General features: G+C 49.5%; 1 protein-coding gene and 1 long non-coding RNA gene across 6 annotated transcripts; one reads left to right on the forward strand and one right to left on the reverse strand.

Moving 5' to 3' along the window:
- The first annotated feature begins 3,496 nt into the window (after window positions 1-3,496).
- Window positions 3,497-55,333, forward strand: ST6GAL2 (ST6 beta-galactoside alpha-2,6-sialyltransferase 2). 5 transcript variants are annotated; one of them, XM_074354528.1, is made up of 6 exons: window positions 3,497-3,904; window positions 31,173-32,156; window positions 40,590-40,687; window positions 41,644-41,745; window positions 44,402-44,576; window positions 51,093-51,405. In XM_074354528.1, exons 2-6 carry the CDS (start codon window positions 31,229-31,231, stop codon window positions 51,344-51,346), a joined length of 1,557 nt encoding a protein of 518 aa, XP_074210629.1. In that variant the 5' UTR covers window positions 3,497-3,904; window positions 31,173-31,228; the 3' UTR covers window positions 51,347-51,405. The 5 variants fall into 5 exon arrangements, with proteins under 5 accessions (XP_074210629.1, XP_074210630.1, XP_074210631.1 ...); XM_074354529.1 differs by lacking the exons at window positions 3,497-3,904; window positions 51,093-51,405 and adding exons at window positions 3,926-4,316; window positions 54,642-55,333; XM_074354530.1 differs by lacking the exons at window positions 3,497-3,904; window positions 51,093-51,405 and adding exons at window positions 3,926-4,316; window positions 46,186-46,322.
- LOC123618064 (uncharacterized) lies at window positions 46,805-51,240 on the reverse strand. The gene is made up of 3 exons (XR_006726435.2): window positions 51,071-51,240; window positions 48,539-48,627; window positions 46,805-47,664 (listed from the first exon to the last, which is right to left on the reverse strand). It is a non-coding gene; the product is annotated as an uncharacterized LOC123618064 (long non-coding RNA).
- Window positions 55,334-70,717: the final 15,384 nt, after the last annotated feature.

The raw sequence follows: 70,717 nt of genomic DNA on the forward strand, positions 1-70,717 counted from the left end.
GTGTGCAAAAACCACACTGAATGCAACTTTCCCTTTTCACCTTTTTTTTTTTTTTTGTAAAAGTGAAAAATCGTCTTTTTGTTAGCGAAAACAGGTACTAATGTAGGTTTTCCCTAAAAGTGAATAGCTTCAAGTGAATCTATGGAAAGTGGGGGATCCCTGCGTTTAGGGGGGAAAGAATGTGAAGAAAGCAGTTCTGTGTCCTCCAGCAGTTCAGGGCGGACAGTGAGGGGCAGCAAACCGACCCAGGCCGGGGCCGGTGTTTGCAGAATCCGGGGGAAGGTATTAGTCACCCACTTTTGCTGTGAGTCTGAAATTCCTCCAAAATAAAAAAGGTTAAAAAGCCACCCTTGTCTTCTGGTACACTGACACACAAGAACTTTGAAGAGCCACCTATTTCAATAAGCGGTTTGTATCTATTCATTCCGATGACCACAGGCTTTTATTTGAAGTGACACTAGGGTCATCAAATAATGAGTGATGTGGAGAGACTGCTGTGGCGACATAAAAAAAGAATAAATATCAAAATCCTGTTTCTTTTTTTCTAGATAATTATTTAATAAAAATTACCTTCACACTCAAAAAAAAAAAACCCACTCTTGTTATAAGTATTAAATGAACTAATATTTATAAAGGGCCTAGAACATAGCCTTTAAAATATGTCTTAATATGTCAGTAATATCAATATATTATTACTGCCATCCAGTGCAGAAGTGGTAGGGCCACCTCTAGATGGCCTTTCATCTGCTCATGTCTTCCCTCCCTTATTCAGAGTTGAGGAGGGAAAGCCTCTACATAAACTGTGAAGTGCAGATGCCCTGTGACTATTGTGAGCTTGGGAGGTGACTGTAAACTGGGTTTCGTCTGTATTGCCGACAGCGTGGTTGGGGTGCAGGAAACTCAGGCAGCTTCACTAAGGTGACAGGGTCAGGGGACATCCCAGACTCCCCAGGCTTCAGTCCTGTCCTTTTGACATTAGTTGGTGGACCAGAAGGGAGAGTTCAGGAGAGGGGATTTCTCTCACAACCAGACTTGTTTTCACCTGGCTCAGTCCTGCAGGTGTGCTTGTGACCCCTGACCCCTCCTGAGGCCTGGCTTCCCCAGGGAGCTGGGGCATTCGGAAGGCGTGGTCTGGATGCTCCTGCGGGCGCAAATCACATTTCAGTGTCTTCTCCTCTCCCTCTGATGCTGGAACGGTATCTTTTCTTCTATAGGATGCTAAAAAAGATCTTTTTCTCTCCATCTGAAAACACAGAAGGAACACGTGTGTGTTCACTCCACAGGCCCAGGATTCTGGTCCCTCCCTACAAGCATCCAAAATTCTGAGGCGGGTTCTTCCCAATAATGGTCGTCTCCCTACTAACATTTCTATAGACTAAATGACAATTTTTAAAAATGGGTTGCCTAGGGAAAAAAAAATGTTTCTTCCTCATCTTAGCATTGTTTAATGGGCTCCAAATAAGTGAGCATCCACAATTCATGTTTGCAGTGACCACAGACAAATTTGTTTCACAGATTAAGTGTGAGGAAGAAATCTATAAGCGATTTTCCTCCCTGAAACACTAATTTCACTTACAGAATGGCACTCTCAGGCAAATCAGGACCTGCAGACCCTATGCTTTGAGAAAACAGTCATATATACATGTACATAAAACTGCCAGCTTCAGTTTCCCTGTCTGTAATCTGTGGGTTTATGGTGAGAGTTGAATGGCAGAATAATAGGAGAGAAGTGTTTTCTGTGAACAGTAGTTAACAAATACCCCAGATTCAGCAATGGTATAGCTAGAAAATCTTCACTTTTCACTTCCCACTCAAACCCAGATGCTTCTCAGCTAGGAGGCTCACGGAGCTTCCTGACATGACTGCTCACCAAACACAAGCTCCCCCAAAACAGAAGGCATATTCCCTATGAACACAGCCCATTATCAGCCGGCAGTGGGTGAGAAAGGACAGGGGTGGACCCTGAGTTTAAAAACAGAAAAGGAAATGCAGGTTATTAAGAGTGCACGGATAACACCAAGCAGGTTTCTGGTGCTTAGGAATAAGTTGTTCTGCTTTTTGGTTTTGTTTAAGGAAAGGAATATTCAAGTGCCAGAGAGCCCTGGAATTTCTCACAGATCTGTAGACTAATAAAAAAAAAAAAAGTTAAATAATCTGCTCCTATTTGGGGTGCCTCCAAGCAATAAAAGTAAAAGATGTCAGAGTATTTTCTTTGCCGTACACTATTTTGACAGACACAATCACCAGTCGACAGCTGGATGTATGTCAGCTAACTTTCTGATTTCTTCAGGAAGCAATAGATTAAGTCAATTTAGCCCCACTTCACTGAGTACCCCAACCATAAATAGTAAGCTCCATCTACTTAAAATTTTACAACAAGGATTTGCATATTTACCTTCAGGTGGTAATCTACAAGCATGAAGTTAATTGGTATTTGGCCACTCTTATTTAATGTCTCATTAAAAATTCCTTAAGCTACTCAAGACAGCAACTTCTGCAGCATTTAAATGCATAGACACTACAAGAAGAATGTATGAATTACTTTTCTATCTCATGGTCAAAGTGTTTTCATAATGGCTACTATTGTTTATTAATTATTACAGCTCATTATGTATCGTATTCCAGGCATGAGGGAGACATTTCAGCACTTGATCTTTACCCTCTTAGGACTAACATTGAAGGTAGGACCTCTTACCTGCGTTACACAGAAGGGAAAACCAAGGCCCTCAGAGGATGAGACCTGCCCCGGAGCCCTCAGGGGACAGGGGTGGATTTTTCTGCATTACTCCCACCCCCACTGGCCCCAGGACTCTGACACTGACACTTTTCCTTTGTAGCCCTATTGTACGTATTTCACATTTATGAAACACTCTTGTTTTCTTTCAGTCCATGCAACACATTTTTCCTCCATGCAGTTCCTCCAAATTCCAGGTGTCGGAAGCCATCACCGTAATCGGGGAAATGCTGAGTAAGCGCTTTCGGCCTGCACTTTTTGAGTACAGTGCATTTTGCCCAGAAGGTTTTAGTGGAACTCCTGTGATGGCTTCAATTTCTGCAAGCTTCTTGAGGGTAGGAAAGAGATTCTGCTCACCTTCCCAAGTCTATCGCCCCTCCAAGAGTCCCCAGCACATAGCAGGCACTTAATAAACACTGAATGAACTGGATGTGTAGTTAATTGTTTTTTTCCCAAAATCCTCAATTAGGACAATGAACGTACATACACATTTTCAAATAATGTATTTAGTGAAGGATTTGTGTCTCCCGCCGGGACTTGGGATGGAGGGGTAGGGGTAACTCGTCCCTCTGAGATGGACACTACCTGGTAGCATCATTCAACTGAACCTTGCTCGGCCTGGGGGCTCGCCTACCCACCCTGGAACCGCGCTCTGGGTCCGCAAGAGGACCCCGGGGAGGGAGCGGCCCACGGCCTCCCGCGCGCAAGCGGGGACTGCGTTGAAGTTCAAAGGCACATGTTAACCAGCAAACAAAGGGCGGCGTGGTCTCGGTCCCGGGACCAGCTGCGGCCGCCTTGGAAGGGCAAGAGGGTCGCGGCGACAAATGGGCATTCCGCACACAAGCAGACGGACACCCGATCTGGTTCTCGGAGCGCCAGGCCAGCAGCCCCAGGGCCGCCGTCCCGAGAACTTTGCCGGCCCTCGCGGGGCCTGGCGCCGGCGGTGGGGAGGGCCGGGCAGATGGATCTCTAGGGGACTCCCAGCGGCAGGTGGCCCGCTCCCGGCCCAGCCCCGACCCCGGGCGTCTCGAAGAAGCTCCCGGGAGCGAGGGCCAGGCGGCGGCGCGGAACCCGGCGGAGCAGGCGGAACAAAGGGAGCCGCGGGCCGGGAGGATGCTACGCTCCCCTGCGCCCCACCCGGCCCGCTCTCGGGCGCTGCCTCGCGCGCAGGTAGCCCGGCCTTCGGCGCCGCGGGAGGGTGTGTTGGAGCCGGGAACACAAAGACTCACTTCCGCGGGGCCAGGCGCCCCGACCCCCTCCCCGCCACTCACTGCCCGTCCTCATTCCTGCACCCCGGCCGCCGGCGGGCCCCGAGTGCCGAGCGGTGCCGGGTGGAGCCTGTGCAGGTGACCCCCGGAGGATCGGGGCTGGCTGGAGGCGGCGGCCGGGGACAGGCGTGCCTTTCCGGGCTGCCGCGCCGCCGCGCCTCCCAAGTCTGCAATCACTCTCTGCCAGAAGCAGGGCTGGGCGCGCAGCCGGGGAGCGCCCCGCCGTGCACCCCCTGCGCCGCCGCGGCCAGGCAGCGGGGCCGGGGCGCGGGGAGCGGACTGGGAACTTCTCGGGGCCGGCGCCCGGCCGCTAGGTGAGAGGGGCCGGGAGGGGGAGGCCGCAGGCGGCCGCGGAGGGGCCGGGGCGGACGCAGGGGCGCGCGGGCTCGGGGCGGGGCGCGGCGCAGCGCAGGCTCGGCGCGAGGGCCGGGAGCCGCCGCCGCGCCGCCGGGAACAATGAGGCGCGCGGCGCGGGCTGAGCGCAGCCTCGCGCCGGCCCGGAGGCCGAGCCCCGCGCGCCTGCCGCTGCTGCCCTGCGCCGAGCGCTCTGGCCCGGACGCGACCCCGCCGGCCGCCCGGGACGCGAGCGCGGGTCGCCGGGGCTGGGAGGTGGAGCCGGGCGGTCGCCGCGGGAGCCTCTGAGCCGCGCGCGCGTCGGGCGCCCGGGCCCCGGGTCTCCGCTCCAGTCGGGGCGAGTGTGGGAGCGCGTGGCGCGCGCCCGAGCGGCTGCCGGAGGCGAAGATGTGACACGCTCGTCTCCGACGCGAGTGCCGCCGGGTCGGGCCCTGGGAGGCGCGTCGTCCAGAGAAGGTGGGCGACCTAAGGCGCGGGGTCGGGCGGGGCGGAGGCGGCCGCCGCGGGGTCTCCGCGGCCCTGGCCCCGCTCAGCGCCGAGTTAGACTCGGCGTCCTGGCGCCAGACCTGCTTGGGGGACGTTAAGGGTGGTTTTCGGGAGAGAAGCAGGAAATTCTTCCAGAGGTGAGCCCACCGGAGGGCTGGCGCTTTGGGGACGCGCGGACACGGCTGTGCCCAGGTGGCTTGTATTTTGGCTCTGGAAGGGAATCGAGGTTTTTAATCGTCTTTCTCCACTCCACCCCCATGCAAAACTGCACTTCTTAAAGCTTCAAGTGCGTTCCATTGATTTCCAGTGTTCTGTGGCTGGAACGATTAGGGGCAGGAAGGATCTTTAGAATCCTGAATACCCGGTGTTAATTCTTGCGCACTTGGGTCAGGAAAACTCCTGCTTTGGGGTGGTTTACTTTCCACCGTGTGCACAGAGGCTTTTGGATGCATCTTGGGGGTACGGAATGTAACATCCCTCTCTTGTTCGGATTTTGCAAGGCTGGGGGACGGCGTGGAGTTAAACTCAGGGCTGGAAGCGAGTGACGCTTTGCAGAGCGATCCGAATAGCTGTTTGGAGAAGCCGTGCTTTCCAGGAATTTAAATGAGACTTTTTGTGATCGCCTTCCAGGTCTCTCCTCCTGGTACCATCTTTGTTTTGTCAGGCTGAACTTTGAGAGCTCTTTTATAATCTGAGAAGCACTTGAGAAAAGAAATGCCTGGCTAGATTGTTTGGTGAACGTATTTTTAGTGGTCATGGTAAAAATTTGAGGAGAGGTAAACCGTATTTGGTCGAAAGCTTTGCTTTCTGTGCGGTTCTAACGTGAAGGGGCCGGCGGGTCCTCCACGCGGCTAGCTGTCTGCTGGTGAGGACATTACTGGCGGACTCAGGACGCGTTTTAAGTACTTTCTGCACTTTTTAAAAGTCTCAGGCCAGTTAGTTGATATTTACATTTTTGGAAATTTGGGTCAACATACTTTGCCACATTGAAATAAAATTTGTGGCTAATAAGGAATTTCCAACATTGAAGAGCTGTATGTCATCCTGTTGTTGCAAACTTGGAGTTAATATGGCTCTTAAGAGGAAAAAATGATGCATGATCTTGAACTTACTTCTACCCACTCTCTTTAACCCATTATTTTTCTGAAACTGGCAACCAAAATTTACAACACTGGACGGCTTGCGTTTTCCACTAATGCATCAGGAAAACTGTTGACAGTAGGAGATGGATATTGTGATCAGAATAGGAGCGGCTTAAAACAGGGGGTGAATCGCCTTGGATTTCACAGCTAGGTTAAAAAAAGTCACTCAAACATGCTGGAATTCCTGATCCAATTTTTGTTGTGAGTGAGGTAAACTGTAGCGTTTCACCTTTTTGTTTGGTGCAGTTGAAGCTGCTGGAGCTTTGAGCTAAATCTCTGTCAAGGCTGTGGTGTGAGCCTCACTTTTAGTGGGGTTCTGAGCCCCACCACTTGGGAGGGGGAGATGGTTGGGGAGGGCATTCAGCGTGGAGACCAGCAGAGGTGAGTGTATTCTGTGCTGCACGCGATCCGGGAAGCAAAGATGAAGAAATGAGAGCATTTAGCCTGGAGGGTTCAAGGCTGAGATGATTTAATATTTGAAAATATGTGAACGGTTTTATTATGCAGAGAAAGGCAATCAACTGTGCTCAGTCTCTGATGAGGATAATTAACAGGGAATGGGTTTACTCATGGGCTGAAGACTTAAGCTGGGTCCAGGGATATGTTAAATAGTGAAGTCGTTGCTGCGACATTCCTGTACATGTTTGTATCTGCAGCTCTTTTTCTGAGACTCTCCTCTTTCCGAGATGATTTAAGTATGAGTCTCTGATCTGTTGCTTATACTGAAATTTTATACTCTAGCTCTAGAATTTATCCAAGTATTTCTCAAGTGCTCCCATTTTCCCTATAATGACAAACTCATTTCTAGGCTTCTGTACCTACCACTTAGGTAAACAAATGGTGGTTCCTTTCCAGAAACTTGGGGATCTTTGCCCTTTGAGAAACTTTTAATTTTCAGATTTGGTGTCTTATTCTTGATTTTTTTTTTTTTTTGAATAAAAACATCTTAGGCATTGGTAATTGGGGCAGTTTTTTTTTCTTTAATATTCACCTTTCTTTAAGTAGACAGTGTTTTTACCCCTCCTGGATCCTCTCTTACATAATCTTAAATTTTAATTTTTAAATTAAGTGAAGTACTTTATTCGACTTGCTTAAATGTCTTAGCAAAAGATAGTGCCTTCAAGGTAGAGATATGTTAAATTTTGAGATTTTAAGCACTGAAAGCTTCTTCATAAAAAAGAACTATGGTATGAAATTCACGACTGATGGTAAGAGAAATAAGTACATGGATTTCGATGTTAACTGGGGGATCTGGACCAGGAAGGTAGTATTCACCCAGCAGTTTTCAGTGTTCTTAGCAGGTTGGTGCCAAGGCCAAGCCCTGCGTGTCCTACAGAAGATGACCAGCTACTGTTAGGGTATCAATGTTGGACTTTTCCAGTCAATGCATCTGCCATTTTTTCTGAAAGCCTTCCTTCCTACTTTTGAGAGATGTGTTTGTAAACATTATTAAATACACAGGGTATAGGCAGAAACAAGGATTTATTAAGCTCCTTACCAAATCCCATCCTGATCTGAAATTCCAAGCCCCTCCTCCAGAACTGATGGAGAACAGCTGCACTTCAGAACACCTGGAACCCGCCTGGCCTGTGGGTGGTGTGGCGGCCACAGGGTGAAGGGTGTGGGGTGTGGCCGGAGCGGTCCTGAGCTGGTGGTTTGGGCCAACACTTGCATCCGTCCTTGACCTGCCGCTTGGTACAGCTGGGTCCCAGCAGTGGTCTGGCTACTAAGACAGTCTTGGCTTGTCCACAGGCAGGTTCCGGGCTGTCTTGTCCCTCTTGCTTTGGGGGAGGAACTGCTCTGTGGATGGAGATGACGTCAGAGCAATGCTGCCCACCGCCAGGAAGTTCTGTCTGCACAGAGCTGTCCATGCCCCTCCTGGTTTCTGCTGCCCCCTGTCGTCCTCTCTAGGAAAGAACCTCCAGTTCCAGGCCGACATGGTTTCTAAAACTTGTGAGGGCTGTGGTTGCAGTTTTGCACTGGACTTTTTCAGAGAGCCCAGTGGCAGGGAGAGCTCTTGGCTGGCGGCCCCGACCCGAGTCCTAGGGCTGCCACCCCTGCAGTGACCAGTTTCCAGGGCTGTCAAATGAAGACGCAGGTTAAATCCTCTCCAAGGTGTCTTCTGATGCTGGCATTCCTCGGAACTAATCACCGTGTATTCTGGGATCCCGCGCAGCTGATTCCCCTGCTCTGAAGAGAATGAACCTTTAGTTCACATGGTGGACACATCCCTTCAAACACTGCGTAGCCTGGGGAGAGCAGAGATTCAAAGGATGATGATAGCTACTGCTTCGACGTTCACTAGCATCCCGCCCTGCTGCTCGGTCTGCACAGGGTGTGGAGGGGCACCCTGGCCGCAGCTGGGATGTATTATCATCACCCCCGTTTTCCAGGTGAGGATACTGAGCCCAGAAAGAGGACGTGTCTGCCTCAAAAGTCGCTTAGCAAGGACGTGGCAGAGCTGGGATTGGAGGCTGGGTTTGTGTGAGATGAGGTCCCGCTCCCCAGGGGAAGGGGAGGACTCCTCTCCTTGTTGTGAGACCAGAGGAGGACTGGCTGTAAGCATCCACGTCTCCAACCACAGCTGGGCTTGCTGGCTCAGGAGGGCTGTGCCAGGATGAAAGCAGATGGCGGGGACCCCACGCCTTCACCAGAACTCAGAGGGAGAAGGAGAACTGAGCTGACACTTAACAGTGGCCCCTGCCATTTGGAATATTCAAGTGGATGATGTTAGAATGAAATTCAGGCTCACAGGTTGTCACAGAAGTGAAATTTCCAAGGAAAAATTTAAGCTAAGATTCGAGAACATTACCTCCATGCTTTGAGTTACGGGGTTGGTGAAGAGAGCAAAGCTTAGAAAGTGGTCTCTTGGGACATTTAGAAATATATTGGAAAATACACTGTAAAGAAAACTCCTGCGATGCCTTGATTATAAGCCTCTGTTTTCAGAAGTTTATAATTCACACATTAAGTGTTACTCTGGGCTGCTTCTAAGGTTTGAGCCTGAGAGGAAGATGCTTTATTAAATTTAGAACAATTGGTTTTCCATGTTCAAATTATTTTTCAAATAAAGGTCCTTGCATGTGGGTAATTGTTGTGGTTTCTAAAATGACTTAGCTTTAAATTAAATTAGGGAAAGGGTAAATCCCTTAGATAATCCAATAGCGCTCATTATTCAGAAATAAATGTGAATAGTCGCTTCCTCGAAAGCATAGTGATATAAATGTATATAAGTTTATGATGTGTTAAAAACCTGTATTTGTACCTCTGGCTACAAATGGGTCGAAAAAAGTACAATTAATACAGGATTTGCCTTCCAAATGATACAGTTCATCTAATGACAATGTGAAACTCTAAGTACATGATTAAATGAATGAATTTGTTTTTACTGTTAGAAGAGGGAGCTTACCATGTAAATTACATTGTACAACTGAGAAAACTGTCACCTGAGAAATACCAATACAAAAAAAGGCGGGGGGGGGGACTATCTTTTGGTGCACCTTAAAACCACTCCCTGTCGAACCACAAGGCATACATGGTTTGATGAGCGTGCTTTGCAGGGTATGTATTTCCCATAAGCCCACATACTCTTCTCTCGAGTGAAAAATTCAAGTTCTGTACGTGGGGAGAGGCAGACAGAACAGGACTTTATCAGGACGGTCATGTGTGCGTGTGTTGGCTTTATACTGCTCTGTTACACTTTCACTGGGTGAAAGGAGGGTTGTGGTGACGGTTAGGTATTTAAGCGTTGCCCGTGTTTCCTCTGTGTACCTGCCAAGGACATTTTTATGGAGATAAAGTCAGGTGCCTTGGAACATTCCTTCACCTGTGAAATTTCACGATGAAGCCCCTTCCCTTGGTGCCCGCGGGTTGTAGGTGGACAGGAAGCAGCAGCCACTGTCATGAGTCCCCCTGCCCGTGTCAGTGGAATGGGGGACGGGTGGGAAGGTTCACCTCAAGACCCTCGGTGCCCCAAGCGACTGTTGAACCCAGGTGCTGCGGTCACAGTGACACCCTCGAACACAGCAGGTCCAGGGCTTGTCTTTCTTTTTTCAACTTTCTTTTTTTAATTCACAAAACTGTCTTTACTCTCACAGGATATTATTCTTTTCAGCTCCATGTATGCTCACGTATCAGATTTTGTCAACCTCAGGTGCAAAAGATAGAGGAGGAACTAAGCCCCCAGCCACCCCCTGGGATCCTGGAAGGATACGGGGAAGCAAGCTTAGTGATCCCCCTTGCATACCGGCCTGGAGGAGACACCCCCATTTCGTGCACGAGTCACACCTCTTTCCTCGCTGGTCCTCAGAGCGGCAGTGGGATTTGGGAGAAGAGGTAAATAAAGACATGACATCCTCACCTCCTGCCCCCTTCCCTAGCTTCCCTTGCTTTTTCCCTCCCGAGAGTTCAGAACTCTTTCGTTCTTCACTCCTGGGCTTCCTGCGTCCATCTGTATTGTAGGAAGAAAGCGTGTGTCATTTCTCCAATGGTCAGTTTTACTCCTGTTTCTCCAGTTACATCTCTAACCAGAGGATTGCCACAGAGAAAAGTTATTTATTAAACCCTTTGTCAAGGCCAGCTGTGCACGCACAGATCATAAGTATAAAGTTTGATGAGTTTCATAAACCGAATACACCTGTGTAGCCAGCTAGATCAAGGAGCATGTGTTACCGGCATCTCAGAAGCCGCCTCGTTCCCCCTCCCAAGGAGGTCACCACCGTCCTGATTTCTAACAGTATTGATTATCTGTATGTTACCCGCTTGCATTCAAGTTTGAACAGGGTAGCCTTTAACAATTCAGTATGTTTCTAGAGTTAAGGCAGAGAGGTAGCCGGGAATGAAATGGTGGTGGTGCTGTTAAGGCAGGAAGTCAGACATCTGAGAGTCCAGCTGCACAGAGAGTCCCTTGCTGTGTGACGTGCATTCGGCTGCTGGTAACGTCCGAGCTTGGACTGGCCATTTGCTGGGTGCTAGAGATCTTCCTTTCCATTCGTCTCAACCACAAGGTCGAATGTAAATTTTAAAATGTACTAAAAGCTGGTGAGTGCGTTACGCTCAAATCTTGAAGACATATTTTACCACATTTCAATTTATTAAAATGAAAGTGAATATATAACATTTATATGGAAAAAACACGAAGTTTTCTTTATTAACTGAATTTTATTTCATTTAGCAACTTGTAGCCTTTTAATTGTGAATTTGGACACTTTAATTTTGCAAGTAGACACAGACGGATTGTCCTATGAAATGCTTTGCACAATGCCATTAGACTCACTTAGGAGACATTTTTAAGGAACCAGCTTACAGAAAATTTCAGCAGGCCATGGAAGATTAAAGTCATATAAATTATGCAAAGTTTTTGCCTTCACAGAGATCCTACATTGCCATTTGGAAATAATAAAGAAAAATATGAAAACTAAAGAAATCTGAAACCTCAGTCCAATATACCAGTGGCCTGGGCTGTGCTTGGGGCGCCCTGACGAACTTCGAGGGAGGTTTTCACTCCATGGAAAACTAAAGTTCAAAAGGCTATAAAGACAAGGTAGAATGGCATCGTAAAATCTGTAGAAAGGAAGGGAATAAGAAACTGAGATACGACTTTTCAAGTAAAAAGCATACCAGGCAGATTGCACAATAAAGATATGATGTACTCAGATTATACTGTATAAATTCGGGGTTTTCCTCAAGCGGAGGAGGTGGGGTTCAACACAGGGCCGGATGCCGGTGGAGCCAGGTGGGCGGGCAGCCTGGACTTGGCTTCTGTCCCACGAAGAGGGAGCTGCCTCTCCCCGCCTCCCTCCTCCGGGCGCCCTGGGGCGGGTGCAGCGAAACTGGCTTCAAATACGCGGCTGTGCTTCGCGTTCCCGCCCAGAGTCTCTCCCCTGAGGGAGACGGTGACACAGTTTCCGGAGGACAGTGTGTCTGCGGCTCCAGCTCCTGGACTTCGTCATATTCCTTGCAGAGGAGTGGGGGCGCGCCCGCCCGGGCCGTAGCTGGAGGCACATTTCCGTCGGGAGATGGTTCCACGGGTGCCTCCACCCGCTCCGGCGCACCTCGTGCACGCCGGCCGGTGTCCAGAATGCGGAGGGTCATCTTGCCAAACCCGAGGCTTGGTCATGTGACCTTGCCCTCTCCTTGGGGACACGGTCTGGGATGCTTAGAACATCATGGGCTTCTGGACTGGCCCCCTGCTTGTGGTCTCCACTCGCCCGCCTCCGTCACGCACACGCACGCGCGCACGCTCGCACACACATGCATATAAACATACACCTGCACACATGCACGGTGGATGGTCCCGTCTGCTGCTGCACTGACTCCTCCCTGTGTTACAGTGACTGTTTACTCCGCTCTCACCCCTGCTGAACTGCAAGGTCCTTGCAGGCAGCCCTGCAGGCAGTGTCCCAGCTGCTAAACACACCCCCCAGGACTGATCTCGGATGCTCAACCCACGTGGAGTGAGTGGAGCTAAAATACTGCTTGACTGAAAGGACTACCATCTGCTCCCTGAACATGATTTCTGAAAACAGAGGGGAAAGGGTGGGATCTTTTGCCTTTTTTCCCAGTTGAATCCGGTGTATATATGTCGCCCGGATCTGTGAACAGGATGTTCCAAGGATGAGGGACCATAGGTCAGGTGGACCAGTCTGTACAAACCTTCTCTCTAGGGCTGCAGGTCATCACTTTGGAGAAACACATTTCCTTGCAATGTTAGGAAGTCAAAGTTAAAACATTCAACCTTTTCATTTTTACACTTCTTTGACTCTCGCAGAGAAAACCTGAAATTCACCTTTCTTTTCATCATCTTGACAAACGATGTTTCTTTCTTTAAGGAAGCATCAGAAGTGAGGGACACATGCCGTTGGTCAGACGTTAGTAAATAATTTGAGCAGGATCTGCCCAAGGAGAGTTTATAAAGGCACTCTGTCTCGGAGTCGTCAGTGTATGAGCGCATTAGAGCAACTTACATTCTCAGCACCTGGGGTGATGATTAAGGCTGCTCCCCAGGGAAGGGGCTCAGCAGGGTCTGTGACGGGGCTGCATCTTCTGCCTGCCCACAAATCATTTGGGAACAGCTATTAAAATTAGGAAAAGGTACCTCTAGACCAGGGAAGGTATAAAAAATCAGCTGTCTGCAAAGAATTGTAAATGCAATGCCTTGACCCTAAGTTCAGTCCAACCACATGCAGGTCAGGAAGTTAACACACACCTTTACTTGGAAGCCAGGGAATGGCACTAACACACCTGGCCATATGTGTCTGATGTGGCCATGACCTTGTTCTGCCAACGATCCTGGCAGGAGACAGCTACCTGGGCTGAGGGTGCCTTCTCTGCACAGAGGGTCAGCATGCATTTGAGGTCATTAGAGTTTATGTGGAACTTCATGTATTTTCAAAGCATCTTCCCGACTCACACCCTCCGTGCACTAAGGACAGTGCATTTCTCTCTCTAAAGGTCTAGGTAGCGTCTGGGGCATGCCTGGGTGAGTCAGTTAATTAAAGGGACTCTCCCTTACTCTGAACCCATACTAGAATTAAAGTTAAAAAGGCTGCTCATGGTTTGAACTTAGGAACTTCAAGTAATTCTCAGTGGTAAATAGAACATTACAGGAATTTAATCAAAGCACATGGAGTTAAAACACACACACACACACACACACACACACACACACACAGGGCATTTAAATAAAGTGTTTCCTTGCTCCATTTCCGTATGCTTCGGATATAAGGGACCATTTGCAAATAAAGAGAGAGGAACCTTAGTGTGGACTTCCTTTCAACCATGGAAATAATTTTAAATTACTTTCATCATCTAGTTAAGTGGATTTTAATGTCTGCATGTGTGCTGGCTGTTAGCGGTCCTGCTGCAGACTGTGGTACCCAGGCAGTTCCGTCCAGTGACCCCACCACCCCCCGGGGGTCTGGCACCAACTCAGGTCTGTCCCAGAGTCACACATCCGGCAAAGGAGGCTCTTGGTAGGAAAGCTCCGTCTACTGTTAGAGGTCTGGGCTGCGTCCCAAAGCGTGCGATCTTGCTGTCATTTAAAGTAATACATTAAAATTTGAAAATCTGTGCAAATTATTTCATTTTTCTTAAGGACCTTAGCTCTCTGTGTACCCTCAAGCAAGCCCTTTTAATTTTCCTTGTGAGTCATGCTGTGCCGGCTTAATAAGGTTTGCATCACCGGTTGGTTTCTCTGCACTTTTTAATTATGTTGTTGTGCTGGACGAGATTTTGGATAACTGGGCATGGTGAGAAAATTTGTTACTGTGTTCTGGAATTCCGGTGCCAGCCAGGAAGGCCTGACCCTCTGATACCAACCCGGCTTATGCACAGTCTTCTGGGAACTCAGAATCGATGGATATTGAAACTGGATTCCAGTTCATCCCAAGCTTTTGGGTGAGGGGGTGACCTTGGCCTTGGCCTTCGTACTGGCTGATGTTTTTGCTTGTTGACTGGTTTGGTTTTCTTTTTCCAGCTGCTTCAGGCTCCTTGAGAAAGTTTACTCTCTGGCAGGGAGCCTCAACCTAAACATGATTTTGTGGCTTTCTAGAAACTGGTGATGAATAATTTGGATGTAATCATTCAGAGGAATAATTCCGTCCTGCCTTCCCTTGGTTTAGGCTTCATGAACGTCTTGAGTGAGTGGGAGTTTCAGCCTCTGTGGCCCCCTCTTAGTGGGCTGCCATGAAGCATCAGCATGCTCACCAAAACAATCATGTCTTTTCTTTTTTTTTTGAAAGAAGGGCCCTCCTTGTCCTGGGAAGGGAGGAGGTGCATCCTGCAGGACCGTATGCACCTCGACTTCAGCTCTCTGCCAAGGGAGAGGTGGGGAGATCTCACTGGGGGGCGATGGGCTGAGTGCAGGCCCCGCCCCCCAGGTGACCACCCATGCAGGTGGCTCTCCCTGCCCCCTGCCACTGGCCATGTTGCAGGTGGGCCTCCTGGCAGTCACCCCAGGCACGGGGGCCACCCCAGGCAGAGCTGAATGTGGCTCAACCCAGAGGTGGCCCGACAATAGCGACACCAACAGGGATCTGTCTCCCAGGCTCAGGGGCCGGGTGCCCCCTGGGCTGCGCCCTCTGTTCAGCCCTGCTTCGTGCAGGGAAGGGGTGGAGTGCAGGCATGCAGGGAGGGGTCCCCTTGGAGCTCGGGGTACCTCAGCTTCCACCTGGACCCCTGCACTGCTGAGTGCGAGGCCTCCGCTATCAGTGATGTTGATGAGAAGGTCTTAGAAGCAGTCAGATCCTTTCCTCCCTCCCCCGGGTTCTCGCGTGTTCTGGAAGGGTCTGACTGACAGCTCTGAAGCCCCACTCTGCTGGGAAGGGGAGACCGCGGGAGGGGTTCTGCTCTGTGTAAACACCAGCTTCTCTCTCCCTGACCTAGAAAACAGGTGGAGGGGTCACTCTGGCCCCCATCCCAGCAGCCTTCCTGCGACAGGAATGGGTTATCAAGGAGTCCAAGGGTTTGGGGGCTTCTGGAGGGAAAGACGAAAAGATGAGACGAAATGTGTTTTCTGTTTGCCGACGGAAATTAACAGTGGCCCTCGCCTGCTAGTTCCCAGAACATCTTGAGTGGAGGGGGAAGCTCTGTGCCCAGCAGCCGCCGGAGACACAGCACGCCCTGCCCTGGCTTCCTGGCCGCCCCTGCCAGACCCTGACCAAGATCCAGACCCTATCCGGACCCAGACCCAGATCCGGACCCGGACCCAGACCCAGATCTGGACCCAGATCGAGAATCCCAGGGAGTCTGTCAGGGGTCCCTCCCCAGGACTGCCTCCGTTCTGCTCACACCTTGGGACTTATGTATCTGGCTGCCTGCCACCCCTAAATCCTCTCCAGCACCCACCCCCACCGAAGATTCTTCTATATGGGAATTTATCTAATTTATCTCGGTGTCGCCGGGGGCTCGAAAATTCCTCCCTAGATATTTGCTGAATAAAGGACACGTCTTTCATGGCAGACACGGGCAGCCGGGCCCTGGAGCCCCTCCCAGGACTTTTTACCTCGCTGCTAAGGGATGGCTGAACGAACTGGATTGCGCCCCCTCAAGGGATCAGCACTTGACGGGGTTCTTTATTGCACTCACTCCCCAGTTCATGCTGTAATTAACGTTCGTGGGAACACGTACATTCTGAGGTTAGAAGTTTCCTTCTTGAGAAGAGAAACAAGTTGGCTTCTTGTAGTTGTCTCTGAAGCCCCCAGACTCTACACTGACGGTGGGTGGATGACGTTTTTTTCGTCCTGGGCTCTGTCTGTCTTTCCTCAGCCTCCGTCCCCAGTGCTCTCTGGTCAGTCAGGTCAGCGCATCCACGTGGACGGCAAACCCCGCTGGGGGACTCCAGGTCACCTGTCTTTGCTGTGGGACTTGGACACAAGATACTTAGTTTATTACGGCAGGTTCTAAAAATTTATGACCTGTGAAAAGTTTATTTGCAGTCTGCAACTGAGGTCAGAATTGGACATTTAATCTGTAACCCATGTGGCACTGCACTGCACAGTATGTGGGAGCTCTTTATAAACCGTAGAGGGTGGAGGGCCACCCGCAAGGGACAACAGACTGAGTCTCAGATTCCAGGGACTCCAATATTGGGGGCATTTGGGGGTGTCATTCTTTTTAATTTTCTTCTTTCTTTTCTACTTTTTTCTTAAGACTCTTAGAGCAGCTTAAGGTTCTCAGCAGAGTTGAGCAGAATGTACAAAGATTTCCCACGTACCCCCTGCCCCCCATGCACAGCCTCCCCCCGAAGTGGTGGTACATTGGTTGCAACTGATAAACCTGCACTGACACATCGTGATCTCTCAAAGCCCACGGTTGACATTCGGGTTCTCTCGTGGGCTCGTACATCCTGTGAGTTTGGACAGACGTATAATGACATGTATCCATCATGTGTCATCAGCATCGCATGCAGTAGTTTCAGTAAAAACCCTCCGTGCTCTGGCCCTTCACCCCCCACCCCCAGCCACCTGCTCCTGCAGCCACTGACCTCTTACTGTCTCCATCGGTCCCCATTTTCCAGAATGTGCTAGAGCTGGAATCCTGGGCTGGTGAATCTCCTCAGTCCGGCTTCTGTCACTTAGTCACATGCATTTATGTTTCCTCCACGTCTTTTCATTGCTTGATAGTTTGTTTCTTTTTAGCTCTGAATAATATTCCATCGTCTCGTTGTTACCGCAGCTTACTTATCCATGCACCTACTGAAGGCTGTCTTGTTTGCTTCCAAGTTTGGGCAGTTCTGAATAAAGCTGCCAAATCTGCCAAAAACATCCATGTGCGGGTTTTTGTATGGACGTAAGTTTTCAACTCCTTCGGGTAAACACTGAGGAGCGTGGTTGCTGGGTCTTACGTAAGCATCTGTTTAGTTTTGAAGGAAGTCCCCACGCCATCTTCCAAAGGGGCCGCACCGTTCTGCCTTCCCACCAGCAGCGACGGGAGTTCCCGTTGCTCCACATCCTCGCCGGCACTTGGTGATGTCAGTGTTCCGGGTTTTGGCCCTTCTAGTCGGTGTGCGGTGGTGTCTCCTGTTGTTTCACTTTGCGCCTCCCTGATGACTGTGATGTGGAGGATCTCTTCGTGTGCGCGTCTGCCAGCTGTGTGTCTGTTAAGGTCTTTGGCCCATTTTTTTAATCAGGTTGCTTATTTTCTCACTGTTGAACTTTAAGACGTCTTCATACGGCTTCAAGAACAGGCCTTGATCGGCTGTGTCTTTGACAAACAGGTTCTCCCCGTCTGTGACTTGCTTTCTCGTCCTCTTGACATTGCTTTCACAGAGCAGGGGGTTTTGACTTTAATGAAGTCCAGAGCATATCAGTGAGTCCTTTCATGACGGTACCTCGGGGGTTATATCTAAAATGTCACCATCACACCCAAGGTCATCCAGGTTCTCTCCCGTCTTATCTCCTAGGAGTCTTCCCGTGCTGTGTTTTACATTTTTGCCTGTGATTTCTTCTACTTTTTGTTATAACAAAGCAGGAAAAAGTTAACTGGATTCTGGGCTTCGGTGTCCTCCTCTGTGAAACATGATCTGGGTCTTTTTTGACCAACGGTGGTTTTCCATGTCAATCAGCACGTCTGCTCTGGGCCCCAGGGTGGGATCTGTTTTGATCAGAACACAGTCTCGGGACAGTGGTCGAGGGGAACTGGCTGCCAGACTGGCAAATGCTTTTTGGCCCTCGTTTACGCAGCCCTCCTGAAGACTCGGGTTTGTTTTTGTCTTGCTGTTGCATTACCGTCTTCCATAACACCTCGTCCTGGGATGTAACTTACGAATGATCGAACTCACAGCCTGCTGGGTGGTTGGGGGTCTTTGGGACTCAGAGGCCATGCGTGCAGTGGAGATTCCTGGCATTGAGGCCCCTCATCATCTGGTTGTGTTTAGTAAGATTCTTAGAAATGTCTTGGCCGCCCGTTTCTCTGAAAGTGTCCACTTCGCTGACTCTCCATCGGGTCACAGATGTATGTTCCTGGGTCAGAGTGGCTACTCGCTCAGTGAATGGAGAAAATACAGCTCAAACGATTCAGTGAGAATGAGGAAAAAAAGGAGAAAGAAAAGTCAAAGAGAATAAACACGTAACAGTCAGATGTGCAGATGGCTAATGGTGGAATAATGACAAAAATTTTCCGGAACAGTCTGAACCCTGTTGCTCTTCCCGGGAGGCTGGAGAAGACGGTGCAAGAGTGAAGGAGACGTGACATCAGCCTGGGCTCACGTGCTGACTCCGCCGCCTTGAGCCCTGTGACAGCTGGTCCGGCCAAGGGGCCCCAGGGGAAATCAGACGGCGTGATGGGGCCCTCGGTCTATTGTGTTTCTTAGAACACTGGCCTCTTTCTGCCTTTGAAGCTGGCTTTGGTTCTGACAGGAAGTGTGGCCTCTGGGGCTGTGGGGCCCCCCGTCCTTACAGAGGAACCCAGCTCACCGCGTGCTCACTGCAGTCCTGCCGACCTGCACGCACGGTGGGCTCGCTGGGATCCGTGCGCGGGACGCCCCGGCGGCTGCAGGAGGGCGGGAGGCCGGGACTGCCGGGCACGCGTGGTCCGCACATGTTGTGCGGGTCTGTTCTGCTGGAGCAGCTGTTCCGTGGTCCTGCTCCCCGTCGGACCTCACTCAGAAAACCCAAACTCAGAGACACGACTATTAAGAATGTCAGGACGGTGAGCGGAGTGCATGGAACCAAGCACGGCCATTTGACTGTGCCCATGAGGCCGGCCCTCGTGATGGCCGCTGGGTTCTTTTTTTTCTTTCTTTTTAGAGATCATTTTAATTGACTTTTTTTAATCAAAATTTTGTGGGGGCGTAATTAGGTTAATTTATTTTTGTTGGAGGGACTGGGGATTGAACCAGGACCTTGTGCATGCTGAGCACGTGCTCTATCTCTGAGCCATGCCCACCCCTTAACTGACTTTTATTATTGCAGCCTGGGATATTTTCAAAAGATTATCATTTACTCTGTACAACTGTACGTAACTGATATTTTACCTTATTGTAGAACTGGACCACAAATTTATACTAAAAGGGGAAGGGCAACCAAGTAAGAAGTGGTTTTTTTAGCACATAATACGGAGTGGATCCACAGGAGCCCCGCGTGCCCACCTTGCGCCTGACATCCTGAGAGGGTCGGACCCTACTCTAGGGTGTACTCTTTCCCCTTGAATTCAGAGTAGTCCCTCCACACTGCTCGGAAATGAAATCCAGATACAGATTTTCATCAAGCTCATCTGACATTGTGAATAAATTGTAGGCTGATGAATTCAGGGTTTCTGTGATAAAGATCAAAAACATTTCCCTTGCTCAAAAAGCCGTCTGGGCGCGTGTATTTGTGCTGGAGTTAATGCCGTGTTGAGTAAATGTAAGAGCTGCTGCAGACGTTTGCAGAGCAAAGGAAAAACGCCTTTATTTACCTCTTGCTGAGAGCAGTAATGAAAAGAGCAAATGCGTTCAGGAGTGAGAGGCAACAAAGATTGGAGCTGTTGTGGGTTTTTTTTCTTTTTTTCCCCTTTTTTTATTGGAGTATGGTTGATTTATAACGTGATATAAATTTCTGGTGAACAGCAGTGATTCAGATATACATATACATACATAGATTCCTTTTCATGTTTTTCATTACAGGCTACTACAAGCCACTGAATATAGTTCCCTGTGCTGTACAGTGGGACCTTGTTTATCTGTCCTGTCCAGACTAGGTCGTATCTGAAGATTGGAGCATCTTTATTACTCTGGGCCAGTGGTGTTGACATCTTGTTTATGCCACATATACTAATATCGTATGCCGCTAATAGTTTTATGTCCAAGTGCTTCTTACGAGAGATGTTTGATGAGTGAATAAATGATGGAGCAGTGATTTTTTTTTCTGCTCCAGAACATTCATGTACTCAGTGTGGAAATTAGAACAGACACCCTCATTGTAACATTGTTTATGTATTTACATAAGAGTGAGAAAGAACAACTGAACATCAGTTCCACTCAATAATGGGATATTCTTGCCTGACACAGGTACCATGAGGGCGACATTAGCAGTTATTCTCACTACATTCTAGAATTATGAAGGATAAGACTGTGTTATATTGTCCTCTTTACCCCTGCCATATAGCACAGTGCCTGGACGTATAATAAATGCTTGTACCATGTGTGTGAGCGTGTGTGTGTGTGTGTGTGTGTGTGTGTGTGTGTGTGTGTGTGTGTGAATTCCCGTGGGATGTGGGGGCAGCTCATATGCCACGACTTATTTACAAATTGGAAGAAGGAGCTTCTGCAGGACAGAGAGGAATGGCAGCAGCAGGAGGGGGGCTGGGATGGGCCAGGGTGGGGAGATACCCAGATCACCTGTTTAGTGTAGATACCGAACCAGGATTCAGACGATGCAGGGAGTCTCCTCGGAGGCGCACAGCTTCAGACAGCATCCTTCATCTCCCGTGATGCACTGCTTTCCTCTCGTCCTGGTCGGCTTCTCCGTTCAGATTCTGGTGACTTGGTCACGGCCGTGGTCTTGCCCGTCTAGTCCACCTTGAGTTTCGGCCTGTGACCTTTCAGGAGCTGGGCGGGTCTGGTGCCTCCCTAGAGTTATAACTGTCAGCGCCCTGTCCCGCTGAAGCCCTGCACAACTTCTGTGCAGTCAGCCCAGGCTGGTGGCTGTGGATGTATTACCACTGTCACTTTTCTCTCGTCCTCCTTGACAAAAGGAACTTCCAGAAGCCATACTTGTAAGTTCCCCCGTCTCAGTTGTACATGACTCAGTTTTAGTCAAAACTATCTATGAGGGAAGGTTTTTACTGAGCTCTGACGGGGAGGCTGAAACCCACTGCATTTTATTAATGTCCTTAGATGTGATGAAGACACTAAAATGACAGTCTTTCTCACACATTCTTGTTAATATATGTCACAGAAGCCAGTGTGTCCACATCACGATGTGTGTGCAGACTAAGTGACAAGTGCTTTGGACTTTCTGGAGTGTCTGTCAGATACCCACGCACTTACCCAAACGTCACGACTCAGTGTGCAGGCTCCTCTTCTGTAGCACACCTGCCACCAAGTACCAGGTCCTCATCGTCCACTTGTTCTGGGCTAGAATCTCACTGCCTGCACATGCCCACCCCAAGGTCCCTGGTCTGAGTCATGCCCTGAAGCTTCTGTCTCAAGTCCCTCACTCCCCTCCGTCCCCACCTCCTTCCCGGAGGGGCTGAGTTCTCACCACGTGCGTGGAGGCAGGACAGGTCTCCCTCCCGGAGCTCAGGGCCCGGCCCGCGGGAGAAGACATGAATGTCTCAGGTGTGAAAGCACCAACAGTGACAGCGGGGCCCGCTGAGGGGGCAGCAGGGACCAGAGGATGCGGGGATGCCTCTGGGAGCAGAGCTGAGACCTTGGTGCACCAGGAGTCCAGGCAGGGCCTGGAGGGGGCAGTTCCAGGCAGAGGAAGGGCCACGGGGACCCAGTGTGACCAGAGCCTCAGGGACCAGGGGGCAGTGGCGGGAAGTGAAGTCAGAGAGACATGCACGGTCGGTACCTCGTGGAGGCCAGGACCGCATGTGTCTCATGGAGGAAAGAAGAAAGGAGGGTTGGGAGCAAGCAACCGGCTCCGCTGATTCTCTACCTGAAGTTCCTCTGTTCCCGGAGCATCTGCAGGAAGGAAGCAGGTGAAGGGGCCTGGGACCCAGTGGGCAGCAGACAAGGTGGTCAGTCCTGGCAGGAGGAGGCAGGAGGGAAGCAGGTGAGGGGCCTGGGACTCAGTGAGCAGCGGACGAGGTGATCAGTTCTGCAAGTCGGAATGTGTTTTCATTTGGGGCCGTCAAGGTCTGCTGGTGGTTGGGGCTGGAGTTGGTTTACATGGAAAGAAGCACCAGGAACTGCACCAAAGCCCGTGACCTGGGCGGCTGGGTGAATGCGTTTACTGGGAAAGACTCAGGGAGGAAAAGAGGGTAACCCGGGCTGTCTGGACTTGCAAAGTTGAAGCCCCTGGAGCCGTCACACAAGGATCTGCAGTTCAGGGGAGAAGCCAGGGCTGTGGAGAGGAGTGCAGGAGGACTGCAGCCCAAGACACGGCACACCCACAGCCGCACGGTCACGCAGGGTGGGTACCGTCTACAGTCCACACCCGCGGGTGCTGGAGAAACGCGGTGTTACCTGAATTCAGCCATATTCTGGGGCATCTCACTCTCCTGTTTCAGTCCCCTGTGCCCTTGTCCATCAGGTCAGACGTAGTTTTGATCTCCCTTCGGGCAAGGGAAAACGGATTCAGCCAGTCTTCCAAACGTTTGTCCTCCCTTCTCGCCCCTTGAAATACAGCTTTTGAACTTTTAAAAGTTCCTGGTTCCTCTGTGATAGGTGTCCCTGGGCGTGGGGGGCCCTCCTGTTTGTCGCTGTGAAGGGAGGGAAGCCACAGGGGGAGAAGGAATGTGGAAAACGTCAGAATGCACAATTTCCTGCAAGATTTGTGTGCTTTATGCCTGCCTTTCTCAAATCGCTTTAGGCTCGGTGGGCAGGTGGGGTATCTTTGATCTGCTCAGCATCGTGTACCTGGAATCCAGCCCATGGCAGGTGTCCAGGTATCTGTGGAATTTATGATTGAATAAAGTGAAGGAAGGTTCGTGCCCTGCTTGTACGTGCACGTGCACCTGCTGTTCACGTGGGAACGTGACTAGGCAGCGGGGACCAGGGGTGGTTGGGAATTAGCAGATATTAAACTTCAGAGATGGTTTCGTCATCTGGAAACTTTTTACTGGTTTTGAAAACTGAAAGCTGGAGAAGCAGGCTAGAGAGAAATGAAGTGAACTACGTCTGGGTGATTCTTCCGTCTGCTGGGGGCCGTGTCCTCGAGTCCCAGCCCCGAGGCTCCCGACCTCTGCGGAGGGGAGCTCTGAGCTCTGAGGATGGAGAACTTCCAGCTTTGAAGCTCAGGTGTCAGAGTTGAAAGCGCCACACTGAGAAAGGTCTTTGAAGTCTCATGTTTTATCTTAAATCTTTATCTTAAAATCTTCAGGTTGGTTTTGTATTTGACTCCATGGTACGGGTGTATATATGTGTTTTAAAGTAAAAAGTGGGAGGAGGGTGTAGCTCAGAGGTACAGCAAGTGCTTAGCGTGCATGGTACCTCCATTGAAAAAAACCTCTATAACTATATAAAAACGTTTTTAGTTAAAATTAAATTTAAATTAAATTAAATTTAAATTAATGTTTCTCCCAGCCCCAGTCTTCCATGACAGCCACCACCTGGGAGCGTGTGGCTGGCTATCCTGTCACTCCTATGGAAGGTGTGTTCTGTCGTAAGGAGTGCAGTGCTCGGTCAGAGAGCAATTGGCATTTTCTCCTAAACAGGTTTCAAAAGGTCCATCCTTAACCGCAAACCTCAGGACCCTTGCAGCCAATGAATGGCCTTTTAAAGCAAACTGCCATCTTCCTTGGCCCAGAAAACCACTCCCCCGTCTCCAGTTTTCACTGCACCTCTGCACCGGCCAAGGTGATTTTTGTGTATACCAGAATCATCTTTTCATTTACACTTATTTTATGAAAGACAAAATCGAATAATATGGCTTTGACGTAATAATTAAATTTAAATATTGACAATTCCTCCTATCATGAAAACTGAAAGAAGTCGTAGGGCGTCTAAATTTAAAATGCCCTTACAATTGCATTTTCCTTCTTGGCTATTTTCAACCAGCCTGGGAAGTAAGGAGAGAGCGTTATCGCGGTCCGCCTTTTGACCGCCTGCAATCATAGCGGGCGCTGTCCTTGCCCCAGCGCGTGCCGTCAGTGGAGAACTCATGAGGACAGGAGGCCTGCTTTCCCCAGGGAGGGGGTCTCCAGCCAGTACAGAGGCCTCCTTGTAAGAACCACCTGCCGGCCACCTACACTTTCACCACCAAACCCACGTACATTTGAGGAATCAGAGAAGAGCTTTAAATCCCAGTGGCAGGTATGAACCCTCCTCCATCGTGACTGGTAAACACGAGGGTGAAGCTAATTTCCAGCTTTAGCCGTGAGCCTTGGCACATCGCTGGTATCAAGTGTAAATATTTGAAAGTTAATTATCACAAAACAAACAGACCACTGTGTCCGGAGCAGACGGGCGCGTTTCAGGCAGCCAGAGACCCCAGCTGGCGGGCAGCTTGTGTAGCGTCTACGCAGCCAGTAACGGGCATCTGCAGCCCTTCCCGCCTCCCCCCGCCCGACGGCACCTGCCGCCTCACTGCAGAAGGTCCTGAGAACTGAAAGCTGCCGGAGTCGCTCGCCTGTCATGTCTTTGCCTTTGACACCATTGCCTGCCCGCCCTGCCACACGAGGGAAAACCCTGTGCTGCTGGATCCATCGGCCCAGAAGGGTGGTCCTCTGGCCTTAGCGAGGGGGCACCTCCTTGTCCGTGCGCCCGGCATGTGCGGGTCCCGGCACCCCAACTGGAGCTGCCTGACTCCGCCCGAACTGCCCTGTCCTTCCGTGTCCTCCTCTGCTCCTTCCTCCTGGAAGCAGCCAGGGTGACTTCAGTCCTTGTCTCTCCTTGGTGCATCCACCCATCGTGGGACAGAGAAAGCAGTCAGAATCATTTCGTCTTCCCACCTAGATAGCAAGCCCCCGGAGATGACGGGCCTTCACGCCTGGGCCTCCCTGGAAATGGCAGTGAACCGGCCTCCCGCACGGACGGGGCAGATCCCCTTGGCGGTGGGCCAGGCCACGCCCTCTCGGAGGAATGCCGGCAAGGAGCCGTGTGGCTTCTGAGCCGACCTGGGAGGCCAGCGTCTCCAGGAACATGAACAGGGATGTTAGAGAAGACGCGATGCTGGGGGCCCCGTGTCCCGTCAGGGCGGGTAGCTAGGCTGAAATCCATCGCGGTCCTTTGTGACAGAGAGAAAAGAGAAATCTCATTCAGATTTTAAACATGGTGCAACATCCCCCGCTTCGAGTTGTGGTGCAAAAGACGGGTTTGGGAACCACATACAGGAAGGGAACCACTCAGTCTTCCAGCTCCTTTATATGCTGAACGAGAATAATGATGTTTGTAGGAAGTTTGCTGTAAAGATTAAACTGAGAACAAAGAATTATAAGGAAGGTGTGGATGTGCTGCGCCTGCTATGCTATGCGGGCAGCTGGGGGAGGCGGCATCTGATGCTGGTCTGTCATCAGCTTGACTCCTGCGTTCATAACACCAACGCACCCCGACCTGACCTAACCTGACTGGGTGATGACACTGGTTACCTTTGCTGGGAGCCGCCCACCCGCGTGACTTCAGGTAGGTCTGGCTCCTCCACACTGACGCTGCTCAAGCACCCATGCTTTGAACTGGAGCGGGGGCACTCGTTTTCATAACTTACGCCTTTGCCAAGCGAGCTCCCCCGAGTGGGCCAGCCCACACAGCATCCTCCATCCCTCCATCCCGGGGCCTGGGGTTACCAGGAGACTGGCCAGAAGCTGCGGGCCATGCAGCTGAGCTTCTGGAAGATGCACTGCAGGTCTGCAGGGGCAGAGAGGAGGCAGGGAAGAGGCTGCCCTCCCACCAGGGCGCTCTGCCCTGCTCCACCCGCTAACCTTTCCCTTTCTGTGCTTCTGGGCATTAGCTTAAGAATGGGCTGGGATGGAGAGGGCATGGATCAGGGAGGGGACCCTCAGTGGCCTTGAGGATTCCTTCCATTTATAAAACATAAAACAAAGACAAGGAAAGAACCTGGGTCCTTTGTAAAAGGAGCCCCTGAGGTTGTGAAGAGGCAGGATTCCAACCGGGCTGGCACCCTCCTGGGCCGTGCAGAATGAATGTTTTCTCGGCTCTGTGACAAGAGCTAATTTTAGAAAAATGATCCTTGAAAGATGATGACTCCCGAAGGCTATGAAGATGCACGAGTGTCTCACGGCTGTTCACACGCTGCGTCTTCTTTATTATTATTTCAGTGTTAAAACAAGTACTTAGATTTTGGAACATCTAGACAACTTCTACACACAAAAAGGCACGAGGAAAGCTGGCCAGAAGGGAGTCACAGCAGACGCAGCGATCAGTGTGTGCTTAAAAATTCTCGTTCACGAACACCGCTGCTCACGCGCGCCCACCGCAGGTGTGGGAAGGGCATCTTTCCAGTGGCAGAGCCCAGAGGGACCCTCTCTTTACCTTTGGACAATGTAAGAAGGTACTGACAACCCTCTGCTGCATCGTTACGTCTGCCTGCGGTGGTCCTTACATTTTGTAATTCCACTGGGCACCTTGTCATAAACTGCCTTCTGGATAAGGCGCTTTCTTTCTGAGTGGCTTTTGAAGTAGCATGTAAGTACTCTTCCGTTCTCTTCTGAACATCCCTGCAGAAGGGGGACTCATTCCTTTGAGAATTAGTTCCTAAGACAAGGGGAACTGGAATTCCTGAGTGGGTAGAATGATCAGAATTATTTCTAGCGCGGCCAGGTGGTGATGTTGGAATCAATCGTTGTGGGAAAGAAAACAAAGCCACAGGGCACAAATGATGCTTCTAACCTTGCCAGTCCTCCCGACGACCTTGCAGGACCCAGGGGGGAAGTCCTCCTCCCAGGAGCCTGGGAGTGACAGCCTCCGTCACAGAAGCCATCCCACCGAGGCTCGCAGGAACCTGTGAGCTGGAAGCCTCTTTCCACCATCACCTGGGAACCAATGCTCTGCCCGAGGAGCCTCTGTTTCTGTCTCTCTGATGTGATCTAGGTCCCCACTAGTGAGGGGACAGAGCAGGGAGGGCTGCAGATGCCGCCTGTTTGAGCTGCACCAGCACAGCCCCGTTTCAGCTGTGCCGCGCAGAGGGAGAATGTGGTTTTCTCCTGTCCAACATTTCTTCCCAAGCAGCTGGACGGTTATTTTAAGGAAAAGAATGGTCCATGGCTATGACGTAGACAGGGGTCTCCTTCATCTCCGCGTCCTGGATTTTTGCAGATATGCTGATGACTGCGGCCACCATCCGTGCAGTGCTTTCTGTAGCATTTCGCCAGCAGAGGATTTGCGCCGCCTTGAGATTTCATCATTTTGGAGAACGTTCCCTTTATTGGCAACAGAGGGTGGCAGTGATGGGGTGTGGGGAAGGCTTCGGATTGTTAGCAGTTGAAGCCTCCCCGTGAGCAGAGGCGGGGAGCCCGCGCCTCCCTGGTGCTGCCGCTCAGCGGGGCCGGGAGGAGGGTGAGGGGTCCCCCTGTGCTCCTGCCACTCCCCTTTCTCAGGGCCCAGAGGCCTCGCAAACCCTGCCATTTCCACCTCCCAGCGCCACGGTCAGTGATTCAATCAATGAAACCTCAACAAAGTTGTGGAGGCCACAGCTCAGTGGAGCTTTGTGGCTGGTGAACACATCCCTGTCCCAAGAGGGTGACATTTCCTGACACCACGGCAAGACGGCACGGAATCTCTGCACTTGGGACACACCCCCGACCTGGAACTCTGTGTGTCCCTCACAGGAGCCTGTGGTCATTGGTCCAGTGCTTTCCTGAGTTCTGCTCATCATTTTAGCAAATCCTTCAGCCTGAGGGGTGTCGTGGGAACCCCCCCAAGATTGGTAGTCAAATGGTCAGAAGTGCAGGTGGCCTGGGGACCTGACTTAAGGCAGGCGTCTGGCGTGGGGACGGGCTTGTGGGATGGTGTCCTCGCCTGGCGGGGCCAGGCCACCGTGCTGGTTAGTGTCAGAGCCATATGCACTGCACTCAGTTAGGGCAGACACAGAATAACTGTTATTAACGGTGATTTTGTGATTTCTGATAGAAGTGCTGAAATCCTGGAAACAGCTTCCAGATCTGCAGGCTGATGACAGAGTAAAGCCCTTGCTCCTGAGTGGTCCTATTTTTTTTTTAGTCCCTGAAAAGCAATGTTATCTTTTTTTTCCATTTTGTCTATTTTCAAAATCAAATTCTTTGCAGTATAAAGTACATGCAATAAAATGGACCCGTTTTTAGAGCATCCTCTGAGGTGAGCTTGACAGAGGGGCTGAGTGCACAGGTTTAGAAAGATTGTTCTCAAAGCGCCGTCGCCCAGACACACGTGCACGTCTGCACACTGCCCGTGAGCTGTTCTGATGAGCTGTGCTCGGAGCTTGGCAGTGAGCTTTGACAGCCTGGGGACACTGCCCAGACATTCTGGAACGGAAATACGAAAGTATTCAGATTGTAGCAACATTGGGGGAAGATGATCCTTCCCCACAGACAGTGTAAGAATCAGATTCTTATGATCAGTTGGAATCAGAACTTAGTGCTAAAAGTGTGAGCAGATGGGTTTTTATATGCTGTCTGCTGCCTGCTATCTCTGTGGCTTCGGGCAAGTTACTTAACCTCTCTGGGCTTCAACTTTCTGACTTGTGGAATGGATGAAGCCGTGTTTCCTACCTTATTAGGTGCTGGGGAGACCAAATGGGATCATCCAAGGGAAGCGCGGGGCAGCACAGGGTCTGGCCCACCGCGGGTCGGCTGCCAGCATTGTGTTCTGTAGGTTCCTTTCTCAGCATCAGTGTTTCCAGCTTGGTGGGCGCAGGCTCGTTACGTGTGTTCGACACACGACGTTCAAGGGAATCTAAAGCCCTGCTTCCAGGTGAAGGCAAGATAAAGAAGCACTTTTTAAGAAGCCACAGCTTACGGAAGCAGCAGCAGTGAACGCTGCTTTTCCCGTAATCTCTCTGAGAGGCTAGACCCTCGTCTCAAGGACGCGCAGCTGTTGGAACCACGCTGGGCATTTCTCATTTGGCGTTTCTATCAGAGCCTGTTCCAACGATCACTTCTGGTGTAACGAGTCATCCAGAAACTTGGTGGCTCACAACAACAATCTGTCATTTTCATTCCTGGTTCTGTTGGTTGACAGGGCTCGGCTGGGTTCTCCTTTGGGGTCTTACCTGCGGCTACAGCCAGAGGTTGGCCAGGGCTGGAACCATATGAACACTCCACTGGGCTGGAGTCCAAGATGGTGCCGAGGCCAGGAACAGCTGGACAGCCCGGGCTGATCTGGGCATCTCAGCTCACGTGGGCTTTCCACGTGGCTGGCCACGCTGCGTGGTGGACTCGGGCTAGAGAGACGTCTTTGCTGGTGGCTACTTCCCCCAGCGCGAGTCTTTTAAAGGCAGGACGTGGAAGCTACTGGATGTGGGCCTGCTAACTGGTCAGAAGGGGAGAGGGGAGACTGGGACCGACCCCACCCGGGGGGAAAAGGCCAAAAGATCTGTGTCCATCTGTAACCAGCTACAGGGCCACAAAGCATGTGGCTTCTCACCTTACACACCTACTTTTCCACCAGAGACAGGGTACGGCTTCCCCAGGTGACTCCACAGATGTGGGTCTCACCCACTCGGAGTTCAGGTCTCACCTGAGTAAAGCCCAGTCCCCGCATCACGGCCTCTGCTCACACGCCCCCCGCCCCCGCCGTCTTCCTGGAGGCCTGTCAGCCCGCACTGGGGGGGGGGGGAGCTCCCTCTGCGAGCTCCGCCCAGCAGGCTGGCTTCCTGAGAGTCCGACTCCTCCTGAGGCCCTCCTCTCCCCCCGCCTCACCTGCCCTGAAAGCCTCTGCAACCAGCATCTTACCCCTTGTCAGAGACCTCCCGTTCCTACCACAGACGTGACCCAGACCTCCAAGTAGGCCCCCAGGACCCCCATCCCAGGACTGAATGGGGCAGCTTCCCAGCTCAGTTTCCCCCAAATGGTCTCCCTGCCTCTTCCAACCCCATCACCATACACACAGCTGTGCACACCTGCAGACACACAGCTCCCACTCCCAACACACACACATGCACACACATACATGCACACGTGCATGAACACATGCACAAACACGTAACGTGTGCATACATACATGCACACCCATGCACACACACACACACACACACAGGCTTACTTCGCACGCCTGTGCTTCCCCCTCTCTGGGACTTTGCTTACATCCCTGAAGCTCAGGTGCATTTATCAATGTCATGTTGTTGCCCTTAGTACCAAGCACTGGGCTCCCCGAGTAGCAACGTGGCCATAAACGTGGGCTGGGACACCGATGGCCAGGCAGGGTCCTTTGCTCCCACATTGTGTCTTGGACCCTCCTCTCTGCCTCCTCCCTCGCCCTCTGTCTGCTGGAGGCTCACCTAGAGTCAATCTTGCTTCTTATCTCCCCCCTTGTTTAAAATTCTGGCATACGTCCTTGCCCATCTTATTCCATCAGGGGCGTGAGGGGGTTGCCTGAGGGCTGTTTTGAGCTCCACAGACATCCCCGCATAACCGTCCCCCGGAGCCCCAGTCACGGAGCCATCGCTTCCTGGGGACCATCTGTGCACTTCTGGCAGGTCCCCGGCAGTTTCCCTGGGAAACGCAGAGCAGAGCTGCTGTGCAGTTGCTGAGCTTTGAGCCTTTAGGGTCTGCTGAGCAAGTGAGGGAGGGGAACCTCTGCCAAGCCCTCCTGCCTGGCTTCACCAGGTCGGAATTCTGTAACCAGCTGCAGGGACAGGTTGCTGGGAGGGGCCCGGATGGAACAGCCCTCAGGTGGGGAGGCAGCCGCCTCGTTGAGGTGCCTCTAGAAAGTCTCCCTTACACCCACTGCACTTCCCCTCTGCCAGGATTCTCAGCTGAGGTGGTGGGACCCCTTGTATCACAGACGTCACGGGCGGGTGGATATGACCCCTGAATTTAGCCGAAGCTCCTATGATCCTGGTTTCTGATGCGTCTTCTCACCCTCCCCAGGGACCCTCTCAAGACAGACTGTCCCCAGCACTGTCCCACAGCGTCCTATGTGGCTAACTGTAACACCCCACTGTTTTTCAGGTCCATCCCGCCTCCCGCCGCCTTGGGACACAAGGTGCTGACCCCGCAGACCTGCCATGAAACCGCACTTGAAGCAATGGAGACAAGGCATGCTCTGCGGGATATTTGCGTGGGGGCTCCTCTTCGTGGCGATTTTCGTCTACTTCACCGACAGCAACCCTGCTGAGCCCGCGCCCAGCTCCTTCTCCTTCCTGGAGACCAGGAGGCTTCTGCCGGTGCAGGGGAGGCAGAGGGCCATCATGGGCGCTGTGCAGGAGGAGCCCGCCCTGCCCGAGGGCGCGGACGCACCCGGGCGGCTGCCCGGGGTACCCCCGCCCGGCCCTCTGCACGCGGGGCCGGGTGACCTGCAGACATGGGCCCAAGATGGGTTGCAAAGTGAAGAAGAGTTCTTTTCACCTCAGACGGGGAGAAAATCTCAAAGCACTTTGCCCCGGGAGGACGCCGCTGGCCGGCCAGGGGTGCACAGCCGCGCTCCGGGCCCGTCTGGGCCTCTGTCCCCCGGAGACCCAGGCCCGCCGGTGGGGGCTGAGCCGGCGCACCAGGCCCCGGGGAGGCGGGCGCAGAGACGGCCCCGGAGGCTGGGAAGGAGCACCGCACCGGAGGAGGGCGAGGACGGTGACCGGCTGTCCTCGTCCATGTCCAGCGCCTTCCTGCGCCGGCTCTGGAAGGGCGACGCGTCCCCCCGGATGCTGCACCCGCGCCTGCAGAAGGCCATGCGCGCCTACCTGAGCGCCAACAAGCACGGCGTGCGCTTCCGCGGGCGGCGGGCGGCCGGGCGGAGCCGCGCGGAGCTGCTGTGCGCGCTGCGGGGCCGCGTGCGGGTGCGCACCCTGGATGGCACCGAGCCGCCCTTCTCGGCGCTGGGCTGGCGCGCCTTGGTCCCCGCCGTGCCGCTCGGCCAGCTGCACCCGCGCGGGCTCCGGAGCTGCGCCGTGGTCACGTCGGCTGGCGCCATCCTCAATTCCTCGCTGGGAGAGGAGATAGGTGGGTCCCCCGCGGGTCTCCAGATCCTGCGCCCCGAGCGCCCGAGGCCCTGGATCCCCTCCACGCAGGGTGGCTGGTGTGGTCCTGCTGTTTTTGGAGAGTCTTAGGTCTTTTTCCTTCGCTGGGACGGAATGAGTCTGGTTGGGATTCCCGCAGAGATCTCCTTTGGGGTGATTTTCAAGCCGAGGCGTTCTCCCCAGAGCCGGGGGCCGGGGGTAGGGGAGGCCAGTGGCCCGTCTGGCTGCCGGTCTCACGGCTCGTCTCCTGTAGAAGCCCCGTTCTGCACGGATGGGCTCCCAGCGGGGGTGCACGCCTGATGAACCAGAAAGGTAGTGGGATTATGAGGGAACAGGGAACAGAAAGGACAGCAGGGGACCCGCACGGAGCAGCGACCCTAAGGGTCAGCTCCAGGGAGAGGTTTGTATGATGATAGTTTTAACTCTGTCAGAGACTGAAGCCCGATCCCTGGGCCCTGCTGGGAGCTGGACCACTGCTGCCAACATTGTCCCTGCGGGAACCCGAGTCCTGACCTCCCAGGGTTGGTGCGTGTCCAGGCTCTGGGCCCTGGCCCCGGCACCTCCCAGGGACCTTCTCCCGGACGGTGAATAACCCACCACATCCTGGGCTTCCATCTTCCCTGCTGAACTGCCTTCCAATCCACGTCGAGCCCTGGAGCACCTCCGGGTGGTGGTTCCTCTGTTACTCTGGCCTCTCCAGAGAAAGGGACCAGTGGGATATTGATGGAGAAAGATATATTTTAAGACCTTATTCCCGCTGTGGTGGGCAGGTACAGATAAGTCTGGAACCTGCAGGGCAGGTGGGCAGGCAGGCAACTCAGGAGGGTTTCTGCATCTGGAAACTTCAGTCCAGTCTAAGGCCTCCAACTCCCCTGGTGCCGGTCCCTGTGCTGCGCCCTTTAGGCTCATTCGCTCATTTCGCAAACACCCACGGAGCCCCTACTCTGCCGGCTTCTGTCCGGGGTGCCAGGAAGACAAGTGTGGACCAGACGCAGGCTCGGCCTCAGGCCCCGATGTAAGCCAATGCTGCCACACGTTCTCAGGTAGAAGGCATTAACTCGTAGCCAACCTGGGTGTGACTTTCAGGGACCCTGCCCACTTGTTAGAAAGGAATCACCGTGGTTCCTGGGGCGTCGTCAATGTTCCGTGTCCTTGAAGAGTAGCCGAGATTCCAGAGCTGTCTTGAAAGAGGGTGATGCTTTCTGTTAAAATCGGGCTGCCCCACCCAGACCTCCTCTCACAGGCTCTTGGGAATGAGGCCGAATGTGGAATTTTTGAGAAGCTGAAGAAACAAAGCCCAAGTCTGGGCTTGAGGCCTGGGGTCCCAGGGTCCCTGTGCTGACATTAAACAGGCTCACAGTAACACTGTCCATGTGTCACTTGGACTTGCAGCCAAAGCCAGAGCTGGCCGGCTGTAACCCATCAGGAGGGAGCCGTGGTGTGGAGGCCCCCGTGGTGAAGTAAAGCCACACTCCTCCCTCCTTTCCAAGGACCGTTATTAATAATGGAGGAAGGAATTTAAGCAGCATGCTTTAAAGCAGGCAGTGACTTGCTCCTGGTTTGGCTGGGCTTTGTTATAAGCACTGCTGCATCGTAGCTGCGCCTTTGGGTTGCTCCTGCCTGGCAGAGAGCGGCTCCTTGCTCTTTATTCTGGCTTGAATATCCCCGATCAGAGTCCTGTCCACTCTCCTCTATTCAGAATTTGGAGGAGAGTCTGAAAGACACTGGCAGTTACACATTTCCCAGAAACATGACATGTCAGTCACATCTTTGTTAGTTTCTAGCTTTCACATTCATTGTATAGTGTTCGCATTTTTTCCCCTTTTTTTAAATAGAAGTCTAGTCAGTTTACAATGTTGTGTCAATTTCTGGTCTACAGCGTCATGTCTCAGTCATACATATGCACACATATATTCCTTCTCATATTCTTTTTCATTACAGGCTCTTACAAGGTATTGAATATAGTTCCCTGTGCTGTACAGTAGGACCTTGTTGTTTATCTGTTTTAAATAGAGTAGTTAGTATCTGCAAATCTCAAACTCTCGATTTATCCCTTCCCACCCCCTGGTAACCATAAGTTTGTTCTCTATGTCTGTGAGTCTGTTTCTGTTTTGTAAATAGGTTCATTGGTGTCTTTTTTCTTTCTTTTTTTAGATTACACATATGAATGATATATCATATGGTATTTTTCTTTCTCTTTTTGGCTTACTTCACTTAGAATGACAATCTCTAGTTCCATCCATGTTGCCGCAAATGGCATTGTTTTATTCTTTTTTATGGTTGAGTGGATTCCACTGTATAACTATTACCATGGCTTCTTTATCCAGTCCTCTATCCATGGGCATCCAGGTGGTTTCCGTGTCTTGGCTGTTGTAAGCAGTGCTACTGTGAACACACACACTCGTGTGAAGCATTGTGATTAAACTTGTACAGAGGTAACTGAAGAACAAACACACTCAGAATTTTTTTTTGATTTTCTGTTTTGCCTTGATCCCTTTGAATGCAGTTTTGTATCTAGCAGTTTAAGAATACATAACGGCAGCATAATTCCGTTTGTAAAGACAAAAGGTCTTTCGTTTTTGTAAGCCGGCATCTCAGCATCAGCCCTTGTGCAAGCCAGGTGCTGCGTGTCCCCTTCCCACTCACCTGAGTGAGCCCGTGCTTATCGACACAGCTGTTAGATTTCCTGAAGATTCCTTCAGGGAAATTTGGGGAGGTGGGCGTGCTGAACTATTTCGCAGAATTCATCTTGGCCCTTAAACGTTAACTTGGAAACTGGCTAAGAGGAGAGGACTTGCACGAGGTGGTGGGCGTGTGAAAAACTGAGCACAGAGCTAGAAAAGCAACCTGCGGGGGGGGGCTCAGCCCCGCCCCTCTCCCAGGGAGGGGACCAGGGAGGCCCCAGGCTGCGCGTCCACCGCCCCCAGCACTCTCTGCCGGCTGCTCTGCGGGCAGTGCCCCCCCACCCCCGTTTCCCCAGCTCCCTCAGACTGAGTCACACCTGGCCATTGTTTTTGAAAAGAACAGTGTAGCAGCTGTAAACACCTCCACTTTGAATATGTTATTGAAAAGCAGACTGAACTGTTTTGGAAACAAGCGACAATCTTTTCTAGAGTCATGAGATGCTCTTTCTTTCCACCCATTCCTGTAAATAATAATCTCGCAGTGAGATCACCGCCAACAGGCCTGTGGAAACACACTCCAGACGAGCAGGTCTGCTCTGAACTAACGGCAGTGGCCTTGAACGGGAGATCAGGGTCTGTGACTTGAAACAGATTCTGGGAAGCCTGTGGGAAAGGGGAGGAGGCCATGTGGGAGTGGGGTGTACGGCACTCCCAGGGAGAGCTGGGCATTTGGACTGTCCTGTTACCTTACCTCAAGTGGGGGGGGGGGTATGGCTCAGTGGTAGAGCACGTACTTAGCATGCAAGAGGTCCTGGGGTCAGTCCCCAGTCCCTCCATGATAAATACATAAATAAGTAGACCTAAGTACTCCCCCCAAAACAAACAAATCAACCTTACTTTAAAAAAGCAAGAAAGTAGATCATATAGTCATTCAACAAGCATGGATTCCTCAGCTCTGCACTAGACACTGCACTTACCCTAGTGACAGCAGGGTGGATAAGGCACAGACCCTCAAATGCTCTGCTGTCTCATGGGAAAGGCAGACTGTAAACAGACCATTGCAATCTCATGATTAGGAGAAGGACAAAGAGAGACGTGGACTGACAGGGCAGGGGTGACACCCGACTCCCACCCCACTGCGAGGGCTGATGTCCGGGCAGAGAGCGGAGGTTAGCAAAGACCACTGAGAAGAGAGGTCCAGGTCAAGCATCGCAGGGAGATGAGGAACAGTGCAGTATGCGGGTGACGAGGGCTGGGGTGGCCCCGGGGCCGGGGCTCAGAGAGAAGACAGATGAGCTGGACGGCTGGGCAGGAGGCCAGCCCCCTCCTCCGAGCTCTAGGGTGTCACTCCCTAGAAATCAGACCTCACGTAATGACTCTCATAACAGCGACCACTTGTAGGGTGTTTACTGCAGAGACGGTCCCGTCCTAAAGGCTTTTATGTGTTGACTGTTTCAAGCCATCCGGTGCTGACGGGTGGAGATGCTTATTCCTGTTTTACGATAAGGAAGCCCGGCACCCAGGGACCCCGAGGGCGGAGCCGGACTCAAATCACAGTCTGGGTCTCAGAAGCCCCAGCTCTGGCCCCTGGGTCTCGTGGTGCAGAGGCATGGAAATCTTCGAAGTAGAGGAGTGTTGGATCCACTTTCATTCTGGAAAGGTTGCTCCAGAGCCAAACTGGAGGGCACCGGGGAATCAGGCAGATTGCAAGCGTCCCCGGGAGAGGCCGGGGGCACCAGGGCAGTGGATTCAGGAGGGGAAAGGGGCATCTCCTTGGCAGCTACTCCCCCAAACGCTGGAGGATTTGGGTCCCTTGCTGGTGCGGATTCCGCTTTCTGGCTGAGCTCGGGAAAGGAGGGCGGGGGTGGGAAGTGGGGCCCTGGGCTGGCCATGGATCTGGTGCCAATGCCCCTCCTGTCTGGGAGCTCCTGGCGGGCTTTTAATCTTCCTCAGTGGATGCACTTAGCCCGGCTCTGTTCTCAAGGTCAACGTGAAATGGCTGCAGAAACGACGCCTGACTTTCTTCCCCGCGCTTACTGTCTGATCCGTTCCTTCTTCTCTGAATATGAATGGACAGCTTCATTTTGAAGGCACGTCATCTGGGGAGGCCCAGCCAAGCTCACATTTACAAACACGTCTGAGTGACGGACACACGCAGCTGGTCCTCCCACCCTGGTCCATTCCGCTCCATTCATGGCAGACCCACCTCTCTGCCTCCTCCAGGAAATTGGCCTTTTAACTCTCCAGCTTCCTACCACTTCCAAAGGAGTGAAGCTAGGTTACCTTTCTGCGCCCTGTGCCTTGTGAAGTTGTTCTAAGGCTTAAAACACACCTCAGTGTAGAACACTGGCATTTAGAAGACTGTACATAATTTGGAGTTTCTACATAACTGATTAGAAATGCACCCGCTACCTAGCATCCTTGGTTTGTTCACGTTGCCTCCAGACGGAGGCTGTGTCCCAGGGCAGCGTGCTTGGTGGTAGGACTGGTCCAGCAGAGCCAGCATCACGCCTCCTGCCCTGGAGTGGTCCTGATTCCCTCTGAGTGCCTGGAGGCCACCCCATCATCTGAGCCCCCCTCACTCCCTGCCCGTGGGAGGGTTGCCCCAGGCCAGCAGCTCACATGGTACACTCCCCCAAGGGCCCTCCAGACCCTTTCGGGGGGTTCATGAGGTGAGAACTGTTTTTCCACTAGTACCCAGAGGTCTTTAACTGTTGGCATCTGAACTGATGATGCAGAAGCCATTGTGGATAAAACCGCGTCTTAGAGTAGATCAGGGCAATGGTACCCAGCTTCACTAGTCCTGAGGGAGCATCTTGCTGCCAAGCTTCGCAGTGGAAGGAAAGGTTCCAGTTCCTTGTAAGGATGTCCTTGAGGAGGCAGTAAACGCGGTCAGTTTTATTAGATTTCAGTCTTTGAGTGCATGTGCTTTTAAGACGAAGTGTGAAATAACATGAGAGCTTGTCCATGGGGCCAGCCCACATGGAAACGCGCTTGTGTGACTGCGTTGTGAGTGGAACTAGCCGCTTTTGTCACGAGACACAACTATACTTGAAACAAATGGCCAACAGACATACTTTGTTTAGACTTGAATATTTGACAGACATTTTCTCAAAAAGGAAGGAAGCCAGCCTGTCACTTTTAGGGAAATAACTAAGAGTCTGTAGCCAGTGATCAGGTTAAAGCTTTCAACCACGAGCTTGGAAGCTTCCCAGGCGCAACGAGTGATGAGCTCTGTGGCGATACTGAGGACATTGGACACTTCATAATGAAATACATCAGTACTTGAAGATCAACTTATTGAACTGATAGTTTCCAAATGACTGCTGTGCGGTGTTATGTAAATATTCATGAGTGAATCACCCATTTTAAGAGCGAGACTAATAAACGGATTTTTAACGCAGCAGGGCGTGAAAGGTCATTGACATCGTGTCACATGCCACATTGCCACCAACCTCTCAGAAACTCTTGTCGAGTTTTGGTGATGCATCAGAGGAAAATTTTCCCAGTAACCTGGAAAGACTCTTCCGACATTCCCTCCATTTTCAGTGATGTCTCTGCATCTCCATTTATTTCAACTAAAGCAATATATTGTAGCAGATTAAGTGCAGAAGCAGATTCGTGAAACCCACTGTCTTCCAAAGAGCCAGGCGTTAAGGAGATTTGGGAACACTTAAAACAGTGCCAATCTGCTCCCTGATTTTTGAAGCATTTTTTTTTACTAAAATGGGTTATTTTAAAGATAATATTGTATAATGATAAATATTTTAAATTTTTCTTTCTTTTTTTTACTTACTAATGTGATTTATCTTGAAAGATAGAATCTAAACAAACGAAAGGTCCCTGGGTTGTCAGTTATTTCCAAGGATGTAAAGGGACCCTGAGATCAAGAAATAAGAACCACTGTTTTGGGAGGTCTGATTTTTCTAGCTCAAATATCACTTGAAATTTTATGATGAAACACTCTTCAATAATAATAAATCATATGGCAAATAGTTACACCCCAAAAATGCAAAAGAGTGCCTAAATTGTGAAGGAAAGAAAATTGTAAACGTTTGAGTTTGGGGCATCATTTACACAAAGCATAGATCACCTAAAATCTGGGGATTGGCAAACTTTCTTTTTAAGAGCCGGGTAGTAAATATTTTAGGCAGCGTGAGCCTCAGGGCCTCCGTCACAACTCAGCTCTGCTGTTACAGACGACAGATTAATGCAGGGGTGAGTCTGCGCTGCGGGGGTGCAGGGTTGCTCCCTAAAACACACTGTAGCTTGCCGGCTCCTGCAAAGTTTCCCCTAAAAGAACACTGTAGGGTTTCCAGATGGTATAGCCAGGCACCCTTTATGCGCTGTCTTCCAAAAGTGTAGTAATGTGAGTGCTCAAAACTGGAATCCAAATCCTTCTGGGGAGGAGGGCACAGCTTAGTGGCAGAGCGCGTGCTTAGCATGCACAAAGTCCTAGGTTCACTCCCCAGTGCCTCCATTAAAAAGTAAGTAAATAAACCTAGTTACCTCCTCCCCACAAAAAAAAATTAAAAATTAAAAATTCAATTTAATCTTCTGAGTTCTGGGCTTTGGAGAAAGGCACACTGTTTGGTAACGTGGTTTTCGTGATGGCGCGCACACTGAGTTTCTGCTGTCTGGGGAGGATGAGGCTCTGTCCCCAGGAGACCACCCAGAGGGGATCAGACTCATGGGAGGAAGGCCAGCTGCTCTGGGGCTTGTGTGGGGTATGGTCACAGCACCTGCAGGCTGTTTGGCAAGTCAGAAATACCTGATCTCACCCCTCAGTCTCTCACAAACAGGCACTGTGGTTGCTCCAAGTTAAACTAGAAATGTGCGTGGGATTTTTGAAGCTAAAGAAAGCCCATAGAAATTCCCTATTGCTGGTTAACTCTGGTTTCAGCCAGGGTTTGGGAAACACATGAGGTGGCTCTAGAAATTTCGGAACATATGTATGTGTCTCGACTGCTTTGTGGAAAGGGAGTGTGTCCCCACCCCACCCCTTAATCACAAGCCCGCTGTCCTCCACCTGTCCTCTTTGTCTCCGTGAAATGGGAGGCTGGCTTTCCCCCGGGAGCTGAGAGAACATGGGTCTGACCATCAAGTCAGATGACGAGAGACGCAGACGCCTGTTGTAGCTGCAGCTTGGTGAACCTCGAGGGCCCTTACCGGGAGCCCGCGCCATCGGTGGCCCTGCCCCGCTCCAGGGCTGCTGCAGGTGGTCAGACCTGGACATTGCTGAGATGCAGGGTCTTCTTGGCTTAGCAGAATGTAACAGTGCACAGAAATCAGGGCTGGTTTCATCTTAGGCACAAACCAGCACCCAGAAGGGGTAAAGCTGCGCTGAAGGCTGTTGATCCCATTGAATGAGACACACCGGATCTTGGGGCAGGTAGTGGCTTTACACGCACCATGAGCGCCCCCATGCTCGGCACAGGGGAACGAGCAGCAGCCAGCCCAGTTCCCATAGATTCCACCTTCCAGATAGAACCTTCCGGAGAAAGGCTGCATCTAACGGATGCTTTAAAGAATGTGAGCCAAGTATCTACATGTCCCTTAGGCGATACAGGACCACTTGTAACGGATGTATATGTTTTCAAGCTTGTTTGCCCCCTAGCCAAGATCTCATTCTAAATAAACAGTGAACAGAAAAACATATGTATGGTATTTGAACTTCATGGGCGCCCAGTTAGCTTCAGGTGTCCAGAGATCTGCTTTAAGGTGTGTTCCTAGATTATGCTGATTCTGCAGAGAAAAAAAAAATTTTGAATTTTTCACTTATGTGCCCTTAGATTCCCACGACGCAGTTTTGAGATTTAACTCTGCTCCTACGCGTGGTTATGAGAAGGATGTTGGAAATAAAACCACCGTCCGCATCATTAATTCCCAGGTGAGATGGACGGAGGGTTTTCAAGGGTGTACGTTTTATGGGGAAGTAGTTTAACTGGCTGCATGAAGAGGAATCACCCAGTTTTCCATGACCATGAACTTGCTTATTTCTATGGGTCTTGCAGTTATAAAGAATTAACGAGGAAAAATGCAGAGAAACATGGGTGATGCGTGTGAGTAGAAAAATAAGTACATAAGATCAAAAGGAAAAGTCGGGGTAGATGTGGGCAAATACCTATGTAGTGTACCGCATTTTGTGACCTGAAGAGAAGAAAGTTGGAGGAAATCATGGGGTGAAGGGGAGAAAAACAAAGGAACAAAAATTCAAGGGTCAGCAAGGCACCTCAGGAACTTTGAAAATTTTTAAAATGATAATATATCTTCTCAGTTGTTCCTAATAAGAGTATTTTCCAAAATTCATAGCCAAGTGGTTCTCAGAACAAACCAAAACAATTTCTATAATTTCAAACTATATCGGAAAAATGGGGTGATGAGCGATGTATGGGGGTTTCTTGCAGAACAAATATTAGCATTATCCTAGGTCCCAAGGCTTGCAGCCTGCAGACAGGTAAAAAACCGGCCCCTGTTTCCTGAATTCAGAGACGCTGATGATTGAAGATTCCTCCTCGGTCTGATGACAGTTTCTCAGAGAGGAAGAGCTAAGTCCCAGCCAATTAAAACTCATGTCATTTGTGAGATCTGTCCTGACTTCATAAATATTAACATGTGAAGGAAAAAAGTGCATCTTAAACACTGCGGGAAAATTACACCTTAAAACTGAGGCAAATCAGGGCATCATTTTCTCCCCAAACTGTACTTTAAAAAGATGATTGGCAGGTGAGATTGAGGGACTCACCCAGGACCAGCGAGCCCACAGGGGGAGGACAGTCACACCGGCAGGCCCAGGTCTCCTGAAGAACTCATCACTTGTTTGAGTATTTTTCTGTGTATCTGCAGATTCTGACCAACCCCAGCCATCACTTCATTGACAGTTCGTTGTATAAAGACGTCATCCTGGTGGCCTGGGACCCAGCTCCTTATTCTGCAAACCTTAACCTGGTAAGTGTTGCCTTTGGTGTCCCTGCCCTGCTGGGTCAGACAGTGCCTTTGACTGATAAATAACAGAAGCTAGTCAGGGATTAAACTGCGACAGGCAGAGTGAAACCAATCCTGGGTGCTGACTTAATTCATGTACGTTCCCACCGTTTGAGTCCCAGTTTCAGTAGCATTTGTGGTGAGCGTAATCCATCTAGTGCTGAAGTGTTTTTGTCCTGAAGGATTTAAAACACAAAAACAAATGTCTAAATGTCGACAAATGCCTAGTTACTCCAGAGGCTGGGCTGATTAAACTCAGAACTTTTCCATTGTGAGAGGGTTACATCACCATCCAAGTAGTTACAAGATCTTTGGAAATAAATTGGAAGTTCTTGGCAGGGCAGTTTAAACTTTGTGAATCAACAGCACATTGTTATTTAAATGGAATCTGTTACAAGCTTTCCTTGAGTGTGCCATGCCTTGGCTTCTGCCCCCAAGTATTTTTAATCTGATATGATTTAGTATAAACAAGATTATTACTAACCACCAAAATACAAGTAAGTTACATTCATGGCCGATTTACTTTTGGTGAAATCTGGCATGAAGAGTCAATGTACTTGTGTTTTTTCTTTTTTGGGTTTTTTTGAGCTGTAAGGACACTTCACTGTTTTTAATTGAAATATAGTCGACATAATATGTTGCGTTAGTCTCTGGTGTACAGCATAGTGATTCTGTATGCATATATGTTGGTTTTCATATTCGTTATCATTGTAGGTTACTACAAGATATTGAATATAGTGCCCTGTGCTGTACAGTAGGACCTTGTTGTTTATCTGTTTTATATGTAGTAGTTTGTATCTGCAAGTCCTGAACTCCCAATTTATCCTTCCCCACTCCGTTTCCACCAATAACCGTTAAGTTTGTTTTCTATGTCTGTGAGTCAGTGAACTTGTTCTTAAAGAGGGCTGGGAAGATAGGTTATAATTTAGCCTCGTGAGCAATGCTGTCAGCAGCTGTACCAGAGTCTCGGGACTTGCTCTGCCGGCTTCCTACGATGAAACAGGTCTTACCACCAAGGGGCGACTTTCTAAGAGAGCCGCCCAAGGTTGGTGGTCCCTCTGGAAGGAGCGTTCTGTCCCCACTGACCCTGAGACTGAGGCTGGACGGGTACCAAGCACAGCTGTGACTGGTGCCCCACCAGGAGCGCACCGCAGAGTCACCTGGAATGGTTTTCAGGTGTACCTGTCAAAGCCCTGTTCCCAGGGATCTGGGCACATACAGCCTCGATGTGCATTTCTGAGACGCTGTCTGGTCGATTCTCAGACACGCCGTCTAGTGAGAATCAGCTTCCAATGGACGTTCGACCTTGTCAGCTTCCTTCCAGCCTGAGGTTCTGTAGTTGAAGTTCTGGCAGTTTTCTTGCTGTTTGTGGACCAACGAGAGCCTCCAGCTGTCGGGCCTTGTTTCTGCTTGTGTTGGGAGCATCCCAGCCCAGGGCACAGAGCTGTCCAAGCCAAAGGCTGTGGGCTGCTTTCTGTGGGTCTCATATGAGGCTCCAGGGGAGGTGGGGAAGAAAAGACCCCCATGTTCTCTTGCCTTCCTCTCACCACCTTGGGGTTTGGGGGCACAGTTCACTGAAGATGCTCCGGCCAGTCCTCAGAATTTTTAAAGGCACAGACCACATTCAACCATGGACTGTTCTGTGGGATCTTAATGGACACCCACTCTGCCCGAGGTATCTGTTTGCAGGGACCGTCAGAGCCCCTCCCCCAACACCTCCAAATCCCGTTTCTTGGCCGCACCTCAGACACTTATGAAGACTTTAAAAAAAAAAATCAACCTTATTGTTCATGTTTTCTTACCATGATTTATGCATAATCAGTGTGTGCCCATTTGATGGATGTTAACACGTGTAGAAGCCACATAGCCCCCACCACAATGAAAAGACAGAACTGGGGGAGAAGGATAGCGCTCAGGGTGGAGCGTGTGCTAGCTTAACTTGCACAGGGTCCTAGGTTCAGTCCCTGGTACTGCCATTAAAAATAAATAAATAAATAAACTTTAAAAAAAATGTTTTTGATTAGAAAAAAAAGGAAATAGAATCTTCCCATCGCTGCTGAGAGCTCCCTTGGGCCCCCTCATCTGTCTTCCCAGACCCACCCCCAAACCCAGGCACTGACTGAGAACTTTCTAAACAATAGATTTGGAGAAGGTATTTTTGAAGTACAGTGATTGCCCCGGGGGTCAGCAGGCTGCAGCCGTGGCCCAAGTCTGGCCCCGTGTGTGTGCAGATAAAGTTTTACAGGAACACAGCCACGCACACTCGTCCCGTCCCCGCTGTTTCCAGGCCCACAGCAGAGCCCAGCGGTGGCAGCAGCGCCTCTCTGGTCCCCAGAGCTTTCTGTGTTTGCCATTGGCCCTTTACAGGAAAGTCCGCTGACCCGCCCTGGGCCCTTCTCCCCCGTGTAACCCGGGAGTAAAGCATCGGCCGCAGGCTGGACCGGCTCTGCCCCCCGGCCCCTCCTCCAGTGAGGCGGCGCCTGCGGGGTGGTGCCCGCACCCTGCCAGCCCGGCCCGGCCCCTCGGCCTCCAGGTGCCCCCTGGCCTGGGTGCGCCCTGCTTCCCTCCCGCAGCGCGGCCCTCCGTCCCTGACGGCGGCATTCTGCTCCTCTTCTCCTAGTGGTACAAGAAGCCAGACTACAACCTGTTCACGCCGTACGTGCAGTACCGGCGGAGAAACCCGGACCAGCCGTTTTACATTCTCCACCCCAAGTTCATCTGGCAGCTCTGGGACATCATCCAGGAGAACACGGAGGAGAAGATCCAGCCCAACCCCCCGTCGTCTGGCTTCATCGGTGGGTGAATGTGAGGCTCCGGGGTCCCTGGGCAGGCGGGCAGGGTGGGGCTTAATGCTTAATAAACACACGTTCGTGTTATATAGTTAGAGCCATTCAAGGCGGCTTTGGAGGGGGATTAATGGAAGAGATAGAAACACAGTGTTCCAGCTACCTAGGGGCACGTAACAAACTACCCCCGAATTTTGAGAACTGTTGTATTTCCTCTGGTGATGGGGAGGGGGTCAGGACGTGCTTGGCTGGGTGACCTTCGTTCCACAGGCATCACGGGGTCACTGGCTGGTATTCAGCTGCCCCCTGGGGTGGCCTCGCGCTATGTGGACTCTCAGTGGAAGCTCAGGGCTCCTGGACGTGTTCCAATCACAGGAAGTAGAAGGTGCAGTTTCTCAGGGCTGAGGCCCGGGGACTTTCTGTGGGTCAAAGACCCGCCAGATTCGAGGGGTGGAGACCCCAGGGCCACCCATGAACCACCACCCACCCGAGTGCACGGTGCGGACGTGGGGCGGGGCCGAGGAGTGGGCTTTGTGGCCACAGGACCACGCCGCGGGTTGCAAGCTTACTGGTACCTCTGGGCTTTCAGGAGTCAAATTCTAGGGCCGTGTTGTGCTCTCTGCTCCAGAGGTGACTGGCTCCAACCCAAAAATGGACTCCACGTAACGAGGGCCTGACACCTGGCATAGTGTGGTTTTTGCGGCCAGGCTTTGATCCTCAGAGTCTGTGGTCTTACCTCATTTCTTCACCTCTGTTTCAGCTTATTGCCCCATTTTTTCTTGATTTTATCTGAGTAGGATAATATTGCAGAATATTTTAAGTGCCCTTGGCGATGTGAAGGCTGCAGTAGAAACAAAGGATATTAATTTTGTCCATAAAACATTGATAATGTTCTCGACCCTAATTTCAATGAATTTGCAACCCTGCACCTTAGCTCGGGCTGCACAGTAGGTCCCCGTGAACAAAAGAGCATTTGGGGAAGCGATGCTGGTTTGGGTGAGGGGTGCAGGGCGCAGGAGGATCTGGATTGAGGCTTGTGGGTTTTGAAGCGGGTTTGGTGTACTTTAACAGCGTCAAACATTTTACACAGAATTAGAGCCAAAATTTCCGAGGCTGCAGGTTATTTCCCTTAAGCATAGCTCCCTCCACCCCTTTTAAAGCCATGCCTTTGACATTCTTTGTTTCCGAGTCACTTTTTGAAATCCTCAGTCCTGTATCTTTTGTACAGAGTCACAGAATCCTGTTGACTTAGGGAAGAAAGTGGAATCTAGTGTGTGAGCAAAGGGTCAGGAGGATGGAATGATGCTACGACCGGAAGTCCTATCAAGCATTTTCCGTGTGGGTGCCTCCCTGTGAATTCATGAGGCTAATATCTGATTAGAGCTCAAGTTTGGGGGCCCAAGGGCGGGGGCCTCAGGTGTGCTTGCTGTCAACAAGCAGTTTGAAATTTTCCACTTACATAGTCATCGCTGGAGAATGATGTTTCCCCATGTGTTTTTTGTTTGTTTATCTTTTTAAAATTGAAGCATAGTCGATTTACAATGTTGTGTTAGTTTCTGGTGCACAGCATAGTAATTCTGTTACATCTATGTTCTTTTCATATTCTTTTTCATTCTAGGTTATTACAAGAGGTTGAATATAGTTCCCTGCGCTCTACAGTAGGAAGTTGTTGTTCCTCTATTTTGCATATAGTAGTTAGTATCTGCAAATCTCAAACTTCCCATTTATCCCTTCCCACCTCCCTTCCCCTTTGGTAACCATGTGTTTGTTTTCTGGGTCTGTCAGTCTGGTTTGTAAATAAGTTCACTTGACTTTTTTTTAGATTATTATTAGATTATTAGATTTAGATTACCATATGGTAATCATTCTTGATTTATATGATTTTATTTAATATAATAAATGCTAAGACGCATTATTATAATTATAAAAATTATTATTTTCTTACATGAAATATACATTTCCAAATCACCTTTGAATTGCACATATTTTCTGGAAATATCACTTTATAAGTCGTTTTTGCTCCTTAAGTAATCTTAAGTGTAGTTCTCATAATTTTGCATCTCACGATGAATTTATGGGGCCCCCGCACAAGAGCTGCTAGGTTTCCCTGGTGCAGCGTGTTCCCCAGCCTGCTGCCCGCCCCCCTCGGTCAGACACGTGTCCGCAGAGTTCTGTGGTGGTTCTCATAAACGTCTGATAGACCTCACGTGTGGCTTGAGTTCAAGTGTGACCTGGAACTGACGAAAGCTGGTGTTTTCTGTCACTCGCATCTTGTTCTGTTTATGTCCATACCTTACTGCCACATGTGGAGAGGGTGTGCTCATCACGGAGAAAATTCTGTTATTATTAATGATTTTGATCCCACTTTAAATATTTTGCCAGGTGAAAAGTTAAGACAATTCTAGTGTAATCACAATGAAAGTAAAGGCTAAATGATTACCCTCTGCTGGCCTCCAACACACACCTGCGTGTGCAAAGTAGCGTTTTACAGGGGAGCCTCATTCATTCCGGGTTTGCGATGATCTGATCAAGGGTTGAGGCTTGCTTTTCATCCAGGTTTTGGGCAAATAAGCGTAGATGGTTCTTGTTAATGCTGAGCTGTGTAACGCGTCGTTTTATTAAGACCAGTGGGAATGCTTTTGAATTGGTTTGATAATGATACTGAATTATACAATATTTAAAACGTGAAATTTGGCAAATGAATGCCTCTTGGGTCATATTTTCCCAGAAAACTTTGCACTTTTTTTCCCTTCAAATGACTCCCTAGTAGATACTCATTTGTAAAAACTGGCCAAAAAAACTTACCATTAATTGAGTTATAGTCAAAGATTTTTAAAACCTGGCCACATGCCCTTTGACTGGCTGGAGAAATATATTACAAAGTGTCTAAATATTGATCTGCCTTTCAAAAAGGCTGGCTCCATGTTGAAAGCAGAAAATTTTCTTAGTGATGAAAGCAGTTACTTTTCAGTAGTCCATAAACAAAATTACGTAACATAAAAGTTTCTTCAGTGATTTCTTTTACAAATTATTTTACTGAATACCAGGGCATTCGATGCTTTGTATTCTTTTTGTTTTTAGATAATCCTGAGTAGTCCTAAGAAAGGAAATGAAAAAAGAAACAAAATAGTTTTAGCATAACCAGATGTGAACTCCCCGTCGGCCGGGGCTTAGGGAAGTGTTGAGGAAGGACTGGAATATTGTGAGTTTACACGTGTGTCGTGTCTGTGCGGACGGCTGATTAGGAAGGCTGGCATCTGAGAGTCTGGGCTCCCCATCAAGAGTTGGCTCCCAGAGTCTCTGCAGAGCTCCCCTGACGGTGAATCACAGTGTGTTGCTGGAGGAATTAGCCCACGGGGAGAAGGTTCTGGAAGTTTATGCCCGTCTCCCCTGGGCTTCACCCTGTGTGCTTTTCCCTTTGCTGACTCTGCCTCGTACCCTTTTGCTGTATCATTGACTATATGTTGGGTCCCATGGGTCCTTCTGGCAAATCATCAAACCCAGAGGTAGGCTGGGGACCCAGTACCTTGTCAGTATGATTCACAGAGCATCTGAGAAATGTGTGGTTGGCGTTTGCGCTGTTTGTGGCTGGCGGGGCTCAGCGTCACAGCGCTTCAGAGGAGATGCCAGCGGCAGGGCTCAAACCTTTTTCTCAGTCCAGTCGTTAAACATGCCTTCCTCACATCATCCTAAGATTGCAGCTTGTGGGCTTGGCCCCCATTTTTACGTTTCAAGCTTAGTTCTTTCGTTTAACGTACTTTTTTTCCTTAGAGAAATTTTCCCTAAATCCCCAGTCAATCAGAACTGTATCCTGTTCAAGACACGTTGCATTTAAGTGAAGAGGCCTCCAAGAGGACTTGAAGGCTCTTGGTCTGTCCCAGCTCTGCTCCAACCCTGCCTCCCTGCGGGATATACTCCCCACATCCCATTCTCTAATGCACACTCCCAACCGCGTGGGAGCCGTTACACACCTGCAGACACTGACGTCCACTGGTTCCTGTGTGCAGCCCGTGAAGAAATTCCACCTTCGGGATTTTGTGTATGGCTCCATACTGTGAACCTGTAGGAAAACTGACATGTAGATTTAACCACGTTTAATTATAATGATTTTCAGTGTTTATTATATGACAGGGTGTAAATCTAAATGCAAATATATGTATATCAGCCTTAACAAATTAAAAAGCAGAGTGTACAGATGCCAAAGGAAACGACCATGCTGTCAGAAAAAATTTAAAATAATAAAATATTCTCCACATTTGGTTTCACAAATCTTGTCCACTTTTCACACGTCTCCGACGAGTTGTACATTGATTTTCCATCCGTTTGAAAGCGCTGCGGCACCAGTTCGATATCCAAACGACAGCTGGCTGTCATTTAAACGCTTAGAGTAGATTTGGCTCTAACTGAGATTTTGGGATGTGCCAGGCCAAGGCTCATGATTGCAGAACCCACAAGTTCATAAGGGAACACGAAACGAAATGCAGAAAACAGGAGGAATTATGCAGATAATTCAAGATAAGGACCACACTTCCCGAACCTCTGTTGGCCTTCAGTTGGGACTGTCATGAACTCCGTGGCAACCTTTTGTATTTCTGAAGCTCTAGAAGTTATTTTTAAATCACCTCATACCGATCAGAATGGCCATCATCAAAAAGTCCACAAATGATAAATGCTGGAGAGGGTGTGGAGAAAAGGGAGCCCTCCTGCACTGCTGGTGGGAATGTAAATTGGTGCATCCACTATGGAGAACAGTATGGTTCCTTAAAAACTAAAAACAGAGTTACCATATGATCCAGCAATCCCACTCCTGCACATATATCCAGAGGAAGCCCTAATTTGAAAAGATACATGCACCCCAATGTTCACAGCAGTACTGTTTACAATAGCCAAGACATGGAAGCAACCTAAATGTCCATCACCAGATGAATGGATAAAGAAGATGTGGTGTATATGTACAATGGAATACTACTCAGCCATAAAAAATAATGAAACATTGCCATTTGCAGCAACACAGATGGACCTAGAATTTATCATACTAAGTGAAGTAAGCCAGAAAGAGAAAAAAAAAAACTGTATGATGTCACTCATATGTGGAATCTAAACCAAAAAAAAAAAAAAAGAGAGAGAGAGACACACAAATGAACTTATTTATAAACCAGAAGCAGACTCAGAGACATAGAAAACAAACATATGGTTACCAAAGAAGAAAGGGCAGGGTGGAGGAAAGGATACACTAGGAGTATGGGATGAACAGATACATACTACCATATATAAAATAGACTTAAAAAACAAGAATTTACTGTATAGCACAGGGAACTATATTCAATGTCTTGTAATAACCTATAATTGAAAAAGAATCTAGAAAGGTGTATTATATATATATAATATTATATCTATTATATGTATATATATTTACACATAACATATGCATATACCTGAATCACTTTGCTGTACATCTGAAACTTACACAATATTGTAAATCAACTATACTTCAATAAGATTTATATAAACACTTTTTAAATGAGGAATTACCACCAAACAAATAATAGATTATGAACCTTGAGTCTAGCATTGCTGAGAAATTATAAATAAGCCCAAGATTGTCAACAATGGCTTCAGAAAGGCAAGATGGAATTGTATTATGCTGACAAGCATTTCAGTTGGAAATTTTTTACTGTGGGCTTACATTTTATTTACATTCTTAGAAGTGGACTTTCTTGCCAAATTTTCACAACTTATCATTTAAAAAGAATAGTATGAGGCTCTGCAGTGATTTGTTACTAATGAATCGAAGCACCAAATGATTTACTTTCTCGTCCTTTACTTGAAATGACAATCACATCTATTAATGACAGGGGTGCAGAAAATTCCTAGGGAAAGCCACAATCACCCTGGTATGAGGAGAGAGGGAAAAAAAATGAGGAATTAAAGCAACTTTAATGTTGATAGTTCCAGTGAGGAAAATAATTTTGGGGTGGGGGAAGTAATTTGATTGATTGACTGATTGGAGGTACTGGGGATTGAACCCAGGACCTCTTGCAGCACAAGCTAAACCACTGAGCTATACCCTCCCTGGAGAAAAATAATTTGAAAATGAACCTGAGACTCTGTGTCTCCATCTCTTTCCTTTTAAGCTGCTATTTACATGCGTTTCATGGGGACATCACAGTCCTGTTGCAAATCCAGTGGACCCGTGTGTAGAACGGAGTGGACCTGCGTGTAGATAGGGGCACCTGCGTGTAGACCGGGTGCGCCCGTGTGTAGACCTGGGTGAGTGACAGTCAAACTTGGGGATGCAGTCTGTCACCAACTGTCCTCTCCTGAGTTCGAGCGCTTTGTCTTCTCAGGAGTGGACCGAAAGAATGCGTGTACAATCGCGTCAGGTCCGACACGCCCCCGCACCCCCAGGCCGCACACACGCCCCTCACTGGAAGCCGCAGAGTACAGAGGACAGGAAGGGGGAGCAGCGCCGGGGCCTCCCCACCCCCGTCCGCGTCGCTCACCGCTCGGTCTTCTGTCGCGCAGGCATCCTGCTCATGATGACGCTCTGCCGCGAGGTGCACGTGTACGAGTACATCCCGTCGGTGCGGCAGACGGAGCTGTGCCACTACCACGAGCTGTACCGCGACGCGGCCTGCACGCTGGGCGCCTACCACCCGCTGCTCTACGAGAAGCTGCTGGTGCAGCGGCTGAACACGGGCGCGCGCGGCGACCTGCGCCGCAAGGGCAAGGTGGTGCTGCCCGGGCTCCGCGCCGCGCGCTGCCCGCCGCGCGCCTGAGGCCCCGGGGCGCTGGTCCCGGGGGCGGGGCGCTGGTCCCGGGGGCGGGGCGCTGGTCCCGGGGGCGGGGCGCTGGCCCCAGGGGGCGGGGCGGGGCGACCGCCGCCACCGGTAACTCAGCCTCGGCCGGCCGGAGAGTTCTTCCCCTCCTAAGCCTCTGGGAACTCACGACGGCTTTGAATATAGAAATGGAATTCAAAGGGGGAAAAAACAAAAACCAAGAAAGATGCAAGAAACAATTTTTAAAAGGATAGCGAGGAAAAAAAATGTATATCAAATGGTCAATACCTCCAAAACGTCTTTTCTTTACCCCGCCCCCCATCAGTCAGGGAGGGTTCCAGCCACAGGGCTCCGAGGTACACCTGCCAGGAGGGCGTGGCTTATAGCTGGGAGCGCTCACGCGGAGGGGCAGTACCCGTCACAGCCGGTGAGTCCCTTGACTGTGCACTGATCGTGAAGCATCCCAGAGTCGATGACGAACGTCTGGATTATCCCCCAGACGTGTCTATGGCGACAGCAAACCCCCCCCCCCATATCCTATGAGGTGTTTCCAGCCGCGGGCAGCCCCCTCTCTGGTCCCTGTTGCCCGCCAAATGCTTTGGTCTTCGTGGGTCAGGCCACAAAGCATCCCCCCTGAGCAGTCCAAGAAAAAGCCCACCCAGGGTAGCAGTACAGACGATGCACTTTGTTTTCCTGCACTATTTCCTTACTTGACCAGGAATCCCTGGCCAACAGGAACTTCCCCGGCAGGTGAATGCAGACCCGGGGTCTGCAGGCGGCCCTGGACAGACCGTCCTCCACGCCGGCCCTTCTGGTCTGTACCTCCTCGCCCGCCAGCCCTCCCCACAGCCCGGAAGCCATAGGCGCCGACAATTAGGACATCCCCCTGGGGGAGGGCTCCTTCCAGTCTAGAAGGGAGACTGGGGGGCTGGCACCTTGTGATTCCGAGGGTGCACACCTGTGTCTTTCATGTGTCTTTCTGGTTAGTGTCAGCTATTGGGATCCTGACAGTGATGCACCGATTTTCACTAATTCTTCCCACGGGCGGATGTTTCGGACCCCCGCCCTTGTTTTCACAGATGTGTTTTACATGAGCAACTTGACAAAGCCATATGATTAGGTATAGTTGTGTGAAAGTATCGCCCTTGAACAGCAAGGAAAATAACACGTGCTTCAGAGGGAAAGGCAGTGGGAGGGAAGACGGTCGTGGCAGTGAGTGAGCTACATTCAGTTTGTTCTGTTGTAATCTCAGCCTTGTCACTGATACAGTGAAAACAAAATGTTTTTGCCATGAATGCAGCGAAACAGAAACGTTTTGGAATACCTTCGTTAAACAGGCAACTTCAATCTATAATCAAAATCAAAACGTATCTCAGTGGTATAGTGAAGACTTCTTGGCAGTGACAATAGCAACTTAATTAAATGTGTTCTCCTTTGCAAGGGTGTGAACGTCAGGAGAGTTTAGTTTTTTGTTCCAGGATTGGTTTCTTTTCCTGAGCAAGGATGGTTTACAGAAACTGGCAGCTTCTGTACCGTTAGTCTACTCCACAGAAATAGGGTCGGGTCACAGGCATCTCCTGTGGCTTCTTGGAAGAGTGATGTGGGAAGAATGAAGAGTTTCCATCGTGACAGTATCCCACTTTGAGAGTTTTGCTTCCAGATCTGTGAGAAGGGATGGGTAATTTTGTCTAGCACATTGGCTTATGTCTGAGCAGACATGGCCAAGACACTTTTCTTCCTAATTCCCTGAAAGAACATAATCTCTTCCAGTGCTGAGTGAGTAATGAGTTCAGCAGCATTGCTGTGGGGTGAGCAGTCCTCCAGCCGCTCTGTTCCTCCCCAGAGCCTCCAAGCTCTGACCTTCAGATGCCCATGTCACTGATGTTTCTTTAGTAGCCTCCTTCTGGATTTCTCTCCCTGCGTCCTTATTTCCAGGACAGCCCCCTCATGAGAACGTGAGTAGAGGAAAATGTGCCGGGGGTCGATGTAAATATTCAAGTTCAAAAGCCCTAGAAAATATTTCAAGGATTTTAAAATACACTTTGTTGTAACACATGGACTTTTAGAAAGGACTTTCAGTCTCATTGACGTTATAAGAAAGACTGAAAAGCTTAAAGAAAATTTAATGAAAACTTTTGGATTTATCACAGCCTTAAAGACTCTTGGGAATCGGGGTCTGTTAAACATTGAGGAAAATGTGGTACACATTAATATTCGTGTGGGCTGGGTGTGCTTCTGTTTGAAAGTTTCCATTGTTCAGCTGCTCAGAAGTAGCAGGCAGATGTAGTGGACATGATGACCGCTTCTAGTTTGAGTCAGGTAGGTCCTATGTGGCAGAGTTTTGCCAGATGTCGACTAAATCCTCAGATGCTATGTTTGCTGAATAAACACACAGCCCTTGCGCAGAGATGTTAACAGAAAGCAGTGCCCACTGCATTCTTCCCAGCTCCGCCCCTTCCAAACCCTCCACCCTGTTCCGGGACCAGATGCTCGTAAACTGAAGCTATTCAGTGTCCCTTTTTTCACTCTCAGGACGGACAGAGGTCACATTGCTTTACATCTCAAGATAACGTCACTTCATCTTTTCTTGCTGTTGTTGTTGTTACAATACAACAGTGTTGACCAGGAGTGACAACTCACCTGCAACCAGGTTCACCCAGCTCGGTTCCCCAGCTCCTTCCACCAGGTACAGGGTGAGGTCTGACAGGTCCTCACGGTCCCCGGGGAACACTAGTGCTGGCCCCGTGTCTCACCTCCCCTGCGTCCTTACAGGGGGCAGCTCAGAGCTGTGTGTAAGCCTCGTGCAACTTCAGGGCTGAGAACCGAGATGGGTGAGCAAGCGACTTTTTCCCCCTTTCAGGTTCAGGGGGACTGTCCTCGTCTGCTGGACGCAGAGCTCAAAACTCTCAGTCACAGCCCACCCCACGTGTCCCAGGCCCTCGGCCGGTCAGCCAGACACTTCATCAGTTCTGGACTCTCCAGTCCTCTCCTGCCATTGAAGCATCTGGACAAAGCCAGGCCGAAGCAATTGTTAGCATTTTCAAAACTGAGAAATAAAATTAACTGTTTAAAGCTGCCACAGGTCATCCTGTGGCAGGTTCACGAGCCAGTCCATTCTGGTGGGACAGATTAATATCTGATGCTGTGGGCTGACCCTTCCGGACAGGGATGCTGAGAGCTACTGAATTGACTGGGTCTGTTTGGCTGCATGAGGTGGAGTCAGGCTCTTGTGAGTAATGGTCGGTGATGTAAGACTCTCACTGCACAGACGACACGACTAAAGCTCTCTCTTCAGCCTTTTTTCTCAGAGATCAACGCACAGGGTGGGGTCGAGACTGGTGGCCAAAGTGACCTGGTCCCACAGCTAAGCAGCAGAAGGACAAGAGACGGAGGACAAGAGCGGTTCCACAGCTGCATTTAGAAGTTCAGTGCTTGGGCCAGTTGTGCCTGAGTTCAGACTTGCTGTTGATGCTCTGGGTATTTTGTGAAATTGTCCCATGTTTCTGTCTCTCAGACAGTATTTACACCAGTGGTTCATGAAGGGTATTTCTCTGTCAAGGAAATAAATTGTTAAGTTCTGGTTCTTGTTTTATTAGATGAATGAAGCCTTTTAGTAAGAAGAAAAAAATCTATCAGTTTCTCTACAAGCTTGGGCTAATGGAATCTAAAGACTTAAAGGTATTGATAGAATTCTTACTCTTGCTCTAAAGCGTGCATGTAGATATAGTTCTGTGTATATATACGTATCTACACACATGGCTGCTTTTATAGTGTCTTTTTTCAACAAACTTTACTTCTGAAAACTTTACAATAAAGTTTGTTTTAATTATGCAAACACCGATTTTTTCCAGAGAAGTAAGCAAATGTTATATGTCCTTCTGTTACAAAAAAAATAAATCTAGTCTTCCCACACACACATATTTCACACATTCTGGCTACCTTAGAAAGTATGTCAGAAATATTTACAAGACACTCGGAGCGTGGAAACACTACATGAAGATCGTATCCTCATCAGAAGCCTGACTGAACTCTGAACTTTGGGGGGAAGTTATCCTAGACCTCACAGCTTTTGCAAGATTAGGGAAAGAAACATTTATTTGGTTCTATGGGAGATAGTCTTCTTAGTAGGTAGATTTCACACAAATTACCTGCGTTGGAACTGGTAAAGCCTAATGCTTACGATCCCACACTGTCCTGTTTCACTCTTGATAAAATACTTATGAAATTTTTCCAGTGGAAACCAGTGAACTTTTTTAACAGCTTTGGGAATTTTTTTGTATGCTAGTTTTTAAAATGCAGTGTCTACGCGTCAAATAAATTATGGCTTGAGGTTTTCCAGAAGTCACCTTTTAAAAGTGTTTGTACACATTTTAACACTTTGACCTTTTCTATTTTGGTTTTGTATATTTTTATGTGTACACAGTGTACAGATTTTTTTTTCCTGTAAATAAAACATGTTTTCATTTGTCTAGAAGTTTCTCTGAATGTGTAGAATTTGCACAAACAAAGCAGCCTGGGGCGTAATAATGAGTCTTTCCTGGAAAAACCTGGTGCAAAGCTGAGATCTAATGGAAGCTGCAGAAGGAGTGACTCCTTCAGACGCTGATGTGGACACACGGGGCCTGGAACAGAGATGGGGTCGGTGTTCCGCACTCGGGGGCCGTCGGACGCAGGGGAGCGGCCTGGCTGAAATCCAACAGGAAAGACATATTTAGGCTCCAGGTCCTGGTGCTGGCTCAGCAGCCCAGCGCTTTTATTAGCTGATTCCTTGGGGGGTACTTCCAGTGTGACAGTGCTTTCAGTCTTGGAGAACACAAGTAAGTAATCAGAGAGGAGCCTGGGGACAGGAAATCCACCTCACCCACGGCCAGCTCACGTTAGCATGGTGTTTCCATACTGACCACGTCAGGGGAAGTCAATTAGGGTCCTGGAAAGAAACTTCCAAACGTGTGTACTTTCTGGTTAGAATGTGAAGGGGTCCTCGAAGGGCAGCGTCCAAGTTTGATGTCAGGACTGGTGTGGGTGGCTGAGGACGTGGTCCCCTTTGACGGTTGTGCTGAATCAGACGGGGCTCGCACACCTTGGCCATGGTTTTCCTTTCCCTGCAAGATGACTGCCTGCTTCCAGACAATTAAAATGCGCGCCTGGTTCTCAGGGCCCTGATTTGGAAGGACCAGGGGTGGAGCCCTCGAAGGATGCTGGGATGTGGCTGCTGGGAACCCAGGTGCGTACCCAGGGAGAAGCAGGAGCGAGGGAGGAGGTGGGCGAAGAACAGGGGAGACGGGACTCGTGAGGACTGGAGGCACACGGAGGGGCAGCCCTGGGCACTCCGTGCTGTGCTCACGAAACCCCAGGTACACAGAATCCAGCAGGAGGACGGCCCTCCGGCACCAAAGATCTGCTGCCCCTTCATCAGAGCAGGGGGTGGCCAACTGAAGCTCACAGCCTGCTTTTGTCAGTAAAGTTTTATTGGCCCTCAGGCACACTCATTTGTCTACATCCTGTCCATGCTACAACGTGTGAAAGTGGAGAATTTGCGACAGAGAGATTATAGCCCACCACGCCTGAACTGTCTCTTACCCAGTCCCTTACAGAAAGGGTCTGCAGAGCACCGAGGGTGTTTTGGGTTTTGTTTGTTCATTTCTTCTGTCTGAGGAGGACAAGGCTCTGCCCCCAGGAGACCACCCAGACGGGATCAGACTCACAGGAGGAAGGCCAGCTGCCTTAGGGGTTTGCTCTTAAATACTTATTTCCTCTCAACAATATTTAATATCCCTGCACACAAAGTGGAGTGACCATTAATCAGTGGCTCTGTGACACTCATTCAGTGTCTAGACCTGAATAAAGACTGTGTCCCTCAAACCCCACGTCTAGTCCTTGGGCAGGAGGGGCGGATCAGCCAGGGGGTGCGGGAAGCATGTGGTCATTCTCCACGAGCCGTTGCCGGGGGTGATGGGAGGATGTTTCCAAGTGTACCACAGAACGTTGCTGCATCATCTTGGATAAACACCTCAAACTTCTAAAGTGTAATCTCTTCAGGGTGACGGCACTTAACGGGGAAACTGTCAGGGGTGTGAAAATTGCACAGGCATCCGCCGCACACAGTTTAACCAAACAATTTCCAGCCCAGCCTTTTACAGTGGCATTTTTAACACCTTCATAAAGCAACAACATGAAAGAAGGACCAGTCTAACACCTGCTCAGAAAGACAGCCTGTTCTTCTAACAAAAGCACAGCACGAAGCAGATTCCGTGAGTTAATATGATGCAGAGATAGACAAAAATGCCTGGAGTCACGAAGACAACAAAGTCACTGCGTGACATAGAGAACCAGTTGGATTCCTCAGTCAAGAAAGAAATAGAAATTATTCACCTGGGACAGGTTTGTTTATTCAGAGACCAGAGGAAGTACATGTATTCTTTGTTTTCTTCCTTTCTTTTTCCTTCAAGTTAAGGATTCCTGCATTTAGGTAGCATTTCAAAACAGCTGATGATATAGGTCAATATTTTAATGTTCAGTCAACAAGGAGAAAAAGAACAGAAGAGAGAAAGTGGCAGCTGCTCTTACAGGCTGCTCCCCACAGATTCAAATTCCCAAAGGGAACTGGCTCTAAATCCCAAAGGAATTTACCAAAATGAGTGTGAAATAGAAATTGACACAGCGTTGTAAACCGACTATACTTCAATTAAAAACAATCGTAAAAGGGGTGGGGGGGATGAGTGTGAAAAGGAAAGTTCGATTAAGTGAGAAATGCTCTTCCTAAAACGAAAAACAAAAAACTGACTCTTGTGTGGAGAACAATCACGTTAAAAGAGGATTTACAGGTAAGAGTGATTGTTCTCAAAGCTGAGGTGGCCAGAACTACTCAGTGTCCCAAAACAAAAGTCAGCGGGCATTGCCAACTTCATCCCTTAGAGACGAGAGAGGTTTAGAAACCACAGTTCTATCCGTTACTGGCTAAAATTCGACATGCCTCAGAGCGCACTAAAAGGTTGTCTTCACACAATGGGAAGCCGGTGGAGACCGAGAAGCAAAGAAGATACCAGAAGGAGGTTATCATCCTTTCTGTGGCCTTACCCAGAGTGAAAGTCTCCAGATGGACTCAAAGACCGTCTCGGCCAATCCCTGAGCCACTCGGAAGCTTTCCGGCTGTGATGGAGTGAGTGGAGGGGGTAGAGGAGGGAGACAGGGGAGAAGTCTGTTTCCAGTTTTGAGCAGGCACCGCGGTCCCCACTGCTCTGTCATTCCTCCAAGAAGTTGTGAAATCGGGGTCAATTACAGGAAAAATAAGTCCTTTTCCCCAGCACATTCTAGATTTTCATTAGCTCTTTTAATTTAGAACATTCCCTACCAATCCAGACTGCCTGGGCCAGCAGCCAGAAGGGGCAGTGCTGTGTCTTCAGGAGGAGACTTTCACTGGGGACACTCCAGACATTGTTTGGGGACACGGTCTCGAGCCACTATGTGGAATATCAAACAGGGTTGGGGAAGTCCCTTCTTCTGAAGTCCAGTCTCTTAGTCGGTCCCTCATCCACCCCCCTTCTACTGGGCCCATAGCTGCTGCTAAACTCAGTATTGCAGCATGATGGCAGGTCACCTGCCAGTGAGCAGAGAGGGAAGTACATCTGAATGGAGGGGGAGGGGAGAGGAGACCACACAGGTGAGTCAGCCAGGGGTCAACCCGGAAGACAGAAGCCACTCTGGGTTATTGACGGGGAGGAACTGAACTCAATGCAGCAGTTACGCAGGAGGTAAAAGGACTGAGAGCCTGAAGAGTGGCTAGTAAGGCAAGCCAGGGTTCTGTCCCCCCTCGGGCTGGAGGGACAGGGGATGAGCTCTTTTTTCCTGTTTGAACACCTGGCACAGGGGGTCCCAGGCATTCTCGTCTGAGCATCCCAAGAAGTGGCCCCGCTGACTCAGGTAGGACACCTCAACGGAAGAGGCTGTAAAAAGTCTCAGCACAGTCCTGAATTTTCCACTTTGTTTCCCTTTAACTGATCAACAGGCGTTTCTAGCGATTTTCAATTCGTTTACTTCCTATTGCTAGTTTAAACTCACACCCTTCATAATTTCTAGTTTCTCATCAATCTGAGATAGTGAGTTGGTATGATTCACATACCTTCCGAAATGTATTCCTGAGGTAACTAGGGCGTGAGATGCTCTTGGAACCCTTTCACATCCGCCCTTTCCACGCCCGTCAGGGCAGGGGGGTGACGCCTGCAGGTGTGAACCCACCACCGTCGGCTTCTGGTCCAGCAGGTGCCTCCCTACAGCCATTTCCCTGTAGGAGACGTCTTTGTGTCCAGAGCTTGCTTTCGTAAGACTTTTCTTTGCGATTCAGGATTTCCCAAAGAAATTCATCCTTCCTGGGACTTGCTAAGCCCTCTCCACATGCAGACCCAAATCTCCCTTTCCTCTCCTGGAACGCTCACGTCCTCGCGTCAGACTTCCAGCCAGGTCCTTCCAGTCACCTATCTTTTTGCTCACAGTTTCCATGTCTTTGTGTTTTTGCTTTGTTTTGACATATGACTATTCTCTCCTGCATTTTATGAAATAAATTCTTTAAATTTAAAAAACCATGCGTCTTAGCTCGAGAAATTTCCCTTTTGACCTAATCACACCCCCTTGACTACTCCTGTTACTCTTTGTTGTCTCGTTGCTGTCACTCCTTTACCCCCTACATTTCAGGTTATTCCAGCCCCTGGGGGAGAAGCCCCCACCTGGGACCCAGGCTCCTCGGTCGCCCCTCCAGCCCTCCAGGCCCAGAAGAGCTAGAACAGATCCCACCTGTGGGCTCTCATCCAGGGGTCCCCGGCTGAAGCCCGGCCCCTGTGCTCTGTCCTGCCCTCGCTGCTGGCCTGTCCCCACTGCTGGCCTGCCCTGGCCACAGTCTGGCCCTGACGGTGCAGGTGAGGAGTTTGGAGATGGAGGGGCCCAGGGGTGAGAACTCGGGCACGTCCGCATCTAATTCTGCACTTCTCTGACCCAGCGCCCTGATGGTGCAGCTAATTTTGCTGTTCAGACTCACTGACAACACAGCTGCTAACTAGATCTCATGCTGAAAAATTCTGTCTTGAAAAGCCCCGAACGCCTTCAGATTTCCCAGCCTCGCATCAAAGTCGCCAGCCCGTTCTAATTAACGGCTGGGTTTTTTCGGAGAAGGAATGAAATGAGCTACTTGAGGTCTTTTTCATGTTCTCCCGAGCATAAATCAGCCGCTCAGCCCACCTGGAACATCTGAGTCAAACAGAGCAAACCTCACGTCCCAAACCAGCCACCAAGTGCTTGGGAAACAGAGAGGGGAAAGGGGTTTCCCTGCGGGGACCGGCAACATACAGTTTGAGGAATTCATGCAGTTTCCTCCATTTCTCCTCTGTTTTCTGAAGGCTTTTTTTTTTAGCTTCCTCCTTCAATAAAGAAAGGCTGAGTAACAGCTGTTTCATCTCTGGCTCTTATAAATTGGAAATGGATTTTTAGTAACACAGCAAAATTCCACACCATGAAACTCGATAAAGGCCACAGACTGTGTTAGAGGGCTCTGACCTGTTTAAGGGAAGCACTGAGGACACAGGCCGGTAGAGAGGGGGCAGGACCGCCTGCCTGTCCTTCTGGGGAGGGACTCGGGCAGAGGTAGCCCAGGAAATACCTGCGCTCGGAACAGGTGCATTCCGGGGACACAGGTGCATTCCGGGATCCAGATCCTTGATGTTGGGCGTGAACCCGGCTGAGCTTTGCCCCCGAGGGAGGCATTATCTTGTTTGCTGGATGTGGACAAATCCGTGCTTGGCTCAGAGGGAAACCTTGCACCTTGCAGAGGCGTTCACCACCAGACAGTCCAGAGCAATGGCCGTCCACGCCTCCTCTTGCAAGGTGTGAGAAACAGACCCAGGAAGGGGTCTCTCCCAATACCCACTTATATCTTACTCATCACTTAAAAGACATTCCCTTGACACCCTGTCTCCTTCGGTCACTGCCCTTCACTCTCCTTCCTTCTGCAGCTGCGTGCCCCCAAGAGTTCCCACTTGTCACCATGCAGTCACTCCCCACGCCATTGCATCTTGACTTTCACCACTGCTCCTGAATCCCGGGGACCCTTTGCCAGTCTCATCCAAGCTGTATGCTCAGCGACTTTCACACTCACGATGCCTCCTTCCTTCTGGAAGCTCTCTCTTCCCCTGGCTTCTGGAATCACAGGGCTGCACCTTCCTTCCTGACTGTCTGGTTGCCCCTCCTTAGTCTGCTGGCTGGTTCCTCCATGTCTCTGTTTTAACACCGGATTCCTCTAATGCTGGACTTCTCTCGCAACTCCACACTCCGTACCTGGGTGATTTTACCCACTCCCACATCATCGCCATTGTCTCGGGGGTATTTCTTCCTGTCTTCATCTCTAGCCTAAACCCCTTTTTGCCTTATTCAATACACTCAATATATTCAATTGCCTTCTTGGCTTTGCCACTGTACAGCTTTAACAGATCAAAAACTAGACCCAAGAACTCTTTTACAAATGTGTTCTGCCTCCAGGGAGCCTCACCTTGGTAAACAGAATCATCCCCTTAGTCGATTTAAGTTAAAAAACAGATGCCCCTTCTGTGAGACACTTTATTCCCATCATTGGAAATTTTTCATGACAAATTAATTTTATAAAGACAAGACACAACCTCCACCAGCTGGAAAACTCTTGTCATAAAAATAAGAATCCATGCTGTCAGTGATATGAATGGCATTCCTCAGAAGCATCACCAGCATTCAGCAAAGCATACCTGGTCACCCTGATGGACTGAAATACAGAGGGCTTAAGATGTCCTGCAGCATGTTAGCCAGGCGTTGGCTCTGAACGTTTACTTGGCAGAGACAAATAATTAACCCACTGTCAGACGCTTTCATGTTTAAAAAAAAAAAGGATAAATAACAAGTTCATGCCGTGTATTCAATATCTTGTAGTAACTTATGCTGAAAAAGAATATGAAAATGAATACACGTATGTTCATGTATCACTGAAGCATTGTGCTGTACACCAGAAACTGACACAACATTGTAAACTGACTATACTTCAATAAAAAATATATATACGTACAAAAAAGGTGGGGGAAGAATATAAGAAAAACAGGATATTGTAAAATCAGGCCTTTGAACTCTTCCGCAAGTGAAAAGGACCAGTGCCCGACATGCTTTCCACTGTGAAATTCATCACGAAGAAAATGAGCGGTCTCTGAGAATCCGGGTTTTACTTTCTCTCCTTTCCCTGCCTGTCTCTTTAAAATGTAAACGTGACACTGCAAACACAAAGCCAACTCTAAAAAATAAAATAGAAAGAGGCTGAAATGTTCCAAGCTAAGAGAACAGTAGATGGATGGCTGTGGTGATGCAGCTGTAAGATGCTGATTAAAAGGCAGCATCGGCGAGAACAGCGGGACTTAAAACAATTATCAACACCAGAGGCCCATAGCTCATCCGATAAATCACAGCTCAAACGGAAGTCTCCTCCTGCCCCTCTGGCTGGAGGTGCTTGAGTCTCTGGGAGATATTAAAATGCAAATCTCAGCAGGTCTTGTCTAGCACCTGCATCTGCATGTCAGATGCTGCAGGACTTACTCTGAGTAATATGGAGTATTTCAATGAAGTGATGCCGTCATGGGAACTTTTCATCAACCCACCTTGTCACTGCCCCAGAAATTATATCCATGTCCCACCCCTTTAAGGTTTTAATGCATCATTGGTTTTTGTCTGCATTAACATTAGGTATATAATAGTATTTTCTGAACATGCACAATGGCATTTAAATAATACTAGTATCACATATTTGTGAAATACAACCATCCAAGAGGAAATAGTGTACAGTGTAGCTGACCTGCGGAAACCGGCCGATTTACACTTGGTTATGGTAAATGGCCACTTTCAAGCTGCCCTTTGCAAATACAGGAAATTGTTTGAGGCCGTCCAAGATTATTCTGACATGTCCATTCTGACAATGCTTTAGCCTTCCTACCTCAACATGAGGAGATAACCATACAAGAAAGGTGGGGGACAGGCTCGCCTTTAAAATTTCAACAATGTATCTGCTAGGAATTTATTACGGAATAAAAAGTAGAAAATAAACTAAGAAGAAAGAGGCTGCACCAAGCACCCTGTGGCCATCTCAGATTTTTTTAAAGAATGAAATAAGAGCTACACACAAGGAATAAAGGACCAACGGGACCCGGCCTCACGACTTACCGTGAAGCCACATAGTCAAAGCAGTTGTGTGCTGGTGAACAAGATGGGCAGATGGATGGGACAGAACAGGGAGCCGGGACCCTGGCCCAGAGACAGTCAGTAGTCAGCTGACCCTTGACCAGAAGCAAAGGCAAAGGAACAGAGGAAGGGGTCTTCTCCACAAATGTGCTGGGGCAACCGGACATCCACGGATCAAAAACCTAATAATAAAATAATTCTAGATACAGACCTTACACCTTTCACAGAATTTAACTCAAAGAGGATCACAGGTCGAAATAAAAATGCAAAATGATACGACTCCTAGAAAAGCACGTGGGTGACCTCGGACTTGGCAAAGACCTTTAGCTACAACACTAAACGCAAAGCCCAGGGAGGGAAAGCAGATAATGTGTTTTCATTCACAGTAAAAACAGGCCCCATTTCCTCTAAGAAACATAAGCATTACTTAAAAGTTCACTAGCCGTTGACACTTCTGCAGACTCCAGGAAAACAGAGATTGCGTTCTCACTGGCCGCCTCCTGCTTCCGAGGTCACAGCGATCTACTCAGCGGCGGTGTGCTCTGCGGACGTGTTCGCACCCGCTCAGGACAGGTGATCTGGCTGTCATTCCTCTCTGACTCCCATTCTCTTTGGAAAGGCCCAGATTCTGTCCCGCAGGCTCAGAAGCACCCTCCCCGCCCGCCCGAGCCCTCGGGACCTGAGCCGGCCGCCCCGCCGTCACTGCCCCGGGGGCCCCGCCGGCCCCCTCCACTCGCGTGTCCCTGGGCGGCTGCCCGGAGTGGGCGGCCCGCCTCCCAGCCCAGCTGGCCCCGCCGCCGACAGGTGCTGGCAGAAAGCGGCCGGAGGAAGCGCGAGCTCCCTGTCTCTGTTGTCCACGCGTGTCCCTCGAAGGTGTCCCGCCACTGACGGCCACAGCCTCTGCCGGACGGTCCTGTGCGTGGCGCTGCGCTCCCAGGTTCCTGAACACTCGCCTTCCTCCTCTGGGGCTGCTGACAGCTTCCAGGCTGTCACACCCTTCCCCATTGGTTTCTTTTCCTTTTTTTTTTTTTTTTAAATAAATTATGATAAAACACATGTAACATAAAAGTTACCATCTTACCCCTTTATAAAGGCACAGTCCAGGAGCATTAAATACAGTCACATTCCTGTGAACCACTGCTAACTGCATCTCCAGAACGCGTTTCATCTCACAGAACTGAAACTCTGCTCCCATTACACACAGCTCCTCATCCCCTCATCTGCCACCCCCCTTCTCGTCCTCTCGCCCATCCCCTCGCCCGCCCCAGGACCCACCCTTCCACCCTCTGTCTCTGCGAACCTGGCTGCTCCAGGGACCTCAGGAAGGTGGAATCATACAGTATTTGTCCTTTTTTCCTGCCTTATTTCACTTAGTATAATGTCTCAGGATGCATCCATGATGCATCATGTGTCAGAATCCCCTTCCTGTTTAAAGGTGAGCAGTGCCCCACTGAATGCGTGGACCACATTCTGTTCATCGAGTCATCCATCAGCAGATACTTGGGATGCTTCCACCTTTTGGCTACTGTAAAAAATGTCCCATTGATTTCTGAAACCCAGCCTCTGTGTTTGAGAGCAATTCCTGTAGCAAACTTTCCTCAGTGACCCAGTGAGTGAGCCGTCTCTTTTCTGCCAGGGCCCTGACTGACCCAGAAGCCATGCAAGCAAAGTCAGTCCACCTCACTGTCCTGCCAAGGAAGAGAGTCAGGAAGAGAGAGCTTATAAACTACAAGGAAATCACAATTCAGAGAGAGGTCAATGGGCTGAGTGATGTGTCCAAATCAACAAGATGAGAATTTAATACAAATAAAAGTAAAGCTCGTGCTTTATGCTAAAAAATTAATTGCACACCAACTATTCAACAGCATTTCACTTAAACAATTCCTGGAAAAGGAACCCTCCAACACTGTTGATGGGAATGTAGTTTGGTGCAGCCACATGGAAAACAGTATGCAGATTCCTTAAAAAACTAAAAATAGACTTACCATATGATCCAGCAATCCCACTCCTGGGCATATATCCAGAGGGAACTCTAATTAGAAAAGACACACTCATGCCAATGTTCATAGCAGCACTTTTTACAATAGCCAAGATGTGGAAGCAACCTAAATGTCCACTGACAGATGACTGGATAAGGAAGCTGTGGTATGTTTATACAATGGAATACTACTCAGCAATGAAAAAAGAAAATATCATTTGTAGCAACATGGATGGACCTAGAAATCATCATTCTAAGTGAAGTAAGCCAGAAAGAGAAAGAAAACTACCATATGCTATCACTTATATGTGGAATCTAAAAAAAGGACACAAATGAACTTATTTACAGAGCAGAAACAGACTCACAGAGATAGAAAACAAACTTATGGTTACCAGGGGGGACGGGGTTGGGAAGGGATAAATTGGGAGTTAAAGATTTGCAGATACTAACTACTATATATAAAATAAACAACACAGGAAACTATATTCAATATCTTGTAGTAACCTGTAATGAAAAAAAGGATGAAAAGGAATCTATGTATGTGCATGTATGACTGAAGCATTATGCTGTCACCAGAAATTGACACAATTTTATAAACCGACTATACTTCAATAAAAACTCTTTAAATTAAAAAAAAAGATCCATATACCTAACATACATTTCAGAAGCCATTTCATGCCCCTTTTCCAATGACAGTTTCTCCATTTTAATGTAGCTCTGCATAAGCAGGCTTAAAGACTGGGTGGATTTTAACATGTATTAAATATTTACACACACACATTTCCATCTACATAACACATAGGGAACAACCAGGGTTCTCCACCGTGGACTGAATTTGAATTTGCTGAACTTCTTTGGAGCACTTTGCTTCTGGCTCTTATGTTAGCATTGGTTGACTATTTCTGGAATTTTCATTTTTAACTTATTTCTGAGAAAAAAAAAATCAACACAAGTGACATTTAACTGGGATGTTTGTAGGTTGACATTTAAAACTTTATGTTAGATCAGAGAAAATGCTACGTGGAAATTAAATAGCAGTATTTTGTATGGCAGTAAAGCCAAAAACTGTATATAGCAAATTGAATCTTTTCATAGGAATTATCATATTTCCAATTTCAACTCCAAAGTCTACTTCTCTTCCTCCATCAGTTATGACACAGACAACGACTGGGACTCAGCCAACAAAACAAAACAGCAAATGACGTCCTGCACATGGACTGTGTTTGATTTCTTCAGTATCTTCGCTTTGTAGAGAATATGTACAGATTATAAGTATTTGCTTTAATATAAGTACAGGCTACAGATATTTGCCAAATATTAAGATCTCACCTTGCAAGATCAAAACAATTGGACAATGTAAATTTCAGTTCCAAACGGAAGGCAATGATGATGTTGTTTCATATGCAATTCACCCCATAGAAGATCCAGCCACGGGGGCCGTGGATGTCTCTTCTGGACACGCCTGGGACCAGCGTGAACCGCTGCGTGGACGTGAGTCTGTTAGAACCGGTGTGACGAGGCAGAGGTGTCGCGTCTGGGATGTCGGTGTAAGACTCGCTGGTTGGAACACACCCGCACCAGCTGGTGACCCCAGAACCCCAGTGCTGAGACGCCAAGCCACGCAGTCTTCATCAGGTGAGAAGTTCTCAGAAAGATGCGTTACATTTATGGCATTTGGCCCCTTGCCTTGATTCATCACATAGTTTTTGTTGCTCCTGCCATTGCGGCTTTTCACTGATTTTTTAAAAGGTGTCCTGCTGAATGATTTCCCAGAAGAGTTCTTTTTCCCCCACTGTCAGTAGCTCACAGGCTTCATGTTTGTTTCCAGATTGCTGGACTCTTTTTTCCGTATTATGATGGTCCTAAACATTTACAAACATGGGTATGAGTTCTCCCATGCAGGGCTGGGACCAGGAGCCACCCACTCTGGGCGGACGGGCTGAGACGTGGTAGAAAATCTCCAGACCCAGGCGGAAAGGAGGAGTGTGGTTTAAGGCAGGTGGAGGCAGGAAAACAGAAAAATACTCACTGAGAGGAGCGTGGCTGGGAAGAAGCTGCTGTTCATCACGTTGTAAGGAAAGGGAAAGTCCAAAAGGAAGGAAATTCTCCAAAAAAGCAAGAAGGAGGAAGAGTGAGAACAGGAGGGGTGGTGGTTCTCAGTGGGACACACTGACATTCCTCTCCAACGTGACGCTGCCGGGCGAATGTCACTGCTGGGACACACATGGGGACGGCACGAAGTATTTCTAAGGGAGGGTCTATGCCACCAGGCACCCTCACAGAAGGTTCCAGATGGCTGTGTTCACGTGGCTGAGCAGCATGCTGGGGCTGTAGGCTCTGTGCCTGACGCCAGCCACCCCTCTGCCAATCATCCCTTCTTGACCCGTCTCAGAAAACACTTCTGTTGATTCAATGATGTTGGATCTCAGGGGTGACTTTTTATTTCCAGCGTGGGTGCTTCAGCCCTGACAACCAGGAAGGGAACTCAGGAGATGCCCAGGGTGGTTGTCGTGCAGGTCCTTGCCCACCTTTCTACCTTAGAAACCTGGGTCTGTTTGCCCTGGGCAAGTGCATCCTGCCACACACAGCATCACTCAAGCGTAGCCTGGCTTCATATGGGTCAAGTTCACAGGGAGAAGTAAGGGAGACACTTTGCTGGGCTGCATGTCACCAACAAAATTGTATGTTGACCTCCGCAGTGATGGCGGGCAATGTCTTTCCAGTCATGTGCAGAGCTGACCCCATAAGCCACCATGATCGTCCAGCACAGCTTTCAGCCGTCCGATGGTCCTCCTTCTTTGTCTCCACTAAGTCTCTGCGACTGTGTGTTCACATTGGTGGCCTCCTCTATCCCTGGGAAGTTAAGGTCTTGCACCCGACGTGCTGAACGGAGTCCTGAAATGGCCAGACATGCTAATCCTCACAGGCTGGGGACATCACGAGGCCAGGGCCTGAGGGGAGCTGCGTGCAGGCAGAGCCATTGTACCATGGCGAGACATGCTGCACAGGTGCGCAGGGACACTCTCAGCCTCCCTGCCTTCTCCATCCCTGTGACCCCAGAGCCCAGCCCATTCTGGGTCATGAAACATACTCAGTACATACAGACCTAAGGAAGGAGTGAGTCAGCTCTCTTTCCAAGGAGTCGTTTAATCTCTCCCTTGATGCACTGCTTTTTCTATTTATAAAATGAGAGAACAGTACCCAGAAATTTCAAACGGCAAAGAGAAAACGTTCAGGGTGCTTCCAGACCGTCCCCTAAGATGAGGAGGAGACACAATGACACATCACACTCAGACGTCAGGCCTGGACCTGTTTCCCGGTGACCTCCAAGCAACCTTTCTCGCTCCCTGACAAGTATGACCCCAATCACTGCCCAGTTTGGAAGGAGCCACGCATTTCTCCGCTGAATTTTCCCTTGTTGCAAACACCACATGGAACCTTTATTTAGCCTTCTCCCAGCAGTAGAAACCTACCAATGAAAAAGTGAGCTCAACTTTCCTTTGAAAGTTGCTCTCGGTGGACTCTGAATCAACTTTCTGAGTTAGGAAGAGAAAACAAATATTTCCACCAGGTGCTGGGTCTGCCGTTTTATGGGTACCTGTGTCCGGAGGGGTCGTCAATTTGCACCCATCCAGCAGCGGAAGCTGGGTGTATTTCAGGACCATTGCTGAGAGCACCAGAAAGAAAAGCAAAAACAGAAGTAATTGTCACATCCAGAGTGGCTGGGCAGGGAGCCTAGGAAAGTTCTCAAAGGGAGAAAACAAGAATAACAAATTTATTACTCATAAAAGCAAAGACCGTATTCCTGGGGAGAGGGTCTATTCCTATGCTGCATGAAAACAGAATTCTGCTGAAGAAACAGGAGTTGAGAATGAGGCATTGCAGTGGAGTATCTATTCCGTACAATCAACTCATCATTGAGACAGTAGTAGCACCCCCAAACGTGACTGCACATCTGACTTAACAATAAACTGACATAGATGTGAGTTGACTGCAATGGGAGGTGGGTAACTTTGGGAGACCTCAGGGTCAGAAAAGGAGGCCCCCACTGGCCTCCAGCGTCAAGGGCTAGAGGTCTCAACTCCTTTCAGAAAGAGGCTGAGGGGGGAGCTGGGGCACCCCCAGTCGGCTCCAGGAGGGGCCCCCAAGGGGAGGGGTAAGAAAAGGAAGCAGGTTCGTCCTTTAAAAAAGGTCTCAGTCACGAAGGCAATTAGTATGTTCTTTTAAGTGTGTGAAGTGGAGCCTTCATTACTATTTGTTTAATGCTCAGTTTGATAAATTAATTTATTTAATCTGGCAAAATGCAGAAAACTGACGTTTCTTGAGAATTTCAACATTGATTACAAAGTCGACTAATTGCATGTCTGAAAACATGCTCAGTGGTGATACCCAGTTTAGCAAGGCACGTGCATTTCAATGTCTCAAACACCTGAAATATCAGAAAAAAGGACTATAAATAGCGTGACCACAAAGGACTGTTTCCTCACTTACGCTCAAGACTTATTTTAAACTGTCAACACCACGCATTCACTTCATTTCTTTATTCCTTCTATTACTATTTGTGTCCCTCGGGTTACTGATAGATTTACTTTGATGCTTTCCTGGTGGTTAAGCAGTAATATTTTGATTCCTCCCTGGTCCTACGTTCTTCTTGCCAGACCCCGGAGACGAGGGTCCCACTCAGGCCAGCACTGTCAGGAAGCCGGGGACCCCGGCCCCAGACACAGCGTCCTCTCCCCAGGGGATTCCAGCTGGAGCAGAGACTCCTCCACCCGCATCTCCTTTGTACAATTAAATTTTGGTAAGACTTTTTGTGTGTGGTAAGGGTATTTAACCCGAGATCTACCCTCTTCACAAAATCTTAAGTCTACAACACAGCATTGTGGACTTGGGGCCCAACACCACACAGCTGACCTCTAGAACTCACCTTGCATAACTGAGGCTTCAGCTCCACTGGGGGTGGGGAAATGAGGGTGATGTTCAATAGGACCTTTTAATTCAAGACCTTCTCCCTAGGTTTTAGGGTTTTTTAACCAACACTAGTCCCGCTCCTCCTTGTAGTAGGTAGACTAGTGCCCTCCCCCCTCAAAAATATGTCCACACCCCCACACCTGGAGCCTGCGAATGTGACCTTATTTGGAAAATGGTGTTGTCCAACTCTT

Source organism: Camelus bactrianus, chromosome 28 (assembly GCF_048773025.1).
Source record: "Camelus bactrianus isolate YW-2024 breed Bactrian camel chromosome 28, ASM4877302v1, whole genome shotgun sequence".
Taxonomy (NCBI): domain Eukaryota; kingdom Metazoa; phylum Chordata; class Mammalia; order Artiodactyla; family Camelidae; genus Camelus; species Camelus bactrianus.

What these genes read in the sequence shown, in the direction of transcription:
- ST6GAL2 (XM_074354528.1), top strand. Translation starts at nt 31,229, where the DNA reads ATGAAACCGCACTTGAAGCAATGGAGACAAGGCATGCTCTGCGGGATA. An exon ending in TCCGCATCATTAATTCCCAG is followed by an intron (nt 40,688 to 41,643) that starts GTGAGATGGACG and finishes GTGTATCTGCAG; the next exon opens with ATTCTGACCAACCCCAGCCA. An exon ending in CCCGTCGTCTGGCTTCATCG is followed by an intron (nt 44,577 to 51,092) that starts GTGGGTGAATGT and finishes TCTGTCGCGCAG; the next exon opens with GCATCCTGCTCATGATGACG.